We start from the raw sequence: 72,089 nt of genomic DNA on the forward strand, positions 1-72,089 counted from the left end.
GCCAGTTGGGGTGGGGTAAAAGGTGATGGGTACAAAATGTATTAATAGGATAGCTCTAGGGTAAATAGAATTTAAAGATAGACACTATGTAAAGATAGAAGTGTGGGGAAATTGACAATTCCAAATTTTCTTGCTTGAGCAGCAGATGGATGGAGTTTCATACATTGTGCATCCAGAAGTAGTGCAAATTTGAGAAACAATAATTAATTTGGCTTGGACCATTCTGGTACAAAGGTCCAGTAACCAGATATTAGGATAGGCAGCTGAGTAGAGGCAATTGAGCCATAATGTTGATTAGAAACTCATGATCTTATTGACCGTTATATAAGTAATAAGCAAAAATTAGTTCACCCAGAGAAAAGGTGTCACATCTAAAGAGAAGAGTCTACATAGAGAAAGACATTTAAGCAGTAAATGTGGTAAGGTGACACTGCAATAGAAGTTTCTACAGAGTATAGTGGGAACAGAAAAGACTGTGTGGGCTGCTCTACTTGGGAAGCTCTAGAAGTTTTATTAAAGCCAGTTTTTGTTAAGCTGAGTGTAATAAGTTCAGTAGGCTCTCATAGACAAGGAAAGAAAGATCATGATGAGCAGAGGGCATAGCTAAAGAACGGCATGGAAATATGAAGCAGCACAAAATGTTTGGGAAACCCACATGTAGTTTTAAACTGCTAGAGGGTAGGATACACAGAGAGATAAGAAAAAGTTTGTCAACACATGAAATTAATGAAGTGGCCAGAGACCAAATCATAAAGGCTCCTGTGTTCTAGTGCTTAGGAGTTAGGGTTTTATCACCTGTGAATCTCAGTTCCTTTGATGGAAAATGGGTATAACTGTGTTTATCTGCAGCCTGAGGATTACAGATAGTATGTGTCAAGTCTCTAGCATGATGCCTGGGACACAGGCCCATGAAGTCAATGTCAGCTATTACATAGCTATTAAATAGAACTCTCATTTGGGCCCCAATGTGGAAGATGGATTGAAAGTGTAGAAATGGGGGTACAATACTGACTGTAGGTAGAGGACTTGAGAAACCAGCTCATCACTCAAGGCCACAACCATGGGGCCCAATCTAAGGAGTAGCCATGGGAGCAGAAAGGAAGAGAGTGAGCTGAGAGACATTAAGGAGCTAGAGTCAACCACCTGGGAGCTAGGGAGAGTGGGGAAGGAATCAGAGAAGTCAAGAAGGATTCTCCATGATCTGGCCTACCTACTTGGGTGGTATCATTTATTAAACTGGGACTATTCAAGGAAGAACACATCAGTGAGGTAGTAAGCATAGTTTGGGATTGTTTTTTTCTTGTTTTTTTGAGATGGAGTTTTGCTCTTGTTGTCCAGGCTGGAGTGCAGTGGCGTGATCTTGGCTCACTGCAATCTCCACCTCCTGGGTTCAAGTGATTCTCTTGCCTTAGCCTCCTGAGCAGCTGGGATTACAGGCGTGCACCACCCCACCCAGATAATTTTTTGTATTTTTAGTAGAGATGGGGTTTCATCATGTTGGCCAAGATGGTCTCGAACTCCTAGTTTGGGATTTTTAGTTGAGACCAGGAATATGGAATACACACATACAGCAGTTGGATATATATGTCTGGAGTCCTTTCTAGGAGAGAAGGGGGTAGTCTTGGAGAAGTCACCAGATGAGAAGAGCAACGGGACCAAGAGAGATCCAAGGAGTGCCAACATTTAAGGAATGGTAAGGAAAGAGAAGTTGGATTTAAAAATACATTGATTTTCATTATTCATGGCAGTTAAGTTCTCTGAAGCCACTGTGAACCCTGAATTAGAAAACGCTGAACCATTTCTCATAGGGGAAATACACGGTTAGGTTCCTGCAAGCCTCTGGTCATGACATTTTACCAACTTTTCAGTGGTAACCTTGTTTTATGTGTGTTTCTGTTTAAAAATAACATATTTCATCTACATTGTCAATTTATTAATGCTGAGCTCATGCCCAAACAAAGTTTATCCAACACTTATTTTCTTCATAGGCATAGTACAGCTTTCTTGTGCTTGGAAACACTAAATAGCACTTCAGTACTAGGCCTGGGGCTATTTAAGTAAAGTCATTAACAAAAAGCACAAAGGTGTGAAAAATGCGCACTGAATAGGCCACCATAAGGAAACTTCTTCATAGTATGGGAACTGAAACAGGAAAGCAAAGCATCAACTTGGTCAGCCTCAGCTGAGAGCATGCCCATTGGGAAGCTCTAATTTTGTGCTCCTCTGCACACATTTGTGAGTGGCCTCAAAAACCCTATCAGGATCACTTTTGGAGTTACGAATAAATTTTAGCATAGGCAAATTTGCAAAGACAGATTCCATAAGTCATAAGTGTTGACTACATGTATAGTCAGGAAAAGGAGGGGTCATTCTTGAGAGAAATCAGTGCTGAAAGAGACGATCAGTCTAAGAAGAAAACAAGTAATAGTGTCACCTTCCACCTAGAGCTTAAGTAAAACGTAGACTAGAAGACTCCATTGGATGTTGTGAATAGAAGGTTAATTGCTGACATTTGTTAAAGGACTGCCGTGGGAGGGTTTGAAGCAAGAGCTTAAGTAAAATGTAGACTAGAAGAACCTATTGGATGTTGTGAATAGAAGGTTAATTGCTGGCATTTGTTAGAGGACTGCCGTGGGAGGGTTTGAAGCAAGAGTTCAGTAGCTGAGTTGGAGAATAATTGGGGGGTAAAGAAATGGAGGGAGAAGAGGCACTTGTTTTCGGATGCTTTGTGGTGCTATTCAGAGGGGAATACATTCAACATTGAAATGAAAGCTCTATGAGGATAGGGGTTTTCTTCTACATTCATTACTGCTTTCTTAGTACCTAGAACAGTTCCTGGAACACAGCAGGTGCCCAACACATACTATTACCAATGGGCCTGATCTGACAGAGCTAGGAGGGGCTTTTAAAATCATATTCCCCACCCTTAACAATGAAAACTGAAACAAATGAGGTTGAGCAATTTGTCTATAGCCACACAGCTGGCTAGTGGCAAAACTATGCTAGAAACCCAAGGCTCCTCACTTTTACTTCAGTGTACTTTTTTTATTTACGATGGGACCAAAGATGAGATAAATGGAAATGGAGCAAAAATATGTTGCCGCACCATTACAACAGCGATTGCCACATATGGACAGGCTGGATAGACTTCCGAAGTGAAGAAAGCAAAATGAAAAGCCGTATGTGTACTGTGACACCATTTTTGTAAAATAAGAATAATCTGACCTGGTGCTGTGGCTCATGCCTATAGTCCCAGCACTTTGGGAGGCCGAGACAGGTGGATCACCTGAAGTCAGGAGGTCGAGACCAGCTTGGCCAACCTAGTGAAACCCCATCACTACTAAAAATACAAAAATTAGCCAGGCATGGTGGCAGGTGCCTGTAATCCCAGCTACTCAGGAGGCTGAGGCAGGAGAATCCCTTGAACCCAGGAGGTGGAGGCTGCAGTGACCCAAGATTGTGCCACTGCGTTCCACCCGTAGTGACGGGGTTCCACTGGGTTGGCCAGGCTGGTTGCGACAGAGCCGGACTGTCAAAAAGGAAGAAGAAGAGGAAGAAGAAGAAGAGGAAGAAGAGAAGAAGAAGGAGAAGAAGGAGGAGGAGGAGGAAGAGGAATCTAGCTGGCATATCTATTAAAAAAAAATTGAGGATCACTAGACTATTAAAGTGGTTTTCTCTGCAGATAGAAATACAAGGCACCTTCACTTTTTACAATACGTATTTCTTCAGTGTTTAAATTTTGTTTAATGTATATATTACTTTTGTTGAGAAAAATAAATTTTAAAAACACTCTAAGTGTTTATAGAGAAAATTCCTTTACTGTTAGAACTGGATTGTACAATGTCGGCTACGTAGGAAATCAGCGGATCCTTGGCCAACATGCGGAACAAGTTTTGTGAGGTTGCCTGCCACACCCCGGAACAGCCATTGAAGGTTCCTTCAAACATCAGAGCAATCTAGAAGGAGAATAGGAGAAGATACAATTGCTACTGTAAAGTAGGAGAAAGAGAAGGTGATGGGAAGAAAGAACGAGACATTCCCACTGTGAGAGGCTGAGGTATGCTAAAAACAAACCGCAGAGAATCGAGGGATTGATAACAAAGGCTCCTACTGAGAAGGAAAATGACTCAGAGATTTGTAGTATCAAGAATAGAGGGTTTCCTGCCCACTCCTACTCCCACCTCCTTGCCCAGCTCACAGTCACCCAAGCACGCACGCACAGCTCTGCCATGCTCCTGTGTGCAGTTTGCAAGGTATTAAAGCCTCAGAGCCGACTCCATCAGGGCTGCTTGAGGATTCACAGAAATAGTTAAGCCAGCAGTGGGCTCATCATAAGTTACTATCACGGTAGTTGAGTGAAAAGGCAACCTCAGTTTGTATACACCTTGGGGAAAGTCACAGAATTATTTTATGCTACATATACATTTTCTTTTAATTAAACATTGTTCTATAGCATTATTGGAAGTGTAAATCATTGAGTGTACAGTTGTCCCGCTTGAAGACAATCCAGAGAGCTTCTCACACGGTGGTTATGTTTTTTGAGAACACAGTTTAGGGGGATAAAAGATGGTTTAGGGGGCTTGTTAGCCAAAGTCAGAGCTCTAAATTCATAGTATCTTTTTTAAAGTCAGTAAGCAAAAAGTTTAGAACTCCAAGACAGGCATCAAGCATAATGCTTTCAATTTAGATACCATTTGGTAGCAATTAGACATTCCCAGCATTGGTTTCTCAGTGCTCCTCCAATGAGGCTCCTTCTCTGGGATCATTTCAAGCATCCAAGTAGAAGAGAAGGCCTCCATCCCTCTCACTCCCAAACTCACACTCTCCTCATGCCTCCTGGCATATTCAGGGGTGAAAAGGAGCATCGTGTATCATCCAGCTCCAAGCACGTAAGGGCCCACTGCTGCTTCCCTTGCAAAGTGATTCATGGTAGAGATACCTAGTCCTACTATATATTGATGTGTAAAAATGTGAAACTGTTCTACTCAAGATAATTGATAGGGGCCACTTTCTTTCTCACTGAAAGCACTAAAGGATTTTCTCTCTTCCCTAAAAGAAGTATCACAAGGCCCCAACTATTATTGAGGCTATAAAGACTTAATAATTAAAGCAGAGTGTTACTGCTAAATGAATTCACAAATAGACCAATGGAAAAGATGCAAAGTCAGAATGATAAGCAAATGCCTATGGGGATTTGGTATATGATAAAGGCAGCATCTCAAATCAGTCAAGATGATTTTTCAATAAAACAGTAGTGGGGCGATTGGGTAGTCAGGGGCAAAAGGACAAGGTTAGATCCATAACTAACATAATACTCAACAGAATAAACTCCAAATAATTCAAAGATTTAAACATGAGGGGGAAAGGAATTGTCAAAATATGATAAAACACAGACAAATCCCTTTGTAACATCAGTGTAGGGAAGGCCTTTCTAACTATGGCTGAAAATCCAGAGATCATGAGAGAGTAATGATGCTTAACTACATAAACAAACAAAAGCCCTCTGAAGGCAAAAGAGCAGTGATAATAATAACATGCCAAGGCAAAGTCAAAAGATAAGTGGCAAACCCGCAAAAATATGTGTAATTCATCTCAGGCATAGACTCCTCTGCACATATTTTTTACAGAAAGGAAATATACCCTTAAGCAAATGAAAATATTCTCAACCTCAGTCATAAAAAAAAAAAAAAAAACTATTAAGTCAGAACTGCTCTGGGAAACCATTTCTCGCCTATCAGATTGGCAAAAATCCAGTGTGACAACACACTCTATTGTCAGGGCACTGAAGGAGATTCTCTTATCTAATGCTAGTGGCAGAGTCCTGTGAAGGACAATTTGGCAATAACCATCTAAAGCGCATTTACTTTTCGACCCAGCAATCCCACTTCTGGGAGTTTATCCTACAGATACCACTGCGTAAACAAATCCATTGCAATGTTTTTTGTAATTACAAGACTGCAAAAAACCAAAATGCCCATTCATGGAGGCTGGTTACATACGCTGTGGGACAGGTACATAAGGAATACTATGCAGATGTAAACAGTAAAAAGTGCATGTTCTCTATGTATTGTTAAAATACTTAGAGTGAAAAAGGTGAGGACAGAGTGCAGCTTTTGTGTAAACAAAAAAAGAATAAGCATGTATTTATATTTGCATTTAAAAAGGATGAGATGAATATGCAAGAAACTAATAAAAATGCTTACTAATTTAGAGGGAGAATCAGGGTGAATGGGGACAAGGGTAGAAATAAAATATGTTTTTATATGTAATTGCTTTATATTGTTTTGATTTTGAACTATATATGTATATATTATTTATTGAATGAATGAATTTAAATTTTAAAGAACTGTAATGTTGGCATAGAATAAGATATAAAGACTGAAAAACACCCCATGCTGTTGCCTTCTCCTTTCGTTGTAACATGTAAATCACATCCTCAGGTAAGGATTTGTCCAAGCCTTGCAGAACTATGCTTTCCTAGGGACATTTATTGAGTCGCTCTTTTTCCCGCTGAAGGAAGGTTTATTACATGACAGATGGATAGGAGCCTCTACTTGCAAAATGGCACAGGAATAGGAGCTCTACCTGCTCAGACACAGGAATGAGATCACAGGCAGACTTCATATTTGAAGGGAAGGCAGGACATGAGAGCACTGGCATGTGGTTGGAGATAAACAGTCATTATAATCCCTTACCCAAGACAGAGAATCTAGAATATACTGTGCAGGAGAGCTGAAGAAAGCAGGACTCTATAGTCAAGGGACTGAAGCTTGCAGATTCAGTCTGCCTGCATATGGGCTACGTTTTCTACGAGAAGCAATATACCACGGTGCTCAAGACTAGCAATATACCTGGTCTCCAAGGTCAGTTAGGCATGGCTTGTAGCCCCAACTACACCATTTATGAAGGATGCGGACTTGGCGCAGTTACTCAGTTTCTGTAAACCTCAGTTTCCTCAACTGTAAAATACAGATAATAATAGGCAAAATTACATAAGATTATCCACATTCAGGCATTTGGTACAATGTCTGACACATAGTGAGTGCCTAGTAAATAGAAACCATTCATGTGATTTGTCCTGTACTAAAGGGGACCTGTTCTTTATCTCATCAAGGCTGCACATCATTGCAAGGTTTTGTTATTGTTTGTTTGTTTGAGATGGGGCCTCACCATGTTGCACCATGTTTGAGGCTGGTCTCAAACTCCTGGGCTCAAGCAATCCTCTTGCCTTGGCATCCTGTCGCATTTTGAAGGAGGGATCTCAGATACTTGCACTGTCTACCTCTTATTTTATTTTCCATTTCAACTCATATTTTAAGTTAGAGAGTAAAACCCCCATTTTCACAGCTCCTGATGGAGCCATGTAAGTGAAGATGTGCATGTGAGTGAGGCTAGTCTCCCAAGGGAACCTACTCTTCCTATGCAAACCTGGAGGGGGACCCTGCAGAGTAGGAAACAGGCCACTTACAGCAATTTAATCCCTTGTGAGAGAAAATGTAAACTAAGGTTGGACATCTTTGATTGAACTCAGCACATCCTTTACAACCAGTTAAATCATCAGACTTCAGAAAATCTTTTCAATGTGGGTGCCAAATAGCCAGTTTGCCTTTAGCTGTTTTGTAATCACTTTGGTTCCTCAACTTTCTCATCTCATTGTTCGTGATAACAGTAATATCTGTACCTGAGGGAAGATTCCGTAAATACTTTACTTGGTGACTAAGAAATGAGCCACTACCAGAGAAATCATTTCACTGCCACATCAGTGCCGGGGTGTTTTGCTGTTATTTTCTCAGATATCGTAAGCTCTAAGAGGCTGATGCTTATCTGAGAATCCAATTTAAGGAAATTGCGCATACTTAACTCTAGTGGTGTTTCTATGACCATTTCACAATTTTACAAGGAGGAATCAAATTTAGTAAGAACTTTATTGGAATCAATACATTTGATTGGCCTAGTTTCACAAGCACCTTGGAAATGTTACATTCTCAAAAATCAGCCACATATGAAATCAGTGTGCATGCAAGGATATTTATTAAGTACTTAGTGAAACTCGCTAAATTATGAAAGAAGATGGGGGAGGCTGCTAGGAAGACTTGGAAAGGCCAGATGGAAAAAGCATAGACTGAAATAGAGTTGCTTCATAGTTACACACTGAGGCCCAGAACTAAATGAATCTCATTTTAAATTTCTCCTCTGCCCTCTACTAATTTTGTGAACCTCAGAAAATTTCTGAACTTCTCACCTCAGGGTCCTGCTCTGAAGAATAAGGAAAATCTTAGTAATGAGAAGTAATGAGGTCAATTGTGCATCTCAGAGGCAAAGAGAACATTTGTGAAGGGCATTTAGTACAACACTTCATGTATTATGAGCACCCAAAACTACAGATATTATTTATAAAGCTGCCACATGTAGCCTGATAAATGTGTTAAATAGAAATAAAAATTTTTTTTTCCTGTGGTTATTGTGCTACTGAGTTAATGTATATAAACAGACTAGAAGTGAGATATTCATAAGAGCTAAGTAAGTGTAAGGAGTATGATAACAAAGAATCCTCCTCCTCCTATTACTATAATTATTATCCAATACTTCTTTAGGGAAGAAGAAAAATTAGCCTGGAATTGAAGTTTTAATTTAATCAATAGCTTGAGCCACCTCAATTGCTGATATTTTACCCCTTTTTACCTGCAAAAACCTAGCAATTTCTTTCTCTCTCTTTTTTGTTTTTTTGAGACAATCTTGCTCTGTCACCCAGGCTGGACTACAGTGGCTTAATCTCGACTCACTGCAACCTCCACCTCCCGGTTTCAAACGATTCTTGTGCCTCAGCTTCCTGAGTAGCTGGGATTACAGGCGTGAGCCATCACGTCCAGCTAACTTTTGTGTTTTTAGTAGAGATGGGGTTTCACCATTTTGGCCAGGCTGTTCTCAAACTCCTGACCTCAAGTGTCCGCCCACCTTGGCCTCCCAAAGTACTGGGATTATAGGTGTGAGCCACTACACCCAGCCAAAAATAGCAATTTCTTATGGTTCAATTTAATAATTGCACTTAATGTTCATTTAATTTAAAGCTGCTATCTCAAAGAAGCAAGTGCAACTTTTCTCAGTACAACTTAATTTCATATGTGATGTCTTAAGGTTGTACTTTTAAGAACTAGCCCCTTAGACTGGGTATTTTCATCTAGGTCACCACTTTTTTTTTTTTTTCTTTTTTGAGTCAGGATCTCGCTCTGTTGCCCAGACTAGAGTGCAGTGGATCACCATCAGAGCTCATTGTAGCCTTGACCTCTTGGGCTCAAGTGATCCTCCCACCTCAGCCTCCCTAGTAGAGAGAGTAGTTGGAACTACAAGTACACGCCACCATGCACAGCTAATTTTTTTCATTATTTGTAGAGATGGGGTCTCCAGATATTGCCCAGGCTGGTCTTGAACTCCTGGGCTTCAAGCAGTTCTTCTACCTTGGCCTCCCAAAGTCCCGGAATCACAAATGTGAGCCACCGCATTCGGTCTTAGGTCACCACTTTTGACATTTACATAGCTACCACCAGGTGCATGGTGGTGCTCCAGCCTCAGGTTCCGTGGGACAGCCAGCTGAGCTCTCCCAAGCATGCCCAAAATACAGCTTCATTAACTATCTAGTGCAATTATTTTTACCAAGCTCTAATTGCTTAGTAAAAGCAAAGTAATATGCAATTTAGACTAAGGTATTTTTTATAAATAAAAATAAATACGTGGGTCCACTGTGACACCATTCTTATACTGACATAGTTGAATGGCTGTCTTTGAATGTTTAGAATAAACTTGACATCTTCATTCTTCTCTAATGAAAACCTTTTCATTTTTCACTTATACCTCAAATGTCAAAAAAATTGTATGAGGCTCCTCATAGATCTACAGTCAGAATCTCTTGCTGTCAGTTGAACTTTGGCCTGTGACTCTCAGCTGGCTACTGATTTCAGAGGAAGCTGGAGGTGTCCCCTCATTCCCCTCTCCAAAGCAGTAGAGATGAACGTAACGTGGCTTTGAAGGCAAAAGACCTGAGTTTGGATTTCAGCTTAGCCTCAACTTTCTTACTGGCAGAAAGAAGAAAGACAGTACTCACAAGATCATTCGAAAACTTGAATTAAATAATGTAGACTCTTCATGGATCGAGAGTCAGAATCTCTTGTTTTCAGTTGAACTTTGGCATCTAACTAACTCTCACTTGGTCACTGATTTGAGAGGAAGCTGGAGGTGCCCCTCATCCGCTTATTACTGATGACTATAACTTCCCTTCTAGTAATAGCTAATGTGTAGTGAGTGTTTGCTGTGTACAGGTGGCTATGTAAGAATCCTATGTGGGCCTGCTTGTTTAATTCTTATGTGAAGAACTCAACACAGGCTTAGAAAAGCCCGGTAACTTGCCTAAGATAACATAGTACCTGTCAAAGCAGAGATCTGAACCCAGGCAAAGCCCACAGCCCGTGTGTTTAATCACTGCACTTCCCATAGAGATGCTTTCCTGAAAAAAATCACAAGCTGATGAACACTTATCAAATGTATAGAACTTGTACAACTAAGGGGCTTGGAGAACTGGTTCTTGCAGAAACACCCCAGATGGTATTACAACTTTCTGAAGAGCTAAAGCACTGCCCACAAAGTGCAGACTACAAGCTCGGGTGTACCAGAAACACAGTTTTATTTATTTTTCACTATAAATCTTAACTTCTCTTCAAAGTCCCATTTAGGTGGGTGGTAGAATGGGGCCAACTTCAGGCACTTGTTATCAAGAATCGTTCTAACTTTTGCATTACCTCTATGGCTGCCACTACTTTTCTGCCCACCAGAGTGGGGAGGAAGGAAGCTGGTCCTGTGTCATCTTTTTTTTTTTTTTTTTTTTAAGACAGGGTCTCACTGTGTCACCCAGGCTGGAGTGCAGTGGCACGATCTCGGCTCATTGCAACCTCTGCCTCTGGGCTCAAGCAGTCCTCCCACCTCAGCCTCCCGAGTAGCTGACTCTACAGGCATGTGCTACTATGCACAGCTAATTTTTCTTTTTCTTTTTTTTTTTTTTGTAGAGACGGTGTTTCACCATGTTGCCCGGGCTGGTTGTGAACTCCTGGGCTCAAGAGATCCATCCACATCGACCTCTCAAAGTGCTGGGATTACAGGCATAAGCCATAGCCCCTAGCCCCACCTATTCATTCTCTCATCCTCTGAGGTGTGCACCTTCCTGAATGATCTTTGACTGTCCATCCACACAGGCATGGCTCCATTTTAATCACTTTTGAGCCTCTCTTCAAAGTACAGAACAAATTGGAGTGGTCTCCCATAACCCTCTATGGCCATGGGATATTCTGGATGCGTCGTACAACCTTTCTGCCAAGATAGGTCACAGGCCACACGGCCATTTCTACTTTTTGCCAGACATAGGGCAAGGAGGAGGCAGATTTCCAAAAGTTTGCCATCTTTCTGGACTGTACCAGGGAAGTAAGACAGAGGTCCCAAACCAGTGGTGTGAGGGGCAAATGCTTAACAATCAGCTCTCCAAAGAGAAAAGTTCTGCTTTGTAGCAGTTGCCAATTTCTGCAGTGTAAATATTCCCACCATGGCCAATTTCAAGCAAGCAACATGAGAGCACCAAATGAGGAGCTGGAAAGAAATGCCCCAGTGAGTCCTGAGGGTGAAGCTGTCTCCAACACACCATTGCCCCAAACGAACCAAAATGTCTACAGTCCTCACTCAGCAAACCCAGGGCTCCATTTAGGAGAGTCTCAGGGAATAGGCCCTCCTTAGGAACACACCAATATTTACCCCTTCTCTTTTCCATTTTCATTCCCAGTCTGGCTGGAAGCTAGAAACATTGGCTTTACCTGCCCACATTGTCACTCAATTTTTATCTTTCAAAAACAAAACCAAAAGCCAGGCTCTACTTCTCCATTTATGCAGTGACAACCCTCTGGTTGTAATGGCTTATGTACTATAATAGACAATCATGGCTTCTTGCCTAGTGATGAACTGAGAGAGAAAAAATAGTTTAACAGAAAATACCAGATTTGGGAGAAGGAGGTGGGAAGAATCTATATTCACTACATCAAAATAGTATCTCACTACATTACAGAGAATTCACTCCCTCTCCCATCTCCCAAAGCCCCTGCCAGCACTGTTGGCCAAGGATTAGACCACTTGTTTCCAGTCCTCACCCAATTCCTTAGGAGGTGAAGACCCAGCATGTGCTTCAGTGAATGCCTCAAAAGTGGGTGGAGGGCTCAGACCAAAAGATACGAACGTGCTGTAATGCCTGTTCGGGTTGACCCTCCTGGCCCTTAGGCCACTGCCCTAACTACCCGTGTTTCACTTGCTAGTTAGTTTTTGTAAACACCAAGTTGAAATAATTTCTATCCCTTCCAGATCTCTCACCTCCCACAAAATAGAGCTATGTGTAAGAAATAAGATAGGAAAGAGCAATCATAGTTAGCAATTATTGAGCTCTAACTACATGCCAGTGTTATGTACTTCAATGAATAAGATGATTTATTCTCACAAAAATCATTTCAGAAAATGTATAATTATTATTCCTATTTACTCAGCAACTGGAGCTTAGAGTTTGGCAACTTGCCCAGGATCACAGAGCTAACGAGTGGCAGAACATGCTCTTGTCTGACCCAATAGTATAAGCTTCATTTAAAATTAACATTTGTGGGCCAGGTGTGGTGGTTCACACCTGTAATCCCATCACTTTGGGAGGCTGAGGTGGGCAGATCACCTGAGGCAGTTCAGCCTGGCCAACATGGCGAAACTCCATCTCTACTAAAAAAATACAAAAACTAGCCTGGCTTGGTGCCACACCCATGTAATCCCAGCTACTTGGGTGACTGTGAGGCAAAAGAGTCACTTGAACTCCGGAGGCAGAGGTTTCAGTGAGCCAAGATAGCACCACTGCACTCCAGCCTGGGTGAAAGAGCAAGACTCTGTCCAAAAAAAAAAAAAATTAACATTTGTGGCTGATTCTTTTTTCTAGCTCCTTGGTGGTCTTGTTAAGATTATTAAAGAAAATCTATTGTACAGAGACTTGTGGAGATTGAATCATTTACTCAGAAAAATATGGTGAGTGAATATATTCTAAACACATATGAGTTGGTGTCATGCCATGTCTAGATTTGAGATGCCCTACAAAGGCCAAGGAAAAGGTGAATTCTGGAGTCCTGAGTAACCGGTGCCTTAGACACAAAAGGGAATGTGCTCCATGCTTGTTATGGAAAACCGGAAGGGCAAAGACAAGGCAAATATTCCTTAAAGCAGGTTGGTTTGGCAGAAGGAAAAATTCGTTGTTTTTGTCTTTTAGTGCACACAAAGGAACAGCGGTAAATGACACAATGGTAGTGTGTTGGTGTTGTCATTAACACACATGGGAACATGTACTCATGCACACACACAAGCCACGCAACTCATATATTTTACTGTGGCTTAGATGGGCTTTTTTTTTTTATTAGCAACTAGGAAATAGAGTTTACCGAAGGGAACCTAGCATGGGAAAAAGTAAGACTCGCTGGCTATGCTGTTGTTCAGAGAGAAGAGGAAATGGAAATTACTTGTCACAGAAAATCTAAAATTTCCTGAAGTATCAATAGAAGCTAATCCTTCTCCTTATATGGAATTAAATAAAAAAGAAAAAACTGGTTGTCTAGTAAATTATTTTGTAATTTGTGACTGACTTTTTAAGATTAAACAGATTTCTACTTAGATACTAAGATTAATGTGTTGTACATAGCAGAAAATGTCTGGAATTTTTGCAGGCAGTTTTAATTACTGAATGAAAATAACCACTAAATCTGTATAATAAGGAGGGTCATCAGATATTTTTCTAGAAGATTCTCTAATAAAAAATATTCACCATTTCCAAGTTTTATTTTTATTAAGTAGTGGCTGAAGAACTATATATATGGATATATGTCTCTACTAGTCTGTATTTTTATATGTCTTCAATCATTAAAATAAATTGAATAAAATTTTTTGGGTCCCCACATTTTGATTCTGACAAAAGAAACTGACATGTTTAGTGTATTGATCCATAATGTTTTTAAAGTCTTAGCAGCAACGATTCATGGTAATTTATCTATTTTATTTATTTATTTACTTACTTATTTATTTTCGAGACGGAGTCTTGCCCTGTCGCCCAGGCTGGAGTACAGTGGTGCTATCACGGCTCACTGCAACCTCCGCCTCCCAGGTTCAAACAATTCTCCTGCCTCAGCCTCTCGAGTACCTGGGATTACAGGTCCCCACCACCACACCCAGCTAATTTTTGTATTTTTAGTAGAGATGGGGTTTCATCATGTTGGCCGGGCTGGTCTCGAACTCCTGATCTTGTGATCCACCCACCTAGGCCTCCCAAAGTGCTGGGATTACAGGCGTGAGCCACCGCACCTGGCCAGTAATTGATTTAAATGATCATGCTAGGGTATTTGTTAGTGCCAGGTATATGTTTTCAAATTAGTAAAGCACTTCAGATGTTTCATCTTTGCAAAATTACAAGTTAAACTTTATAATATTACTCGTTCCTTGTGGAACCAAAATTTAGTATTGCCATACAACCTATTTTCAATTTTCTTTCGGTTTCCCCAGAACCTTAACTGTTTTGACCTGAATAATTTTTTGACAGGAACCTTGAATAGTAAGGTACTCACTGTGGGCAAAATTTTCCTGGGATGCCCAAACTGACTATTGTTGAAGTTATGAGTGTAAAGCGCCTACATCTTCCCATAATGTGTGGCATTTGGGTTAGTTTATATTTTCTTCTTAAAATTACAAAACTGAGTTTTATTTAATTCATCTTATTCAAAAAAAACTGGCAGCAAACATAGGAAATCTTTGATATTGGGCACGCATTCATTCAGGGACCAACCTTGACTATCTTTCCTTTCATCAGTAATCATCGTGGGTACTTTATCTCTGCATTTCCTGACTCAAACCTGATAACATCTCCAATTCATGGTTACGCTAATATCGTTCGCATATATCAGGTAATTAGTTCCACCTTCTAGAGTCGCTGAGTCACAACACTGTAGTCAGTCTTTTTTCGCTTTACCACATAACGGAAATAGACAAATCATTTCAGCACCCCTACCTGAAACTGCCTCTGGGTAAGCTGAATGTAGGTCACAACTGATAGGTCTGTGATGAGAGGCCACGATTTCAGGGTACCCTGTCACCTGCTTGTTAGATTTAACCTTAGCCTCTCTAAAACAAGGCTTTTTTTCTTGTTGTTTTAATGAAAATTTGCCAACATAATAAAACTAAACATTTTGAAGTAACATTTAAATAGCATATATGAAAACTTTACAGACCTTATGCCATTTAATCTGAAAACTAAATTGGTGAGTTATCCCCATCTGCAAGATGAGGAATACAAACTCAAAGTTTAATTGGCTTGCTCAAGGTGGAGTTAGGATTTGAACATAGGCTACTACAACCCCAAAGCCAGTTGTTCCCAAACTACCTACGAGAATCATCTGGAAGATGACACATATAGATTCCTAGGCCGTCTCTGCATAGTCTCCCTCTGTAAGTCTATTGTTATTTTGTGGTTTGTTTTTATTTTCTAGATGGACTTCAGCCAAGGAAAGAAACTAAACCAACCCATTTTTATAAGCCAAGGAATGCGTAAGTGGTATAATAAATATTAAAGCCGTTTATCTTGAGCTGGTTTTCTGAAGTAGATTGTTTTCTCGGTCAGGCAAGTGATATGGAAAGAATAGAAGAGACTGAGGTAGTAACTAGTGGTGAGCTTGTAAACCACCTCGCAGTAAATGGGAGAAGCCCTAATTCATGGCATCGGTTGATTTCAGTAGTGTAAATACTCCCACCATGGCCAATTTCAAACTACTGATAACTTTAACAACTTGCTCACAACATTCTTCAATATTTAATGATTGGCCATGAGTCAGCTCCAGCATAATACTGGCATGTAGACTGTAAAGGGGAGAAACTGAACAATTTCCCAGCATTATCTAAATTGTCCATTATGTGGTTTGAATTGGTGTAAACTCCCCAAACATTACCCTACCTGTTGGCCTCATGCTCTGATTTCCAAAGGTGGCTTAGTGTCCCGCAAGTCCTCATTTCTCAATTTCCAGATATGCTTTTTATGGATATAGGGCAGAATGAAACCACGGATGGAGACTAGCGGGTAGAGCACTTCGTAGAAGAGAAATGGATGCCACCTTTAAGATGACTGTTCCTTTGCTCTTACCTGCCACGTGGCAGGAGTCGCAGGATGGGCAGCTGCCTCCTGTATGAGAGCTGTAGGGTGGGAATGAAACATGACATAGGATTTAAAGAAGCTTGGCTCTAAGCCTGAGAGCAAAGGGCTGGGTCTTTCTGTGCCTCCACTTGCCATGGGAGAAAGACACATATGGTTAGATTGCAGAGTCAACATTAGCAAGAAAGTTCATCAGCACGGAGCTGGAGATCAGTAGCCTGCTTTTAGTCCATGAGTTAAGCTCATGGGGCAAGTTGGCTTCTCAGAGACCCCATGTGACCAGACCTATTGGTGCACAACCCTAGCTAGTCCAATGACACAGACTGTTGTTTGGTCTGGAGTAGTCTCTGTCAGCAGAATCACCTTGGGAAACTGAGTGATGGTGGTTTGACAGACTGGGCTCTGAGCACCCTAACATGACTACCACTATCAGATGTAAAAGTACCAAAAACATATTCCAAAACCAAACAGAAATAATTCTGGGATCATCTACCACTTTACATTATTTGTTCCTCTGGTAAACTTCTAGAAGTCAGGATATTTTCTGGATGTCTGATATGTGCATGCACAATTATAACAAAAATATATAATCCATCCTTGAGCTCCCTAAGTAGCCAACCTCACCGCTGCTCTACATAAGGACAAGCTTGTTTTGAATATTAATTTGCTTTCATTCTGGTTGAATCCATTTGTACAAAAATTCAATGCTCACATACTCTTTCCCGACTAGAAAAGGTAGACATTTATCTTCCAAGAAGGCAAAGTGGAAAATTAACTCGCAAATGAATCAACCAGAGAGAGAATTGAATCACAGAGGGACTTGCAATTTTAGCATATACACTTTCAAAGGAGTTAGCGTGGGTGGATTTTGAGTAAGGAGACCTAGATTTAATTCACCAGCCTTGAGATCTTGGGCCAGTTATTTCAGCTAAGTCTGTTTTCCCATCTGTAAAATGAGGATATTTATACTAAATCTCTTGGCAACATTTCCTCCTATGTACCAAGCATATTTATCATGTTATTTATCCTTAATCGTCAAAACCATCCTTCAAGGGTTAACTTGGGAGTTCAGAATTCCATGGGGATCCAGAGATGAGATCAGAAATTAACGTGCGAAACCTCCCATGTATGTGTTTTGGTGCATTTTTATAAGGGCTCTCAAACATGGATACACTGAGAATCTCAACACCTGGGGTGAAGACGGGGAGGGGCAGGGAAAAGAGCAGGTAGGTGTATGCACTTTAGAAAAACTTCCCATTGCAGTTCTGCGGTTGGCTCCCCAGTGTGGCTTGTGAGATATTAATTTAGACAAAAAGATCAAGCTACCAGTTTATATTTATTTGGGTATATACTGTATACTCAAAGCAGCAGTTATATTCAAGGTGAATAAAAACTGAATTACCTGGATATTCTGCAGAGAAATAAAAGCACATATCTACACAAAGATTTGCACACCAATACTGACAGCAGTTTTATTCATTACAATCCCAAACTGAAAACAACCCCAAAGTCCACCAGCAAGAGGCAACATGCACACCAAAACATGGATGACTCTCAAAAATATTACGCTGAATAAAAGCCAGGCATAAAGGATGGCTCCATTTATATAAAATTCCTGTAAACTAATTTATACCAACGGAAAGCAGATTATTGGTTGCCTTGGGGACCAGGGGTGGAAGGACAGACTGACTGCAAAAGAACATAAAGAAACTTTTGGAGTGATGGAAACATAATGTATCATGATTGTGGTGTTAGTTTCACAGATGTGTACATCTATTCAAACTCATTAAGCTCTAAATTTTTTTAACAATTGCAGTTTATTATAAAGTATGCCTTAATAAAACTAATAAATGTGAATTAGCAATCCCAGCTCCTGAATACTAGCAAATCTCAAGAAGCAGTTATCATGTAACAAAGACTACTCACCAACTCAAATGCATGTCTTCTGAGTTGCCCTTAGTGTGAGCAACAAAACTCTACTGGGCCCTCAACACTGTTCTCTCCCCTGGGCCACTGAATAGGGTTTTTAACAGAAGCAGTCAATAACTGCAGAGCTAAATTGTTGCATGGAGACTGGGGTCATGACCTTGTCCCCATGAGAACTATATCCTAATCCATCTAACACCTGATAGATCAAGTTCATGTGGTTTGATCACTCTAATGGGTGTACCCAGATTTTATGTCTACAGCTTAGATAAAATAGACTGAGTTATGCAAAATCCCTTGCAAGCTAGCTCTAATTTCGAACTTCTTTACCATACGTCAGTGGTCAGCCATTGAAAACTCTGTCCTAACCAACTAGACTAATCAACCTTTGAGGAAGAGGACAATGATATATCTATTGTCTAGAGAGATAAGTTCCAAACCTATTTTACAATTAACATACCTCAGTGCACGTATGTATAGAAAAGCCAATTTGTGTTCTAAAGTCCAGTTATACTCTAATTTCAAACTTTTATTTTCATATTTAATGCCTTAGTAGCCTTTAATGAACAAACTAGTTTAAAGGTCAGTGAAAGATAGGCAAATATTTGTATGCCTATAGTTCTTTAAAACCTCATGATAATGTAAGATCTTTAACAAACTTATTGTGAACCAATGATTTGCAAATGCACTTTTGACCAAATTATCACTTTAGAACAGATTGTTCACTTGTTTTCTAATCAATAAGCATGAATATTCTGTATATTTTAGCTTCAGTACTTTCTATGTATTATGTAAAGATTTTACGTAACATAGTTGTAAAATCTGTACTTTTAGAAACTTAAATTTATCATGATTTGCAAGATAAACAGTATGACAACAGAACATGTCCTGTGAGTGAAGAAATACAGTAAAAAAGTTTTGTGTTGAATTTCTGTAAATGAGTCTGCCTTGCAAATTCTTTGTCCTACATTTGTGCGAAAATATCATAGACTTGGCTCCATTCCATTCTGACAGCTGCAAAACAAGTATATCTTTTCATTAACCTGTTATGAGTAGAATTCTTCTAAAAGATAATTATTTGTTCCATGTAATAACTTTCTGGAAAAGCCACACACTTGATCAATTTTTATTTCAAAATGTCTACTGAGTTTTAATTCTCCATTATACAGGTAATTTTTCAAAATCTAGACATTATTCAAATGTAAGCCAAAGTCCTCACACAAATAGAATACACTCAAAGATCAAAAATATACATATCTTTCAGCCAACTTTGTTACATAAGAAAAATATATACAGCTGGTGTTTTCAAAGTACAATTAGCTTAACACTGCAAACACGTATAGAAGGAACTAAAATAAAAAGAAACACTACGGCAAAGGTTAAAGGAACAACAAATTCATTTTACAACATCAATTATAAAGATACATATATCAAATCTTAGGGAAATAAATACTTCACACTGGGATCTTAACTTTTACTTCACTTTGTTTATCTTTTTAGAATATTCTCTGGATAGGCGAAAATCTATCCATGATACCTATTACAAAAGTTACAACATGTGAAGAATTCAATAATCTATGTCTTTGTAGTCTGGGATAGATGTAAAAAGAATTCATTAAAAGTTAAATTTGTATAAGCCTATGTTAAAAATTTCCGAGTAAACTGTTCTATTGGAAATTAAATATTTCAAAGTAGAAAATGTTAGGAAAAAATTCAAACACTCAAAAGTTTTAACACAGTAAGCAATGAAGAAAAATTATGCCAATGTTTCCTTGGATAAAGGCAACTCAGCTAGGTTTATGTTTTACCCCAGAAATCCTCCTTCCTTTTCTTAGCTCGTGCCAGAGTTTGAAAAGCCCGGAGACTAGAAGCTGCAGAGCGAGCAGAAATCTCAGACAATCTGTCCTCATCTGCAATGAAAAAATCCGGAGATTATATTCAATGTCAAAAATACCTATTAAATAAATATTATGTTTAATATAACAGAAAATTAAAAGCATCAAACTGTGTATCAATGTCAAGTCAGTCAGGAAAAAAAAGTAACCTACTGAAATGTAAGATATTAACATTCTCATGATACCTGACAGTAGTTCTACAGGTTTATCATGCATAGAAATCAAACCTTTTAATGTTAAAATTTAACGTTAAATTTTTTTCCTCCCTGAAATCCTGTCATTAACAAAGCACATGGCCTATGATTTCAGTATTACTTGAAAATAATTCATCATAACACTGTTTTATCCTACTTTAAAAAGCACAGCTATTCTGAGCAAAAAGCTTTTCTAAACTTTTTAAAAACAAAATGCCATACCTTAACATGGTATTTACATCACATTTCTAAAATAATCTCACTAAATGTAGAAATAATGTTTGACTTTAATATGCTACCCTTCATTAGTACTGAAATTCCTCATTCTGAGTAAGCAAATGTTTTATAAGGTTATATATAGACCCTATTCTTCCATTAGAAAGAAAACAGGACTGGATTCAAAGTTGCCAGACATTTATTTGCATTTCAAAACATACAACTTGATTTCTAGCTCAATGAATTATAACAAAAAGTCCTAAACCTGCTAAACGCAAAGTCTTTAATATATGACACAGAGTATGAAATTTAAATTTACTTCAAATTCAAAATTTGTAAGTTCAATAATTCCATACTACTTAGGATGAATTAAAATAGTGATTCAATTATTCATATTGAATTCAGGTTCCTCCTGCCACTATTATAAGCAAATAAATGTCAGAATAAAAACTACAAAAGGCCAAGCGTGGTGGCTCATGTCTGTAATCCCAGCACTTTGGGAGGCCAAGGCAGGCAGATCACGAGGTCAGGAGTTTGAGACCATCCTGGCCAACATGGTGAAACCCCATCTCTAGTAAAAATACAAAAATTAGCCAGGTGTGGTGACGGGTGCCTGTAATCCCAGCTACTTGGGAGGCTGAGGCAGGAGAATTGCTTGAACCCGGGAGGCAGAGTGAGCCGAGATCGCGCCACGCACTCCAGCCTGGCGACAGAGTGAGACTCTGTCTCAAAAACAAAACAAAACTACAAAGAAGAAAAATGTCAATTTTCTCTAATCATGTATTTGTTTGACCATTGAAAATTGACAAAAATATATAGGCTTTTTTTTTTTTTGAGACGGAGTCTCACTCTGTCGCCCAGGCTGGAGTGCAGTGGCGCAATCTCGGCTCACCGCAAGCTCCGCCTCCCGGGTTCACGCCGTTCTCCTGCCTCAGCCTCCTGAGTAGCTGGGACTACAGGCGCCCGCCACCACGCCCGGCTAATTTTTTTGTATTTTTTGGTAGAGACAGGGTTTCACCATGTTAGCTAGGATGGTCTTGTTCTCCTGACCTCGTGATCCACCCACCTCGGCCTCCCAAGGCATTTTTTTAAAAGATGGATGTAATGCTCCGCCAAATTCCTGAGCCCCCAGCTAGACAAGGTGGAAAAAGAGAAAGAACACTGACCTCAGCTGTGACGTTGGGCACAATCTCTTATTATATGTTTGCCCTAGAACAATATTTTACCAGTTTACTCTCAGCTTATTCATTTGTAAATGGGGGTAATTTCACCCCCTCCCCCACAGGGTTTCAAGGATCTAAGGAAAAATCTGTGGAAGTACTTCATAAGCTATATCATAGACTAGAACTCAAACTTTTATGTTATGTGACTATTGAAATACCTTCATCATTAAAGGCTTCATGCTGAGGTAACTGCGAACTGTTCATCCTTGCTTTTCCTACTTAAAAAAAAAAGGCAGAAGAAATTATCCTTCAAAAGCCACTGAACAGCTTATCTCAATTATATTCTAAACTGTTAGTAAAAGTAGGCTGTCAGAAATTTTATTAATTTTCAAACCTACATGTGAGTAAAGGTTGAAGAAATTACCATAAAAGGGCCAATCATAATTTATAATGCACTTAGCAAGCATGTAAACAAACTACGGATAACTTCCTAATATTCTTTCCAATGATAATATTGATCTAACTTTAAAGAAATGTAGTAGGCTTCTGATTAGAGATGGTAAATTAAATACATACATTTACAAGAACAACAAACTCATAGGACAAAGAATGGGAGCAAATAAGACACCAAGAAACTTTTCGGAACATGGAAAGCAAATGGAAGGGCAGTGAGTGTATGTATAACTATACCCAAGTAAGTGGAATTTTAAGCCAGCAGAAGGGTGAAACCAAGAAACAACCAACTTGTTCCCCAATGGCTCTGGGTTTGGGAGTATTGAGTACCACTGAAAGCTGGAGTGAAGGGAAGACTGAACTAGGAAACTGACTAAAAATCCTTTTACAAAAATAGTTAATATGCTAGGTCCTTCTTTAAATTTGCACAGCTGGGTAGTTCCCTCTTTCCCAAAAGAGACATGGAAGTTTCGTCTCTAAAAGTTTACCAGAACTACTTTGACTGAAGGATACCAGGTTCAACTGTGGGCAAGGGTACTATAGTCAAAACAGAGGCATTATATATATCATTTACCTCTTCAAAGAGATAAAACATTCCATTCATGAAATAAGAATGGGATGCTGTATAAAAGGAATATGCAATGTTTAAAAAATTCTTAGAAATTAAAAAAAGCAAAAATCTTTTTAAAAAACTAACAGATGGCATGTGGAGAGTCAAAGAGCAGACCCAGTTAACCCATCCCCTGCCTGGCTGTACCCCTCCACAGCATAACACAAAGGACATAAACTTTGGGGAGTTTTATAACCCAGCCCAGGTGTGAGAAGCCAGAATACCTCCCCTGGGCAACACAGGGCAAGCTCAAATACCACTGCTACTACTGCAGCTGGTGCTCTTTTGCAAGCAGTACCTCCTGTTTAGAGGCCAACTGACACAATTCATTATACCATCTCTAGGTAGAATAATGCTGTGCCCAGAATGGAGAAAACCAGGGCCTGACCTCAGCTATCACCACTGCCTGCAACACCCTAGCTAACCAGTGGTCCTGAATCTGTCTACATGACAAGTTCACTACTATTATAACCAACATGCAAGAAAGCCAGCACCCTAAGCCTATCTACAACCAAGGAATCTCAGGAGTTCCAGATCTTTCCACTGGTGGGAAGTTTCTTTCAGCAGAGACACAACTGCAGTGCTAGGCTCAGTAGGAAGTCTACCCCATCACCCCAACAGTCAGGCAGCCTTAGTGCTCATGAAGGGTCTTGGAGAAGGGGTCTTCTTTCCCCTTGTCCACCACTGCAGACACAGCTGGGGCTTCTCCCACAGGACTCAGTATGGGTGTGCCTATAGACAGCCTTCCTGGAACACTTCAGGATCACTGCTCGCCTACAGGAGGAGCACTCCCCAGATGCAGGCTTGCATGAGAGGCAGAGTCACAATTCCTATCCACTTGGAACATCAACATTCCTACAGACAAAAAGAGGTGCCTGTCTGATCTGAATAGCTGGGACACTGGGACATGAGTGAGGCTAGGAGGTGGATAGCTTTCCTGCTGGCCTGGCAGAGAAGCTGAGGTGGCTCTCACCCTTCACCCCGATAAGACCTCCTTGCATCTGAGCGCTCCACCAGCCACCTTCATCAAGGCTGGGACCTGTGCCCACCAGTGGGTATTGCATTAACCCACCTGCCTTAGCTACAATAAGTTCCTACCCAGAGACACCTCCCCTAATGGCCTGAAATCTGAACTATCAACTCAGTAAAGAAAATACTGGAGAAAAACTAAATAAATAAAGAAGTACAAACCACAGGGGAATGAGATAAGCTTCAAGAGATCTCTGCCATTCCAGCCCCACAGGAGACAGTGAACTCGCCCACACACTGAGTACACAGCCACTACAACCAGCATCTGAGGAAGTCATCATACAAAGACTCTCTATAACCAAAGAACTTATACTCTTTTTTTTTTTTGAGACGGAGTCTTGCTCTGTCGCCCAGGCTGGAGTGCAGTGCCCAGATCTCAGCTCACTGCAACCTCCGCCTCCCGGGTTTACGCCATCTCCTGCCTCAGCCTCCCGAGTAGCTGGGACTACAGGCGCCCGCCACCTCGCCCGGCTAGTTTTTTGTATTTTTTAGTAGAGACGGGGTTTCACAGTGTTAGCCAGGATGGTCTCGATCTCCTGACCTCATGATCCGCCCGTCTCGGCCTCCCAAAGTGCTGGGATTACAGGCTTGAGCCACCGCGCCCGGCCAGAACTTATACTCTTAACCCGTAAAAGCACCAAGAACCAAATTAAACTATAACAAATTATAATCATTAAAGTCACATTCTTAAGAGGGGAAAAAATTTTTTAAAAAACACATATAGTCAAATAAAAATTAAATTTGAGGACAATTAGAATAGTGCACCTAAAAAAGGAACCAGAAAGTAATTCTAGTAATATGACAAAACAGGGTTCTGTAGTACCCTCAAAAGATCACACTCACTCTCCAGTAATTGATCCAAACCAAGATGAAATCTTTGAAATACCAGATAACAAATTCAGAAGGTTGATTATTAAGCTACTTAAGGAGCTACCAGAGAAAGGTGAAAACCAACATAAAGAAATTTTTAAAAAGTCAGGATATGAATGAAAAATTTTCCAGAGAGATATCATAAAGAAAACCCAATCAGAACATCTGGAAACAAAAAACACACTTAGAGAAATACAAAATGCAGTGGAAAGTTTCAAAAATAGACTAGAACAAGTAGAAGATAGCTACATGCCAGGTCCAAGGGGGAAAAAAAGCAGAAAAAATAATTTCAGAGCTCAAAGACAGGGCTTTCGAATTAACCCAATCAAACAAAAATAAAGAAAAAAGAATCAAATGAAATGAACAAAGTCTCCAAGAAATATGGGATTATGTAAACAACCAAACTTAAGAATAAATGGTGATATTAAGGGAGAAGAAAAGGCTAAAAGTTTGGAAAACTCACTTGAGGGAATAATTGAGGACAACTTCGCTGGCCTTGCTAGAGATTTAAATATACAATCACAAGAAGCTCAATGAACTCTTAGGAACTTCACTGCAAAAAGATCACCACCAAGGCACATATTTATCAGGTTATCTAAAGTCAACATGAAGGAAAGAATTCTAACAGTTGTGAGGCAAAAAGCATCAGGTAATTTACAAAAGAAAAACTATCAGACTAACAACAGACTTCTCAGCAGAAACCTTACAAGGCAGAAGGCACTGGGGTCCTATCTTTAGCCTCCTTAAACAGAATACCTATCAGTCAAGAATTTTGTTAGTTTAGCAAAACTAAATTTCATAAATGAAGGAGAAATAAAGTATTTTTCAGACAAACAAATGCTGAGGAATTTGTCACTGCCAGACCAGCACTACAAGAAATGCTAAGCAGGAGTTCTAAATTTTGAAACAAAAGCTTGACATGCAACAAAACAGAACCTCCTGAAAGCTTAAAACTCACAGGGCCTATAAAACAATACAACGGAAAAAACAAAGTATCTAAGTAACAACTAACATAGTGAATAGAACAGTACCTCACATCTCAGTATTAACATGAACGTAAATGGCCTAAATGCTCCACTTAAAAGATATGGAATGGCAGAATGGATTAAAAACCACAAACCAAATATCTAACACACAAAGATTCATATAAACTCAAGATAAAGGGGTAGGAAAAGATATTCCATGCAAATGGAAACCAAAAGCAAGCGGGAGTCTTATATCAGGCAAAACAGACTTTAAAGCAGCAACTATCTAAAGAAAGACAAAGGTCATTATATAATGATAAAAAGGTCAATCCTATAAGAAGATATTACAATCAGTCCTAAATTTATATGCACCTAACACTGGAGTTCCCACATTCATAAAACAATTACTACTAGACCTAAGAAATGAAGTAGACAGCAACATAATAATAGAGAGGGACTTCAATACTCCACTGACAGCACTAGACAGATCATTAAGACAGAAAGTCAACAAAGAAACAATGGACTTACACAATATTGTAGAACAAATGGACTTAACAGATATTTACAAAACATTCTACCCAACAATTGTAGAATATACATTCTTCTCATCATTTCACATGGAACATTTTCCAAAATAGACCACATGACAGGCCACAAAACAAGTCTCAATAAATTTAAGAAAATCATACCAACTATCTTCTCAGACCACAGTGGAGTGAAACTAGAAATCAACTCCAAAAGGAACCCTCAAAACTATACAAATACATGGAAATTAAATAATCTGCTCTTGAATGATTTGGGGGTTAACAATGAAATCAAGATGGAAATTCAAAAATTCTTTGAAATGAGTAACAGTGACACAAGTTATCAAAACCTCTGGGATACAGCAAAAGCAATGCTAAGTGGAAAGTTTACAGCATTAAATGCCTACCTTAAAAAGTCTGAAAGAGCACAAACTGACAACCTAGTATCACACCTCAAGGAACTAGAGAAACAGGAACAAACACCATGGAATAGTAATCCACCATTAAAAGGAATGAAATAATGTCTTTTGCAGCAACTAAGATGGACATGGAGGTTATTATTCTAAATGAAGTAACTCAGGAATGAAAAACCAAATACTGCTTGTTCTCACTTATAAGTGGGAGCTAAGCTATGAGGACACAAAGACATAAAAAGTGATATAACAGACTGTGGGGACTTGGGGTGGGGGGAGGGATAAAAGTCTACATATTGGGTACAGTGTACACTGCTTGGGCAACAGTTGCATTAAAATTCAGAATTCACCACTATAGAATACATCCATGTAACCAAAACTACCTGTACCCCAAAAGCAATTGAAATAAAAATTTTTTAAAGCAGAAAAGATAGAAGATAAAAATTAGTAACCTTTCAAATTTAAAGACAGAGATGGAAAATAGGAGAGGTAAGACAAAAAATAAAATCATATCCAATATCTGAATAGGAGCCCTAGAAAGAAGAAACAGAGAAAGGAGAGTTTTTTTTTTTTTTTTTTTGCCTCCCAGACTTAAGCAATTCTCATGCCTCAGCCTCCCAAGGAGCTGGAATTACAGGCGTGCACCATCACACCCAGGTACTTTTTTTGTAGTAGAGACAGGGTTTCATCATGTGGCCCAGGCTGGTCTCAAACTCCTGGCCTCAAGTGATCCGCCTGCCTTGGCTTCCCAAAGTGCTGGGATTACAAATGTTAGCCACTGTGCCTGGCCAGGAGAGGAAATTTTTGACTGAATAATTCAAGAAAATGTTCCAGAAGTAAGAATTTTCCAGATTGAAAGGTCTATGGAGTACCAGCAAAATGAATTTAAAAAAATACTCTCTCAGAGGCACATCACAAAATTTTAGAACATTAGATATGAAGATCTCAAAAGCTGCCAGAAAGAAAACATCACATATAGAAGATCCAGAATAAAAGCAGCATCTGACTTCTTAACATTAACGATGACAGCTAGAAAAGAGCTGGGCAATGCCTACTAAAACTAAAGGAAAGTCATTTCTGACCGTGAATTCTACACCCAGGCAACATTTGGCAACGTCTGGAGACATTTTTGGTTGTCACATCCAGAGAAGAGGTGCTACTGGCATCTATCTAGTGGATTCCCTCTGTGTATGAATAACAACTTGAGAGATATCTCACACATATACAACAGCAAAAAGTGAACTTAGGTGCAGCACAATTCATCCCAAAGAGGGATTTTTCCTATTTAAAGAAATCTTATTAATACATTAACCAAAAATACTAAATAACTGATTTATTAATATAAAGTGCATTCTTAGCCTTTGTACCTATCAGTATAAGAATTTATTTTAAAAGACAAAAAATTAAAACCAAAATAATTACCATTGTGCTGAAACTCTGGATCTCTAAGAGAGCCCTGAATTCGACGAGAGGGATGCCAGTAGGATGGAACATGCAGTGGAGAAAGTGACTGTCCAGGGGGATTTATTGGGTATTCTGGAATTTTTGAAACTGGAAGAGTTGCCTCAGCAAATCTGGGGATATTGTCTTCAGAATCTTCCCGCAAAGGCAGAGGATCAACTGTTTTTATACCAGCGGCTGGAGAAGTCAGTAGGGATACAGCACGACTTTCTTTCTAAATGACAAAAAAAGAAAAAAGATGCCTATGTGTAGTAAATGCCTATGTAAATAAATAAGCCAAACATTTAAATGCAAAATATATAACCAAAAAGCAGAAGAAAAAATATGAGAGAATTTATACAACCTCTATATGGGGAAGATATGATACAGACGAACAGACTTGGCTATATAAACAAAATACGTAGACATTTTATAAATTAAAAGAAAAATGCAGAACTTGGAAAAAATATACAACTTTTATGATTGACAATGAATTATCATTGCTACATTTCTTTAAAAGCAGTAAGAAAAACACAAACCCAATTAAAAGTAGAAAAAGGGTATGAATAAGCAATTCATATACTGTACACACAAATCACAAACAGCAAACATATTCTACCTTACTAAGTATCAACTATAAAATGAAAGCACTGAGACATTAACTTTTCACGTACCAAATTTCAAAAATTAATTTTTAAAAGAACAATGATACCAGAGCTGACGAGGATGTAGAGAAATTGGCAATCTCATAGACTGCTATTGGGAGTACAATCTTTCTGGGGGGCTGGCAAAACACAGCAGAAGCCTTAAAGTTTTGTGTTCTTTGACTGCACAATAATACTTGGGGAGTAGTTACAAACACAAAATAATGTAAAGAAAAATGTAGCTATGGATGGATTTCTTTACAGGATTTCTTCAAACAGATTAAGAAATAACAATAGAAATCTGAATAAAAATTAGATTTTAACAATAAGCATCTGGTTTTTAAAAACTATGGTGTAACTATAGATTGCACATCTCCATAAAAATAAGATTATGAATATTTCATGATGTGAAAATATGTTCACAACAGCACTAAAAATAGATTATAAAACCTTTCTACAGTATGATAAATAAATAACCAAATATTCTAATACATATATACCTAAATACCTCAAAAATTTAACAGTGGATGTCCCTGAACAGTACATGTGAGATACTTAGCTACTTTTTTAGTTTGGTCAGTATTTGCTGTTTTCCACAATGACTATGTATCACTGTTCTAAAAGTCACTAACAATTTTACTTTTTAAAAGAAGGCAGCTAGCTAGACACCATGGCTCACACCTGTAATCCTAGCAATTTGGGAGGCCAAGGTGGGAGGATCATTTCAGGCCAGGAGTTCAAGATCAGCCTGGCCAACAGGGTGAAACCCATCTCTACTAAGAATACAAAAATTAGCCAGGTGTGGTGGCGCACACCTGTAATCCCAGATACTTGGGTGGCTGAGGCACAAGAATTGCTTGAGCTGGGAAGGCAGAGATTGCAGTGAACCATGATCGCATCACTGTACTAAACGGAGAGAGACTGTCTCAAAAAATAAAAATAAAAGTAGTCCAGATGCAGTGGCTCACGCCTGTAATCCTAGCACTTTGGGAGGCCGAGATGGGAGGATCACTTTAGGCCAGGAGTTTAAGACAAGCCTGGTAGCCAGGCGCGGTGGCTCAAGCCTGTAATCCCAGCACTTTGGGAGGCCGAAACGGGTGGATCACGAGGTCAGGAGATCGAGACCATCCTGGCTAACACGGTGAAACCCCGTCTCTACTAAAAAATACAAAAAACTAGCTGGGCGAGGTGGCGGGCGCCTGTAGTCCCAGCTACTTGGGAGGCTGAGGCAGGAGAATGGCGGGAACCCGGGAGGCGGAGCTTGCAGTGAGCTGAGATCCGGCCACTGCACTCCAGCCTGGGCGACAGAGCGAGACTCCGTCTAAAAAAAAAAAAAAAAAAAAAAAAAAAAAAAAAGACAAGCCTGGTTAACATAGCAAGACCCCATCTCTATTTATTTAAAAAAAGAAAAAATTTAAATTAAATTAAAAACAAAAGAAGGCAAACCGGTAAAATCAAATACAGTTCCAAACTTTCCTGATTATTTCTTGTAATTGTTGCCTTCACTTATGATCTTTGATTCTATCAATGTAACATTCAAAACACTGCTTTCTAAACTTAGATATCTTTGTCTGTGATTGTAGAGCTTATTGCTTCAAAGTGGCCTAGGGCTGCTGGTCTCAACCAATAAACATATTTCAAATCAATATGTAAGATAAAACCACAAATCTTCCACTTGCTTTCTTTTTCAAACAAGTATCACTTAGGACAATACAAATAATTCCAAAGAGAAATTGTTCTTTTTTTTTCCTTTTTCTCTATATATGAACAAAATTTGTGATCTTTGTCAAATTGGTTTTACAATTGCTGAAAATACCTGAAAGAAACCTGTAAAATAAAAGACATGGGGTTCCCAGGTTTAACATAACTGATTCTGCGATCTGTTTTTGAGCCTAAAGCCTCAAAAGGCCAACAGGTCTCACTGCTCTACTCAGCCTTGTGTACGGCAGTTCTCCACTGAGGAGCCACAGTGACTGGATTTACCCTGTGAAGAATATCCTATTTGCTTTGTTGCTTCTGATATTCCAGAGGTTTCTCAGTGACAGTAGAGTAACATCCAAGAGAATAAACCCCACTTGATTGTGATGAATTATCTTTTTGATGTGCTGCTGGATTCAGTTTGATTGGATTTTGTTGAGGATTTTTGTGTCTACGTTTATCAGGAATATTGGTCTACAGTTTTCTTTTGTTGTTGTTGTTGTGTCCTTGACAGATTTTGTTATCAGGATGATACTGGTTTCATACAATGTGTTAAGGAGAAATCCTTTCTCCTTGATTTTGGGGAATAGTTTTAGCACATAAATAGAATTAAAAACAAAAACCATATGATCATCTCAATACATGTGGAAAAAGCATTTGATAAAGTCCAATATCCCTTCATGATAAAAATCCTCAACAGACTAGGCAATGAAGGAACATACCTCTCAAAATAATAAGAGCCATCTATGACAAACCCACAGCCAGTATCATACTAAATAGGCAAAAGCTGGAAGCATCCCCACTAAGAACAAGACAAGGATGCCCACTCTCACCACCTCTATTCAACATAGTACTGAAAGTCCTACCCAGAGCAATCAGGCAATAAAAAGAAACAAAAAGCATCTAAATAGAAAAAGAGGGAGTCAAATTATCTCTGTTCACTCACGATATGATTCTAAACCTAAAAAAACCCTAACAATCCCTCCAAAAGACCTGATAAATGACTTCAGTAAAGTTTCAGGATGCAAAAATTAACGTGCAAAAATCAGTAGCATTTCTACACACCAATAATTCAAGCTGAGAACAAAATCAAGGATAAAGTCCTGCTACAATGGCCCCCCAAAAATAAAGTACCTAGGAACATAGCTAACCAAGGAGGTTATCTCCTTGAGTTCATCTCCACATGAACTACAAAACATTGAATGAAATTATAGATGACATAAACAAATGGAAAAGCATTCCATGCTCATGGATTGGAAGAATCGATACTGTTAAAATTGCCACACTGTCCCAAAGTAACTTACAGATTCAATGCAATTCCTATCAAATTACCAATGTCATTTTTCACAGAATTAGAAAAAGCAGTTCTAAAATTCATATGGAAGCAAAAAAAAGGGCCCAAAGCAATCCTAAGAAAAAAAAAAAAAAAGAACAAAGCTGGAGGCATTACATTACTTGACTTCAAACTATACTAGAAGGTTACAGTAACCAAAACATCAGGGTACTGGTAAACAAACAGACACATAGACTAATGGAACAGAAAAGAGAACTTAGAAATAAAGCTATACACCTACAGCTATCTGATCTTTAACAAAGATGACCAAAAAAATGAACAATGGAAAAAGGACACCCTATTCAATAAATGGTGCTGGGAAAACTGGCTAGCCATATGTAGAAGAATGAAATTGGACCCCTACCTCTCACCATATATAAAAATTAACTCAAGATGGATTAAAGACTTAAATGTAAGACCTCAAAGTACAAAAATCCTAGAAGAAACCCTAGAAAAATCTCTTCTGGACATTGGCTAAGGCAAGGAATTTATGACTAAGTACTCAAAAACAAATGTAACAAAAACAAATTGGCAATTGGGACTTAATTAAACTACAGAGCATTTGCACAGCAGAAGAAACTATCAACAGAGTAAACAGACATCTTACAGAATGGGAGAAAATATGTGCAAACTACATATCTGACAAAGGACTAATATCCAGAATCTATAAGGAATTTAACAAGAAAAAAACAACTCCATTAAAAAGTGGGCAAAGGACATGAACAGACACTTTTTAAAAGAAGACAAAGCAGCCAACAAACATGAAAAAATGCTCAACATCACTAATCACCAGAGAGTTGTAAATCAAAACCATAATGAGATTATCACCTCACATCAGTCAGAATGGTTATTATCAAAAAGTCAAAAAACAACAGATGTTGGCAAGGCTGCAGAGAAAAGGAAATGCAACCCCTGTGGAAAGCAATATGAAAATTTCTCAAACAACTAAAACTAGAACTACCATTCAACCCAGAAATCTCACTACTGGGTATCTACCCAAAGGAAATAATTCTGTGAAAAAGATCTGCACTTCTAGATTTATTCCAGCACTATTCACATTAGCAAACTCATGGAATCAGCCTAGGTGCCCATCAACAGGGGATTGGGTAAAGAAAATGTGGTACATATACACACCATAGAATACTGCGCAGCCATAAAAAAGAATGAAATGTTCAATGTTCACTATTTGAGTGAAGGGTTCAATACAGCCCAAACCCCAGCATTATACAATATATCAATGTAACAAACCCCCACATGAACCCTCTGAATCTAAAATAAAATTCAGGCTGGGCACAGTGGCTCAAGCCTGTAATCCTTTCACTTTGGGAGGACTGCTTGAGCCCAGGAGTTTGAGAACAGTGTGACAACACAGTGAGACCCCAAGACTACAAAAAACTTTTTTCAAAAATTAGCCAGGCATGGTGGCACATATCTGTGGTCCCAGCTACTCAGGAGGCTGAGGTGGGAGGATTGCCTAAGCCCAGGAAGTTGAGGCTACAATGAGCAATGATCGCACCACTGCACTCGGGCCTGGGCAACACAGCAAGACCTTATCTCCAAAAGCAAAAAATGGGCCAGATGTGGTGGCTGTAACCTATAATCCCAGCATTCTGGGAGGCCAAGGCAGGTGGATCACTTGAGGCCAGGAGTTCAAGACCAGCCTGGCCAACATGGCAAAACCACATCTCTACTAAAAATACAAGAATTAGTCAGATGTGGCGGCAGGCGCCTGTAGTCCCAGCTACTTGGGAGGCTGAGGCATGAGAACTGCTTGAGCCTGGAAAGCAGAGGTTGCAGTGAGCCAAGATCGCGCTACTACACTCCAGCCTGGTCAACAGAGCGAGACCCTGTTTCCAAAAAAAAAGAAAAAAGTGAATATAAAATTAAACTTAAAAAAAGAAAAAAAAGTACTAAGATCCTTACTTGGCCTCCCTTTCTAATCTCAGCCACATTCTTAATCTCTCTGGGTTCTTGCCCTAGGGAAGAACACTTGCACTTCCTGTTCTTTCTTTCTTTTTTTGTGAGACAGAGTCTCACTCTGTCGCCCAGGCTGGAGTGCAGTGGCGCGATCTCGGTTCACTGCAACCTCAGCCTCCCAGGTTCAGGTAATTCTCATGCCTCAGCCTCTCAAGTAGCTGGGACTACAGGCATGTGTCACCACACCCGGTTAATTTTTGTATTTTTAGTAGAGATGGTTTCACTATGTTGGCCAGGCTGATGTCTAACTCCTGACCTCAAGTGATCCACCTGCCTTGGCCTCCCAAAGTGCTGGGTTTACAGGCTTGAACCACTGCGCCGGCCCCTGTTCTTTCTAACTGGAAAACATTCTCTGCCCCAGATATTAGCATGGGCACCTTCCTCATCAGTCAGGTCTCAGTTAAAACATCATCTCCTTAGAGGTGCCTGTCCTGATGGCCCAAACTAAAGCTGTCTTACCCATCCCTTAGAGATATGTAGTTTTATTTAATTCACAGTGCTTACTACTATGTGAAAGTATTTTCTTTAAAAATTGTCTATTCCTCCCAGTGAAAATGTAAGCTTCATGAAGGCAGGGATTTTGACTTATTAATGAATCCCCAGATCCTAGAACAGTGCCTGGCACTTGTTAAGAGCCTATTACATACTGAATTGAATGAATGAAAATAAAACTCCCCTCCAAAGAGGTTCCTTGTCCAGAGTTCTCTTGCTCAGTGCATGGTACCTCCATCAATCTTGTTGGGCAAGCTAGAAACTTAGCAGGCATCCCTGTCTCTCATCCCCTGTTATCCAAACCAGCGTCAAGCCTTAACATTGTTCCCCTTACACAACTGTGCAGTTTCGTCCACTTCTATTTCTCCCCTCCTTCATCCAAGCTACCAACACCTCCTACGTGGACTACTACAATGGCCTTTTAAGGGCATTCAGTCTACTCTTGCCTCCTATGGCAGCCAGACAGATCTTGAAAACATATATCCATCACAATTCCCATACTTAAAATATTTCAATGGCTTCCCATTGCTCTTGAGATAATGACAGAAATCCCTATGTTGCTATGTTTTCCAGCCTCATGTTGCACCAGACTCCCTGCCACACACTGTATTGGTCTTTGTTTCCTCAAACTCTGCCTTCTTTCTCTCCACAAGATCTTGGCATGTGCTATGCTCCTTCTCCCCATCCTTTTTTCCTGGTTAATGCTTCCTTTTCTCCTTTATCTTAGCTCAGTTATGACTTTTTCAAAGAAGCATCATTGACTTCCAAGAAGGTTTCTGATCTCCATGATTAGGCCAATTCCTTCCAGAATAGCGCTAAATACTTGTATTTTGAAACTCTTATTAGTTTTAATTTCACTTTTTTTGTGTGTGATTTTAACATGTATCTTACCAGACTGCAGGTTTCCTAAGATTATGTACCATGTCTGTTTCTATCCATTATCATTGCCACAGCATACGGGTAAATCTGTTAAATGAATGAAGTAAGCAAATCCATGCTTGGGTTTTTAATATAATTTTAAATTTGAAAATGCTTCCTGATGATCAAACCAATATGAGAATTCTACCCTAAAGTTTTGGTACACACTGATAATTTATTGGAAATTGAATGACCTACAGGTTTAATTTTATACATAATAATAACGTAATTTCTTATCAATGCTTCTATAGGAGAATATAAGGGGAAAAACTGATGTGTATATCAAAGTTTAGTGACTCCTCTGCCTACCAGTAACCAAGGGGTAGACACTGGGAAATAACCAAAGCTAGCTAGCTCCAGATATAGTCCCTGGTAGTGCTGGTCGCAGAAAATTCACATGGAAGGATATCCAATCAAGTTGTCAATAATAAACTTGTGTCCGTATGTACATATGTATGTATTTATTGGTTTGGAGACAGTCTCACTCTGTCTCCCAGGCTGGAGTGCAGTGACGTGATCTCAGCTCACTCCAACCTCCGCCTCCTGGGTTGAAGTGATTCTTGTGCCTCAGTCTCCCAAGTGGCTGGGATTACAGGCGTCTGCCACCACGCCCAGCTAATTTTTGTATTTTTAGTAAGGACAAGGTTTCCCCATGTTGGCCAGGCTGGTCTTGAACTCCTGGCTTCATGTGATCCGCCCACCTTGGCCTCCCAAAGTCCTGGGATTACAAGCATGAGCTACCGCGTCAGGCCAGAAACTTGCTTATTTTAGAGGAGTTGGTAATTAAAATGTTAAAAGTGTACAGTACGCACAGTGAGACAGAGATTGGCATTAACATTCTGAGGAATGATATTACTCTACTTAGATTACTCAATAAATTAATTCCACAGTAAGTGAAAATAATACATATAAATCCAGTTGCAAATATAGATTAGTCACTCATTTTGGCTGAATCAGCTGTGTGTATACAGTTGCCTAAAAGCTCACACCTTCCAGATGGCAGCCTGGATTTCTCAGGAGGAGTATAACAGTCCACTAAGATCTGATTCTCATGAGTCCTCTGACTGTATTCCTAATGTCACATTTCCTTTAATAAACCAATGTATACATAAGCAACAGGAAATAGTTTAGATATTCTGTCACTCCAATAACATTCATTCCATCTGTTACGTGCTATGAGCTGGGCTCTGTTCTAAGCACTTGGGATTAAGAGGTAGAGGGTACTCTGATTCCATCTCCCACCTGTTCCCAAACCCTGAAAACTCCTACTTTGTACTCAAATTCACAAACAGCCATCAGCAACATTCCCTATAGATTTTCAACCTTTTCTCTGAATGTTCTCTATTCTACTCCAACCACTTACACCTATTGCTAAGCCTTGTCATTACTGGTAAATGCAACCTCTCCATAATCTAAACTTCTAACCACCATTTCCTAACTTTAAGACTAATCCCCAAGGGTGCCCCAATTCCAACAAGTCTTTTATTTTACCTAGACCATCCATCCACTGATCCTATCACCTCTGCACTGTTCTCAAGTCCCAGTGTCTTTCCCTCACCAACTCATTATAATCCCTTCTTCATATATACCTTAACTCCATTCCCCTTTTTCTCACTTTGTCTTATTCTCATGACAAGTTGAAAACCCTAGGTAAATGCAACACTCTGACTCTATCAAGTTCAAAACCCTAGGTAAATCCAACTCTCTATCTGATAAAAGTATGCTGCACCTCTGCAGCCAAACATTGCTGGAGAAAGGCACACAACCCTTCCTGACTGGTCTTCCGCCAACTTTGTGACCACCAACCTAAAATGGCCCCTTAACACTGGCCTAAAATATCCCACAATCCCCTGGCCCACTCACTCTCCCACTCTCTGAGAAGACTACTCCATGCCTTCACTTTCCTCAAATCTCCAACATCTTCCCCAGCCTTATTCTCAGCAAGGACTTTTCTTCACACGTCACCAAGAAGCAATAAGAAGAGGTTTTCCAAAAGCTGCCATCACATCTTCCTACATTCATCAGCAGTGCCCATGAATTCCGCTTTCCCTCTTGTAAAAATAAACAGTCAGTGTCTAAAGCCAACCCTTCCATATCTCCGCCAGATCCTAAGCCCTTTCTCCTACTCAAGAGCATCTTTCCAACAACTTTCCCCTCACTCCTGCATCATCAACTTTTCTCTCTCCAAAATTATTCTTGTCAACATACAAACATGCTGTTATGTCTTCCGTCTTGATCTTACTTCTCCCAACTACTCCTGCATTACTCTGCTTCCCCTCTTGGAAAAGAAACACTTCAAAGAATTATCTATGGCAGCTTTCTTCAATTCTTCTCCTCTTTTTCCTCTTGAATTCACTTGCACTTAGGCTTTTGTTCCTCCCTTTCACCAAAACTGCCCTTTATCAAGGTCACCAATGACCTCTGTGTTGCTAAATCCAATAAGCAACTGTCCTATCTTACTGACCTATCTGTAGCATTGACTCTCCTCCTCCTTGACACCTCCAGGATACCAGTCTCCTGTCTGTCACCACCTCACTGGCTGCTCTCCTTCAGTCTCCTTTGCTGACTAGTCCTCAACTTCCCAATATCAAAAAACTGGGGCTTAGACCTACCTGTCTGCAACTATTCTTCTCTGTCTACACCCACTCCCTTGATGATTTCCTCCGGTCTCAATACTTTAAATACATGACTCACCTAAGCTATAAACAGCCTCAAATCTGTACCGATAGCCCAACTTCTCCTCTACACTCCAAACCTATATAGTCAGTTCCCTATTCAACATGTCTACTTGTATGTCTAATAAGCTTCTCAAATTTAGTGTGTCCAGAATGGAATTCTTGATCTTCCCCAACTCAGTTAAATGGTAACTCCATCCTTATTGCTAAGGCCAAAAATCTTGAGTCACCCTTAATTTTTCTCTTTCTCCCACCCCAGATCTTATCCATCAGCAAATCTTGTTGGCTGTACCTTCCATGTATATCCAGAATTGAACTTTATCATATGACTTTGACTGCCACCACCAAGGTCCAAACAACCATCACCTCTTGCCTAGATAGAGTAAGTGACTCCCAACTGTTTTTATGCACCAGCTCTCGCTCTACTACTATCTATTCTCAACACAGTTTGGGAAAAAACTAAGTAATATTATGCCACTCCTCTGCCTTTCCAATAGCTTCCCACTGCATACAGAAAAAAATTCAATATCTTTGCTATGATTTACAAAGCCCTACACAATTTAGCACCCCATTATGTCTCTGAACCCATTATCAACACTGCTATCCCTCTCATTCTCTCTCTCTCTTCCAGCTACAGTGATCTCCTAGCTGTTCCTCAGGGAGGCAGATACCCCCTTCACCTAAGGGATCTGCACTTGCTGTTCTTGTCACCTAGACCTTCCCAGATCCGCATACAGGTCAATCCCTTACCTTTATCAGATCCTGCTTAAATGCCACTCTCGCACTGAGGACTTCCCTGACCACTTCCTGTTCACTTCAGCGGCTTTATTTTTCTCCTTAGTACTAATCAATATCTAAAATACTGTGTATTTTACCTGGTTATTTTGTTTATTGTCTCTCTCCTCCACTAGAACGTAAGTTCAATGACGGCCATGATTTTTGTCTGTTTGTTCTCTGCTATATCCCCAGCACTAAAACAATGCCTGGAACATAGCTGGAATACAACTGCCACACAGGAGATGCTCAATAAAAGTACTATTTTCTTTCTCTTCCTGTTGAGTCACTACTGACAAAGTTGAAAGTGTATCAACAGAAACGCAATGCTTCTAACAGAAAAAATGTCAAGACTTTTGCCTTACTAAAAGTAGGTTAACAGTATCATCTCCTCGTATGATAGCCGCAATTCTCTAAATTCTTAACCTATCATTCATTTATTACATGTCTACAATAATTAGTCACAGATGAGATAATTTTTTCCCCAAAATATATTTACCTTAGTAAAATCATTCTTTGAAGTTTCTAAACAATCCTGAGAGGTCATTCTTTTCCTCTGTTCTGGGGCTGGAGGCTTCATCTTAGATGGAGACACTAAAACAGCACCACCTGGAAAAATAAAGGAGCTGATAGTTTCAATTACACTAAATTATCATGTAGAAAAAGCAGGTTAAATAAGAACTGCATGGTGTTTGCTGATTACCAACAGCTGGAGTAGTGAGATCATGATGAGTCCTCTGGATTCCACCAAGTTCTCTCAGCTTGGGAGTAGGAAGCCGGCCTCCCTTTTCTGAGGATACAGAAGAAGAATCCGACCTATAAATTGAAACAATCTATGAATCTATACAGCATTTACTCCAGAAAATATGATTTAAAAAAATGCTTTGTCATCATTGTGCAATAAAGTATAAAACTTCTAAGAGAATGCCATTTTGTTTCTGAAAAAATAACCACCAAATCCACATGCAGCTAAAAGAGACTAAAATTTTCAATAATGAATAGAACTAAGCACAAGATCAAAAATAAAACTGAACACTGAAAAAATACTATAAGCTATATGGACTATATCAATAGAATAAAAACAACCCACAAAGAAAAAAGTGACTGAATACTGGATGAGGGGGAAAATCACTGCAAGTCAGCACCAGCACAGCAGAGAATCCTTCCTTACATCAAGGCTCAAGTTCCATAACATCCATGAATGAATAAGGGATTTAGATTATAGACAAAAGGCACTATTATCATAGGTGGAGAAAAGCAACTCTCCAAAGCAATTTACACATAAAACAACAGGAATTAGCTATTTTCAGAAATCACTTTTTAAAAAATATCATAAAACACTATCTTTTTTGTTAGAATCATCTGATATTAAAGAGCACCAGCTTTTTCCTTTAAAGTCATTCTTCCAGACACATTTGCAAATCTGGCACACCATAAATTATAGGACATAAATGAAAATAATCCTAACTACTTCCTCCCAAAGTAGCCCAGAATTCAAGTATTCAATTACCAATCAGTAGTGACTTAAATACCTGAATCAAATTATTCGCCACATAGCAGTGCCTTTGTGACGTTGAAATAAAATCTGCACTTTATTAGTCATAAAATCAAAAGTGTAAACCACTATATTTAGTGACAAAACAAAGTACATATTGACTATGTAAATAACGCTTCTCCATACTGAGTAATTTAAAACTCTCACCCTTCTTTCATCTTGTCTGCCTTGGATTTCTCATGTACGTCCAACTTCTCTTGCTCTCCCATAAAAGTCTGCTTGCCCATTTTCCTGTCCCGTTGCTCCTCGTCGTCATCCTCCACCTTCTCCTCCTCTTTCTCCCTGGGCTGTTTCTGTATATCTTCACTAGCGTTCTCTGTATCCCAAGCCAGCCGCCTTCTAACAGGTAGAGTGGGAGCTGACACTCCCAATTTCTCTGTGGTATCTTTCTGGGGCTGTTCTTCCACGATCTTTCTTTTTTCTTCTAGTTCTGTAGAAGGACATTTCTGCAAAGTCTTATGGCTTGTAGGATCTCTGCGTTAACAAAATCAGTTTTATTTTAAATGTGAATAGTCTGCACTTTCCTAATCTACACCAATTTTAGTGAGTCCATCGTTTCCTTCTTCTGTTCACAACTATACGTTTTCCATAGATATTGCCTTGCTCAGGCATTGAAGAAGGAAATCTAATTTGTTTTATAGTAAAATAAATCAAAGTTATGATCTGGAGTTTCTATTAAAATATTCCAAAATGTATTTATCTTCTTTTACTTCTACCTTCACATATGCTTGTGTACATCTAATCTGCTGACACAAGTCATACCTAGCCCTAAACTGGCTTTTACACACAAAACCTAGGATCCCATGGTCTAAGTTCTTCAATTACTTTCGCTTACAAATAGTGAAATCATGTTCATTTAAACCCAAAACAGCAGAGCGCTCTTCCATAAAATCAGCAGTCAAGTTCTGAATCAGCCACAAAATCCATCAATGAATGATAATAGGTATGCATTAATAGCTTACAGTCTCTACGTTTTTATTGTTGTTGACTTTCTTTTCACCTTCTAAAGGTCTTTTTACATCTACCATATAATCATCCCTACTCTGCTATTAATTGTCAACAAAAAATATTATAAAAATCTAGCCTTCCAGATTTACATTACGTGTTATTCATACACAAATAAAGCAATCTATATTGCTTTATTTTTCACAGAGAATAAAAATGAAATAAATGGCTGCCACATTTCCATTTGACTGGAGACAAATTTTGAGTAGTCAGGTCATTTTCCTACGACATTCTATGATCTATGTAAGTGTCAACAAACTTTTTTTTTGCCATCCACAAAGAATATCTCACCCAGCAAGATCTAATGCTCTGATGTTGCTACTAACGGTTCCTTCTGAGCTTGTGGTTGAGGAGACATCCCAACAGCAGTTGCTATCAGACAGAATCTGATTCAGGTGGTCCCGAGAAAAATGTGTCCCCTGAACTCGCTTCCTATAAAACTCAGCCTTTTCTCGGAGTTCTTTAACCTATACAGGAGAGTTCAGACATCATATACTATTGTAAATGCTTCTTTACAAATAGCACCAAGTAGCATATCAAAGACACTGAACAAATACAGCCAGCGACCAAGGACAAAGGAAGGCAAAATTAGCCACATACAGTCATCAGACTTTGTGCATTTAAGCAAAAACGAAAACAATCAAGCTAAAGCACGATGCAGCTGTTTTATTTCAGACCAGCAGGCAGGGAAAAATTTACAGCAGCTAAGAAAAATATTGACATCTACTTTTTATTCCAACTGAAATTACACAAGTAATCTATGCATTATAGTTTTTAAAAACTCAAAAGCAACCAACCTCGGCATACCACATGGCATTTAGAGAACCCTAGAGAAGGAATACAGAAACATACTTAATGATAGGTTAATGCCATAACTGAATATTAATGGAACCAATGAAACACATTATTCTCCCTTCTAAATATCTACCAAACTTGTCAATCAATATTTCTTAGTATTTTTAGTAATTAGTTCAGTAACCAAGATAGCTTATTATTATTATCTTGGAAACCAGCCACATTCTTGCATGGCTAGGATGCTGCTGATGACAGATAAATGAGGCAATCTAATTATTATTCCTATTTCCCCAGCTCTGGAAGGGTGCTTACATGCCAGAAATCCCTAACCCAGCTTTATTTCATGGCTTTGCATACAGCTACTACTGCTACAGAAGCCCTCACTGGGAGAGTTATGAGGTTATGAGGCTTCCCTCTCCAAATTCCTCAAAGTTCCCTTGGAATCAGCAAAATCTCTACTTAAAAAAAAAGTACTAAATATATAATTTAAAATAATAGCCCACAAAATCATAATAGAAATATGTTCAACAAAGTGACAGGATAAAAAAAGTTCTGATGAATAATAAAGTGATATGAATTCTTTAATATGCAAGTAACATTTTCTGATGAAAAGGAGCCTTTATACCCATCTGAAACCTTTCACTTTATACATCATACTGCCACCTGCTGGCTTCTCCAAGTACAATTCCACAATGTAAAAAAAATTAAGTTGAAGTTTTACCCTTAAAATTCTGTTCAATACTTTATTTATTTTCGAAAAACACTAATTTTTTTGATCATCAAGACAGAAAATCTTTATTCTAGAACTGCTTTTCTTTCAGGCCAAAAAAACCAAACAATGAAACAGCAATGTAAAAGTAATTGTAGAAACATATTCTCAGCTCTTAAGGTACGATTTTGAATGCAGAGATGAAAGTGTTACAACTCTAGCGAACTGGCAAAAGCAAAAGACAGCACCTATATAGCATAAGAAACCATATAATGCCAACAGAGTCCTACTCTAATGAATCATACCTGAAAAAAAAATCCTAAAGGATAATATGAAATATTTTCTTCACTGCCAACAACAACAAAAAAGCTTTGTTAATCTATCATTTCTATCAACTCCTATAACTTTAAAGAAAATTTCTAGCAGTGGTTTTCGCATTTAACAGGTAGAAGTGAGGTACATGAATTAACTCTACTGAACTTCTAACCAGGGTATTCTGAATGCACAGGAACCTTGTTATAAAGTGCCTCCATATACTCCAGATTTTATTGCCAATAAGTGCCCCCATGTTTCAGATGTTTCATAGCCACTCCATCACCTACGTGCTCTAGCATCACTTCCTCCTCTGTGTTCTCAGAATTCTTTGTGCACATCCCCATTAATACATATTCAATTTTACTGGAATTAATTGCACATGTCCTCCTTGTCCATCAACCTATGAACTTCTTCAGGTGAGGTAAAATGTAGCACTTAAGCACTGAGTCCACAAACTGTCCTGAGTGCAGACTAAGTGGTATGCCTGAGCTAACCAGGGCAGCCAAGGATAAGCAAGAAACTCCCTGCCCTCAGTGAGCTCACAGTCTAAGACAGGAGGTCAACCTGTACATAAATTATCATAATATTGATGGGGGTCTATGCCATAATAAACAAATGAAATGAAATGTAAACTGAAGTAGTGGTTCAAAAGGGGGACCAATTGGTCCTGCACTGTGTTGGGTAGAGTGGCGGGATTGTGTGGGTGGAGGGGGCAGCAGAGGCAGCTGCATCTATCCATGCATGATGAATGAAAAAATGGATGAATACTCTCCATGTACACAGTCATCCAGTTTTATTTGACATCAACTTTACTTAGAAAGGAGGGGGAGAGGATACTTCATAAAAATTTCGTAGAACTTTGATTTATTCAGTTCTATTTGTTACTGACATTTAAAACTAAGTGCTTTAAATTTACTATATCAACAATCTTTATTAATAATCTTAGTGCTATTATATTTTACAAATATATGATTTTAAATATCTATAACCCTAAACTAAGATGAAAAATTAGAAGGCTGACATTTTCCAAGGTAGTATGTTCTACTAAAAAGAAGAGGAAAAAAATGAATGGCATGAACTCAATGTTAAATAGAACAATCCCTATAGCCAACAACCAGAGCCACTAAAAAGGATAGAAATAAACCATTGCCATCTCAAAACAACATACACGCACCTTTCTGGGTCAAGTAATGTCATCATATTATATGATATGATATAATTATAAGTAAAAATGTTTTCTTTTCTGAATTTCTTTGTGCAAATTAAGAGTTCAACTAAATTATTTAAAACATATGCAGAAAATTCAAACTCAAGAAATTGGGGATAAAAACTGTTTTTACTCATAAGTCATCCCCCCAAAATGAGGGGTCACTTTATACCTAGTCTTTACAATGTGTGTCAACTTATAGGACATCTCTCAAATGCGGGACTTTATCTTGAAACACAGTCCTATTTGTGGAAGACACATTAGAATAAAATCACCTCAACCAATCGATGATGAAAAGATTACCTAACTATTAAGAAAAAAAGAAATTTAACATAAAGTAGTTATTCTGAGAATAGAACCTAAAAAATTGTAATTGCTAACTATTAAGAAACAATCCCTTAAGTGAGCATTTTAAAAAGCAATAGTCAAGTGGTTATTGTAATGGAGATGACAAATACACAACCACTGGGCAAATAAAACCAATCACCCTAATGCTCTATGAGAGGTAACTGGGACTTAGCATAGAATTTCCAGTGACTTTAGACTATTAACATATTCAAAAAGTACATCTCAAAAATAGAAAGAAATGAAGATGATATATGGACTCAAAAACTAATGTGACTCAAAAAGTGAGTTAATATTCCAACAACGAAGTCACTTATGACTTCGTTAGTCATAAGTGTTGGAATGTCAGGAGTGGGAAAATGAAGGAGTACTGTACCTTATATTTAGGAACCTCATAATCAGCTGCCTATAGTAAATGACTTCCGAGAGATCTAAGTAAAACATGGCCCATATTAAATGTCTATAACCTGGTCAACTAAAACTGTTATCATCAATGATCACTGACTTCTTAGCTAAAAATTCTTATTCTAACTTCAATTTACTTTCTGAATTATTATTCTCAAAGAAATTAAGGCAAACTATACCACTAATCTAAATATTTACAACCACCAATATAGTCTTTAGTAAGCAAAAAAAGCAACATTACCAAGATATCATAATAGGAAACTTTGAAAAGTCTATTGACAACAACAATGTTCTCGTCCATCAAGGCAGGATAAGGAATCTCATGTTACTATTACTTCAGTTTTAACAAATCTTTCCAATTAGATGTTTAGTTCTGACACCTAAACTCATCTTAAAGAAATTGCTTCTCGGCCTTTTGGCTAAGATCAAGTGTAGAAATCTCAGAGAAAACACAGTCTTCCAAAACAAAGAGTTTCTCATAACCTCAACCTAGTGTCATGCCTAAACACAACAGGCCAGCAGCTGACACCGATTTACTGGCCACACACTGTTCTGCCTCTGTCCTGCTTTTCCTCACTCCCACTATCAGATTCCTCAGTCAGGGAGATCTTTGCCAAGACTTGGGATGGTCACAAACTGCTCAAGAGTTTAGCTGAGTCACTGCCTTTCTTCCATCATGGGTGCTTTCGATGCTCCTAGTTTTAACTTGATTTCACTAAGGTGAATATATGAACATTGCCCCAGGTAATATCTGGGACAGCTTTGAGCTTTGTCTTTTACTTGCCTGTGCTGTCTTCAAGATATGTTCAAATAGAGAAGTAGAAAGCAAGAGTGGCCACGGTGGAAGGAATCAAGTGACCTCCTGAAACAATAGTGACAGCATGACAGTCACTAGGACATGTTTCTGGGAGCTGCAGTTCAAAGAACCAGCAGCTCAGAGCTCAGAGCACTGAGCACCGAGCACTAGCCCTTTTCCCCAGAGGCTGATTACACATAATTGTGGGCCATGGTTTTAAGTAATGAGCTAAATAAAAGACCCATTCCCCATCCAAATTATCCTTCTGTTTACAATGACAGGGGGAAGTGGGATGTTTACTAATGTCTAATCTAAACAGAAACATTTTACTGTAGCTTGTTCTCTCAGAAAAGGCAAAAAAAGACAAGATACGATTTGAAAGATGCTAATACCATAACAAAAATGTTCCATTCTCTATCCTTTGAGTATAAGAAGCTAGTACTAAAGTAGCACTTCTCAACTCTAGAATTACCCTTCCCCTCAAACCTATCTTCAGATCCCCAGTTTCTCCCACATTAGAGTATCCCAACACTGTAGCACACACCTCTAACCACAAAAGCTGCACCTTTCTTTTGCCTACAAACTGTAAGCGTACACACTGACAATGGGCATCACTATCAGACAAATTATTTAATCTTCAGTTGAGAGAGTGGTCTGAAAGTTATGAAATAATCGAATCTATAATGATACAATTCTATAAATTCAATCTATTAACACGATCAAATGTTTGATGGTAAAAAGCGTTAACTTAAAAGACCTCAATGAATATTAATTGCTGAAGAGCCAGTGGCATTAAAAAAAAACACACTGATAATTTACATCCTAATACATAAGTTCCTGATACTATTAGTGCTATTATTGTATCATACTTCTTTAAATTGTGGTCTCTATTACCAAATGGAACTCATTGTGAAATTAAAGTGTTAATAGAGGCTGAAAGAACCTGTGGGCTTATTGAGCTCACATACACTCACCTGATTTGGCATGTTTCCCTTTACACGTGTCCAAGCCCCAGCTTTATATAAATACTGAGCTGGGCTCAGAAATTTTGCTCTATATTCGGAATTCACCTTCCTAATAGAAATGAAAGTAAAGTAAATATTTCACCATGTTGATCACTGAAATACTATATTTTCCTATTAAAATACATACCCAAGTCTTTGATGCTTCCAAGGAGTAAGCTTTTTAGGCTGGTGTAAGTCTTTTAATTCCATCTCTGCTTCCAATTTTAAAGGATCGTCTATTTCATTACTCTGAAATGGAAATAATTTAAGCTTTTTATGCTTAAAATGTTACACATTAAAGTGAAAACATGGATGTTATAAAGTTAACTTGAATATTTAATGACATTTCTATTTTTAGAAGCTTTAGATACTAAAGAAAACAAAAAGAAGAAATCAACAAACAAGTTGTGAAATTTTTATTATATTTGGTTAGTTACTTTTGAAGTTTAGCTGAGGATATAGTTTCATTTTCTAACAATAAAGATTTCAGATCTCTGGCTAAGGAAGAAAATTTTTAAGTTAAGAAATACATATCTAAATAATATTACCACACACTGAACTTGATATTCTAAATTTACAATTGCATTACAGTAATTAAACATAGGATCCTGATGAATTAGTTACCAAATCGCTTTACTGAATAACAATTCTTTTTTTGTTCTCCAATAATATCATAGGCCTAATATATGTGTGTGTATAAATCATTTTACTTTTAGTCATATTTACTTATAGTTATATACTATTTTTAGGACCCATAAAATATCAGGTATCAACATTCCAGGAGATTAAAAAATAGTATTTACACCCCAATTACCTGTAATTTATAATCATGTTAGCCTGATTCTGCAACTTAAATGGCTGTAATATCACACACAAGCTGTTGTTTGTATATTCTGAGGTAGATCATATGAATTATACTGGCTATAATCTGGCATGCTAACACTTTGGTTTAAACTACTTGTGATGGCCAGGCGTGGCAGCTCACACCTGTAATCCCAGCACTTTGGGAGGCCAAGGTGGGTGGATCACATGAGGCTAGCAGTTCGAGACCAGCCTGGCCAACATAGTGAAATCCCAATTCTACTAAAAATATAAAAATTAGCCAGGCATGGTGGCATGCACCTGTAGTCCCAGGTACTCAGGAGGCTGAGGCAGGAGAATTGCTTGAACCTGGGAGGCAGAGGTTGCAGTGAGCCAAGATCATGCCACCGCATTCCAGCCTGGGTGACAGAGTGAGACTCCGTCTTGAAAAAATAAATAAAAATAAAATACATGTGAGTATGTATGTGTTTAATTTCCATAACTTAAAACAAGTATTTCTAGCACTACTGTTACCCTGGGAAGTTACTATAAATGCAGTCATTTGATATTAAACTTACTAGACTTTGATATTAAACATGTTAGACTTACCTCCTGCATTGTTAAGTACTCAACATGCTGTATCATTTTTATTTATGTCTGTCTCCCCACTAGCCCAACAGCTGCTTGGGGCTATTTGCCAGCCTTGTAGTCTCAGTACCAAGCCATGTCTGCTCCTAGTAGCTGGCTCAATGAACATTTGATGAACAAATGAATTAATGAACTAGCGAAAACCAAAAACTCCCAGGTGGTAGTAAGTAAAAGAAAATGTGGAGAATCTAAAATAATGGAGATTTTGTTTGGTAAGGTTAAAAGTTGATGAATACCTTCTTTTCAGGAGATACTGTTTCAAGATTTCTGTTTTCTCTCAAATCATTTCTTAATTTTGGTTCTTTCACTGGAGATAAACCCTTGAAATTTCTTTTGTATTCAGTTTCATGGATGACTGAGTTACCTTTGAATGGTGGAGCAAACTGGCTTTTATTGTGGAAAACCTTAAACAAAAATTATCTTAGTTTAGTTTTGTTCATTAAATATGCAGAACTTTGGTCTTCAATTACTTAACAAAACATACATACATAAAGTTGAATTACAGGACAAAAAAAGCAAAGTTATATATGATTTTAATTTCATTTCACATATATTATTAACATCCAAAGGTCAACTTTATATACTTATTACTATGTTTTGAATAATAGTTTTATAATCAAAATATAGCTTATAACCAAAATAAATATTGGCATATTTTCATATGACATAGACATTAGCTTTAAGGCAACTCTGTTGTCAGTTCTACAGGTTTTTTTCTTCCTCCCTGACATGATTTTTTTTATTCCTGCCTTAATAGAAAATTCTTGACATTTTCGAATACCCAATATGTTCAATTTGTTTAGCTTTTCTTCCCTTGGCTTATTTTCAGCACATTTTATTAAGGCAAAGAAAATGTTCTGAGCAATTACTACACTTGTATTGTGAAATGTTTCCTTTTATCCTATTTCACAATATGGTTTCTATTTCACAGCATATTACCACTGATTACAAGGAAAGCAAATGGAAAAGATAGGGAACTCAAACAAGTTATATTACTGGTTTGTAATGCTGAATAGGGTATCTTCATACAGATCAGATCTAAACAGTTTATCTATTTTAGTACAGTATAACCTCAAGGACTCTCCTGCCAAAAACTGTTCTAACTCCTTTACATATTAATATAAGACATCCTTTCAGAAAGCAGGTGTCTGATAAAATAAAAATGAACAACCTTTTAAGAGGTTTCCTATCAACAAGCATTAAAAGCTGTCTCAAAGCTCTTCAATCCATAGACTCTGAATTCAGTATGCTTTGAACAATGAGCAATTCCTTCTAAAAAAAAAAAGCTTGTGAAACACATTAAAGAAAGCAGTAAAACTACCAGTGAATATATCGCTAGTGATTTCTCTTATAAAAGTAACATTTCTACACAACACTTTCACTGACATGTAAAAGCCCTATTTGTTGACGATATGATTTGATTTGAATCAGCTCTATCTTCAAGGTCAAATACTCTATAAAAAATGGAATAATTACAATTTTCATGTTGTAAATAATGTTTTAGATACACTTAATCTCCAAAAAACCCTGTAGGCAAGCAAAAGTGCTGATCCTATTCACTAGGTTAATAACGGGTACTTATCATTTTGTTACTTCACAGGTTCTTAAAATGTTATATAAATGTCAAAGGTATTTTAAAAATTGAATAAGCCCAAAGCTGCCACAATTTATAGGATCACTGGTGTTTTTTTCATCTTAATGTAAGATGACTAGATGTTATTGTCTTGCTGAATCTAATTATCCTGTCAGTTCTTAGGGCTACACGCAATACACAAGTGAATGCTGATGTACAGGAGAAAATGAATGTAAGGGTGTGTGAAAGTGTGTATATTTATAAAGAAAAACACAAAGACCAGAAGAAAAAACAGACTAAGCCATTATAGGTCTCTGGGGATATTACAAGTGGAGGTATTTCCTGTCTCTGCCTAGAAGTACTGTTAAGAACATAAATGAGAGTTTAAAGCCTAAGAACTGCCTAAAGGATGAAGGTAGTAAAACAACAGACTATTTATTAGTAATGGTATCTCAACACTAAAACTGTGCAGGAGTATAACGAAATCTAAAACCACATCATTACAGCTTCTGAATTTTACAAATATAGTTATACCAACAATGCCTATTACTATTTGTCTGATATAAGGACAAAATTACGTATCTTGTGTTATTGTCAACATATTTTGTATTTATTAAAATAAATATTCAAAGCAGTTATGCTTTTCTTAGAATACAGGAAACATGCAATATATTAGTCAACAAAACACAACATTTTAGAATAAGATCAATTTAATAATTTTTTATTAAGTAAAAAAATCTTATAGCATGCAAAAACTTACCAGTTCCCCAAGTTTTCATTACCCTGTCTCATATTTAGTATATGTGCTGCATCTGGCAACAATGATCATCAGTAGCCTAGGATAGTATAATATTACTACCATAAATCATAAGTAACAGGACGATTTTAGCAAAATTCTCACTTTGGTTTTCTAGAACCTACCTCCAGGCTACTTAAGTACCTAATTTCTTGCAACTCTTAATTCTATGTAAATCTACATTACTAGATAAGATAATGGTACTCAGAAATGTATTACATCCATTAAACTACCTGATTGGCTGCAAAAGCTGGAGCAGTTTCTTTAGAAGTCTTCCAAACAAACTGCCTTTGATATTCAGAATTTCTCAAGGCATTACATGAAGGAACAACAGTCAATCCAGCTTTCTTACGCAGAAGTCTATCCAACTGTTCAAAACAAAAATCCACTCAAACACATTAAAAATTTCTATTCACACTTTTTAAAAATTGTGGTAAAAAATGCATAACATGAAATCTATCCTCTTAACAAAATGTTCAGTCTACAGTACAAAATTGTAAACTACATGCACATTGTGGTACAGCAAACTTTCTTTAACTTATAAATAGTATCTTTTTTCAAGTGTCAAACCATTTAAAATTCTTTTCTATCAAAGGACTATTAGGCATCCCAGGAAAAATATAATACTCTCAGTCCTTTCCTACTAATCATTCATAATTAAATCTATTATCAAAAAGTCCCAGTACTTTGCCTCATCTGCACACTCCTTCTATGAACACCCCTTCTCCTGCCTGCCAGACTCACACATCACCTTCCTTGTTCCCTTTTACCCCCAGCTTTTTCAACAAGCTATGGATTCTTCTCCAACACTCTGAAATGCCTCTTCAGGGTCCCAGTCAGTGGTGGACATGAACCAGAGAAGAGCAGTGGAACAGAATGGAGAAAGAAACGTGGAAGGCATTGAGATCCCCATGCAAGTTCTGGTAGCCTCTGCTTATGTGCTCACAGGGACCTGCTGCAGGCCAGCTGTGACATAAGAGAGCAAAAATGCAAGATCTCTGAGAGACAGCCAGAGCTCTCCTTCCTTTTGCATTTCATCAATTGAGTTTCTGTCTGTCTTCTTGTACAGATAAGAAACTGAAAAGGGGCTAGATAGAAGTCAGCTCAGCACCCTGCCAGAAGTAAGGGCCTACTTCCCTTCTCTGTCTCAACTTGATCTCTCCCTTAGGACTCAGGTGCTAATATATGATGAATAAAATCCAGACACAGGAGGTCCAACAAAGGGATATCATAGCATAACTACTTCAAAATAGCGAGTAGTAAGAATAGAACTAATTCACAACAACTAAAGTCAACAGCCTGTTATCAACTATTCTTATAGACATTAGACAAGAAAACAACAATGGAAAATTCTGAAACACAAAATGTAACATTACAGAAATGACGATGAAACCAACAAAGAATTCTATGCTTTTGAAAAGAAATGCAGTGAATATGCCTACCCCAGTATCTACATTTTCTGAAAGAACCTTGGTAGAATGTTCCAGTTCCACATTTTCATTAACTGGTATATGGTTTGTTACACCCTCATTATTTTCCACAACATCTGAAGCCCCTTCAGCTCTGGAGTCTGCAGAGTGAGATCTGGTTCTTTTGGGAACTCTGGAAGCTTCTAGTGAGTCAACTCTTTCTTGAGTAACATCCTTTTGTTCTGCTTCTTGTGATTTTGGTGTTTCTGGGGCTTCTGGTTCTGGCAGTGAAACCACATTGTTCTCTGAGATAGCTCCATTCCACTCCAGAGATTTTGAAATCTGTGGGTCATGGTAAGGGACTCTTCTTTTTGAAATAAAACTTGGCTCCCTCGTGATCCCTACAAAACACGGTATACAAAACTAGTAGCTACCAAAGCAAAAAGTTATAAAGACAACTTTTAAGAACACTTGTGAAGGAGAAATGAAATTTAAAATTTAGTTCAGATATATGCACCTATATATACACACAATATCCTTTAGAATATAGGATTTTAAAAGTACAATTTTTCAACATAAAATATTTAATTTTGCTTTTAAAAGCATTAAAAATTTAACCATAACAAAAAATTAAAAATCAGTGGGTCACAATGTTCCAGTTATCCTAACAAAAGTCACTAGAATTGCAACATGATAGACCTGGCAAGCCAGGCAGTACATGTTGCCTCGTTTCTAATTACTTTCCTGTCCTGCTTAACAGAACAATGGGCCCTGGTACTGTCAAAATTTGGAACTTTTCACAAAGCTTCTCTTAAGTAGAGCAGACCAAGATGAGAAGGAATAAGATGTCATTGTGCTGGATCTTGGTTCTACATCTGCCTTGATTTCCTGAGAATTAAAAAAGAATAGGCCGGGCGCAGTGGCTCATGACTGTAATTCCAGCACTTTGGGAGGCCGAGGCAGGCAGATCACAAGGTCAGGAGATCGAGACCATCCTGGCTAACACAGTGAAACTCCGTCTCTACTAAAAAATACAAAAAAAAAATAGCCAGGCGTGGTGGTGGGTGTGTAGTCCCAGCTACTCGGGAGGCTGAGGCAGGAGAATGGCGTGAACCGAGGAGGCGGAGCTTGCAGTGAGCCAAGACTGTGCCACTGCACTCACTCCAGCCTGGGCAACACAGGAAGACTCTGTCTCAAAAAAAAAAAAGGAATAAGCCCTTTTAACAACAGCTAAGATACAATTTCTCTATATTTCTGTATGGAAAGCAAATGTCCAAAAACTTAACCTTCTATGGAGGTAAGAGCAGCTCTGCAGAATGACAGCCACTGAGAGACTGCCCTAGTTTAGGGCCATTCTTTAAGACGGCTGCAGGGTGGAGAAGGAACATTAAGACCAGAACGGAAAAGGAAGGTGGAAAGAAAATTGGGCATGAGGTAAAACCCAGGACTCCTTAGCCTCTGTTGTAGATGTGCTGGCCACGTCACCCCGGGTCCCTACCCTTTTAAAAAGCTTCCCTAGACCACAGGTCTTCACACTGGCTGGATATCTGTCTGGAGGCACACAAAGATGTGGAGGGTAAACAGAAGTGGACGGCTTAAGGGAATCATTTTCCAGATCCTCAACTCCATATGTGTGTGCTCTCTCGCCGGACGCTGATCTGTCTGCCTGAGAGCTGCATCTGCCATCTGCAGTTCCATCTCCCACCGCCCCTTTCATAATCTCCCTTTTCCCACTTTACAGAAGAAAGACACACCTCTTAACCAGCCTGAAACTTACTCCAGTGCATCCCCCCAAGGTAGAACAAAACCTCAGGGGTAGGAAGCCAAACAAAGGGACAATTCAAGAAAGCATGTCCCTGAGGGAGAATATTTGACAGCAAAGCAAAGCAGACAGAGATTAGAAATAACAAAGGAACAGTATCTTATTTCATATATCTCCATGGATTTTCCATCTACCTTCTTAGTATTAAAATTCAGGTATGAGAGGGATATCATGTGAAATGTACATATGCATATTAACACATTTACCTTAATTAAAGATAAACAGACTTTTTTCTCACAGAAAATAATTCTAATTTGGCCGGTTAGTTTGCCGATGAATACTGACTTTGCCAGTTGCATGATAAACATTTTCCATAAATTGAATGGGCTAAACTGGCAGTTCCAGAGTTTTTACAAAATATATGTAAAACATATAAGCACTATGCAATATACCAGAAATTCTATTATTCAAAACTATTCATAAAAATTTATGATAAAAAATAGCAATTTAGAAAAACATTGTGACGAGGCACAATGTTTTTCTAAATTTTTCTAGGAAGTACAAAAGCTAAAAAGCTTGAAGATCACCAATTAGATTCCTCTCTGCTTTAACACAGAGGCAGGTTTTTGGTAGAAGAGTAAAATGAAAGAAGATTCTCAAGTGGTCTGCTGTTGTCTCCCAGCACCAGCAAATCCCCAGGGTAAAAATACACTACTCTAAAAGAAGGGACAGCCATCGTGGGTAACACTGCTGTTGTTTTTTGCTAACCTCCCACCTCCCATTCTAAGCATTCTGGAGTTCTTGCTCAGTCCCTCCTCATGACCTAAAATTCCCCACTAACGTTCCTCCCGTAGTCCACTCCTTCCTTCATTATATACCATGCTCTATGGTGGCTTTCCTCTCATGGTCTCATTTCATCACCTTCCCCTCAAATGCAGCTGATCTAAGCTGAAATGTTATTGGACAACTACCCAGTTTAATGAATTTTCCAGTGTCGTAATAGCCCTGTAGGCGCTCAGCAGGGTGGGATATCTATGCTTAAACAGAGATTTATTTCGATTCTTAATCTAATGGAGGTTCAAATATGTAGAATTTCTAGTCATTTGTAAAAAGAGGATTATGAGCAGAGGGATTTTCCTAGCACCCTGCCAGAGAAGCAGGGACACCCAGTCTCTGAAGTCTGGCAATGGGTCAGATCATGATGCTTCAGAGGAACCCTAAAAGAGACACCCACTCTTGCCCACTCTTCCCTTTGTTCTCCCAACCTAATTCTGAAAATACCTCCTCATCTTACTAACTTCCCAGGCTTGGTACCCTACCCATAAGTCTTTTCCTGGCTTCAAACATCTAACATTTATGTGACTTACCTGCCATGCTCGCACACATCACATGTGGGGCACCAAGCACTGATCTGTGTACATGAACCAGGCCCTTAATAGGCAACATCTCATTTAAACCCTCCCAGCAATCCTATGTAACAGGCTTCCTAAAATCTCACTTGGTGAAACTAGCTCAATTTGCCCAACAGCTATTGTGGATTCAAATTTCGGCTTATTCATTCATTCAAAAATTAGTTTCAAGAAGCAATAGATTGTTCCAAGGCCTGTATTAGGTACTGGGTAGGAACAATGTGGTGGATAAGACAGAGCCCTACTCTCAGAGATCTAATATACTAGTAAGGAAGAATTAAACAAGCATGTGTAATGAAGCCCGTCTGTCTCCTTTCTGTTCTGTCACCCTCTGGGAAACCCTGGCCCAGGAATCTGACTTCCCTGGGACACAGGGAGGAGGCATGTGTGATGACAAGAACATGACCTCTGAAATCGCGTGCTTTGCACAAAACAGACTTGATTTCAAATCATGGTTCTGCCACTTACTAGCTGTAAAGCTGGGGCAGCGACCTAATCTCCCTAAGCTTCCATTTCTCAAGACCTTGGGAGCACTCTTCCCCAGCACTTTCCCCTCAGCTTTCAGGTCTCAGCTCAAATACCACCTCCTCAAAAACAGCCTTTCCCAACCATCTAATCTAAAGCGTTTTCCCTCCAGTCCACCCCTCCTGCATGTTATCTATCACACTTCCCCACAATTTTATATAAAAACCTGAAATTCCCTTATTTATTGAGTGACTTGCTTACTGTTTCTCTCCATAGTTAAGGTACTTTGGTTCAGGGCTATATCCCTAGTGTTCCCAGACCAAACTGAGGGTCGGGCTGCTATTTCTCTCCGCCAATAACGAGATGCAGATGAACTAGGGAGAAAGCAAGTTTTTATTTCTATAACCAGTTACAGGGAGAAGGCCTGGAAATTATCACCAGACCAACCCCAAATTACAAAGTTTTTCAGAGCTTATATACCTTCTAAGCTATATGTCTAAGTGTGCATTCATCTAAGGATATAAGTGATTAACTTCTTTTAATCTATAAGTAAGGTCTGAGTCCTGAAGACCTTCTTCTGGAGCATCAGTAAACTTACTTTATCTAAATGCGTCTGGGTGCTGGGCTGATTACCCTTATCTTGTCTCCTGCTGAATCACGGAGGTTTGAGGAGTTCCTTCAGACCGCCAATAAATTTGTTTGTGGAGGCCTGGGGAGTTTCTGCAGACCCCCATTAAAACTTGTTTAATCCTAAATGGATCCTGTTAAGAATTCCTTATTTTGTCATGCTTTACGGCCAAGGAAAGGCCTAGGCAAAACTCTTGATGGGTTTTTGTTACATCCCAGCCTCTGTGTAAGGCTTTTCTTAGCTTTTAATATTTAACTTAACTACTCAGTCAGTACTGAAACAGTTGTGATGGAGGCCTCCATTAGTGAAACCTGGCCGGCCACACTAGCTGCTGGGAATAGTCCTGGCTCATAGTAAACCTTCAATAAATATTTGATTAATAAATGAATAAATCAACCAGGCCAACTGAACTTTTAATATATCATTTGGTAAACTTAGCCCAAGGTTTACTTAGCCCAAGTTATAATGGCTTAGCCCAAGTTATAAACTTAGCCCAGGTTAGAATGGCTATTAGCTTGCTCAACTTACCTAATTGATCTGATCTAAGTCCAGCCCATGGGTACTTTCGCACCAAGGAGGAATTACAAGACTCTGACAAATAAGACTTTTTCCACAGGAAGTTCCTCTGGTATTCACTCAGCCCCTGTAATGCAAAGTACACTTTGAGTACAGTGCAATTAATGAATGATGTTTTAAAGCAGACATCAGTGAAAAATAATTTCTGAACCTCCAAAGAGACTTAAGACTGAAAATTAAACACAGACGAGCTCCTTAATAAGAGCTAATATTCACCCAGCCCTGTGCTAAGCAGTTCACACGAGTTACATCCTTTAAGCCTCAACACCACTTGAGGCAGATGCTACCAGGAATACCAGGCTCAGAGGTTACCCTTTCACTGATTATCTGATTCCAAAGCATGAGTTCTTGTCGGATAACTAGTGACAATCTAAATTCTGATCACTCTACTAGATTTATCCCAGGTTTTCACCGAGTACACAATATTATGTATTATGCCTAGGGCCTTTTGCTATTTGGTAAAGTCAACAAAAGGCAAACTCCCCTTCCATTCTGAATACACGCCTTTAAGATAAATGAGTCAGGAGGTGTGGGACGCTGTGGCCACCTGTTAAGTTGCAGGGTGCTAGTCCCTGACAGCTACCAGCTACCTGGAACTTTTAACATACCCTAAGAATGCACAACGATGAAAAATGTGTATTTCTTTATACCCTATCTTTACTAAGAACCCATTTCTCAAGCCTTTAAAAGCCACATACACTAAGTTTTAAAGGTAATGGGGGTTAAATGCTAAGCTAAATGGGCCACTTTAGCTTCAGTTCAGGTGTCCCAAACTGAAGTCGCCTTTAGTTCTCTTCGCAAAGTGGCCTCCTCCCATCTACACTCCTCTCGAGTCCCCTTAAGTAAATCTGTCTCGCATCATCTGACTCTTCGGCACACGGCAACTTGCAAATGTGAGTGAGCGGAAAGAGAACTAGGTAAGAGGCGGCGGGCAGATTCTGGGGCCCCTCAGGCACGCCCTGGGGCTGGCAGCTTCTGCCGGGCCGAGGGCTGCAGAGCTGAAAAGCAGCGTGACCTCGACGCTCCGCACCTCCCCCGCCGTGGCTCCCCCCAGCCACCTTCCGGCCCGGGGACCCCAGCCTCACCTTGAAGCGCACTGGCATGTCGCCCGGCGCCGCAGCCCCCACCACTCCGACAGTTAACGGGACAAAAAGCTCCGAGGGGGCGGGGCGATAACAGTCTGTTCCCTAGCAAACCCTCGGCACGGCGTCCCAGACTACGCGCCGGCGCACTCCGCGCTTCCCTCCTAGAGCCCTGTCGCTCTGTTTTTCCCCGCCCATTTTTGGAACCTAGGGACCAATAGAAACTCGTAGAGTGCCTTACCTCCATTAGGATTTGACCAATGAGTGACCGAAAGGGCGCCGCCTACCGCTCGTGCCAAATCCCGGGGGCTGATAGAGATGGCGGGCGGAAGGCCGGCCAATAAGGCTCCCGGAACCGGGCTGGGCGGGACCCCGGCGGTGCCTTCCTGGGTTGGGTGGGCCGGTCCCTGGTCCGCGGGCTGCCCCGCAGCAATGCGTCTGCTTGCTGGTAGAATTCGCCAGCCGCCAGCCTCGCTGGCCAAGTGTGTTCTTCATTCTAAAATCTATGACAGAACTGAACGCTTCTTTTTCCGAAAGGAAAGTGCTCAGATCTATTCTGCTGAATACCGGTTCGTACAACCGACAGCCGCATTACAGTTTATTGTCACATCAAAGGGGAAAGGCCAGAAAATAAATATAGCTTAGGCAGGATTTTTGAAACTTTATTGAAACTCGAAAGACAAACTGCTGTCTCTTCCTCCAGTGATGTTCTTCCTCCCTCAATCTCTACCCTCCCCAAAATGATGTACATACAGCGCTTAGATGAGAAAACGTTTATTAAAGATGCTTGTGAGTCTCAACTTCCAAACCTTCAGCCTTGTCTCTCCTCTCAACCTTTTTTTAAAAATAAAACTTCATCTGATTTTAATCGACTATTGCCATCATCGTCGGTAAATATTTCTTGACAGAACACTGCTGATTCTGAGAACTGGGAAAGAAACAAATTGTCCAGATAGTTCTCTGATACACTTGGGAAGGATATATATTTATTCAATAATGGTGTAATGTGACATGTGCTAAATTTCGAAGTGAAAGGTGTGAATGATAAAGGCTACAGGAACTGGGAGCAGGGAGTCATTTCTGAGGGCAGAAAATGCCTCAGGAGGAAATATTCAGACTGAAAGGACTGCAATAAGTAAAAAGTGGGACGATGAAAGGGCAGATGTCTAAATGGAATGCTGCCAAGCTTGTTCCAGGAACAGCAAATGAGTGCCTTTTACATTTATCGTGTGTTGACTGAATAAAAGTATACCTCTCTTAAACTTTAAAATATCAACACCAATGCTTGATGCTTCCCTTTAAGCATTTTCTGCAAAAGCTGTCTTCCTGAATCCTGATTGATGTATCCGTTCTTCTTCATCATCATTGAGATACTTAAAAATGCACTTGAAGAAGCCACCTGATATCTGGAACCAAGAGCATATTAAATTAGTCCCAATGCAGCCATGCATCCAGGGGGCCCTTGATTAATGTTAATTGGTGATGACAGCATCTCTGTCGTGTAAATTAAGAATGGCACAAACAAGACACAGTGGAACATAAAACAAAAGTCATCTGCAGGAAGGCAGCCCATTTTACAGAGTAAGAAAGGCACAACTCTGGTTGTGCACGCAGCTTTGTTACCACAAAACGCTAAGGTGAAATCAGCAAGAGCTAGTGTGTAGAATGTAACGTGTCTGCAAAACAAGGGCAGTGATCACTGCAGAAGAGCTCTGCTGAACAGGGAGTAAATGACAGAAAACCAAACAGCAGATGGTAAAAATAACTCAGTCACATCCCAGGCTTGCTGGAGAAGTATCATTAAGACTTAAGGAAGAAGATATTACTTTACTGTTGTTAAACAAAAGCCTCCCCAAGTTTAAGAGGCAAAGATATAGAAATGGGGAAAAAAAGTGACAACCTTAGTAAATGAGTTTTGTAGCCTGTGTTTTACCAGCTCTTATCTTGTCTGCTACTACAGGAAACAGTACCCAGTACCCTGCAAAGTTCTATCCATTTTTTCGGGAGTCCCTAGGAGGTGTTTCACATGTGCTGGCAGCAACCACATAGCATATGCTGGGCAGCACTGCCGCTTGTTCCAATAACCATGCATCTGTAGGTGTCACTCTTGCTGCTGGCTATCACAGCCACTTTAGCTTGGTACTGAGTCTGGGCATAGTAACTGGGCACAGCCACTCCTCAAATTGCCTGGCATTGGTGGTAATCTCTGGCAAAGCACCTCTCCTTTTTGCGTTACCCTCTTTGAAGTGAGTAACACTATATCTTAGAGAACCTTTTCATTTCTATTTTAGCCTTTCTCATCTCCAAAGGGCTCAAAATGAAGTCCATGGAGTCTAAGCCAAAAAGTAATTCCTCAAGTGACAGATCTCATGCTGTGCTTCTCCTTTCCACTAGCTAAGGCCCTCTTACTGGGACAATGGTATAACACCTGGCTCACTCTTCCCTTCGTTGATTTCTCTGTTTCTCATATGAATAGATTTCTGTATATTGCTTGTGAGAGACTGAATTTGCACAACCTCTATGAAGGGCATTTTGGCAATTTGATCCAGGAGTCCCTGTTCTATAAATTTATCTTACAGATAGACTCACATAGATGTGAAAAAAAGTATTCATTTAAGGTTGTTTAATGTACTGTTTCTAGTTACAAAAGTTACAATTTAGAGAGAACTAGTCAAATAGATTACGGTTCATCCAAATCCAAAGAGTAGCGCAGACTGTTCTGCTCCTTTGGGCCTTCTGATCCTGCATGGATATGTTAGGTCCAGCTGGGAAAATAGACCCTACATTAGGCATTTCAACAAAGAGAACTTAATATAAGCTATTGGTTCATTAGTTATTTGAGAACTTAAAGCCAAAAGGAGAAAGAAGAGGAACTCCAGGAAGCAGCTCATACTGTAAGACTGAAAGAACAAAAGGAAAATGTTGAGGTTACTAGAATGAGGAGGTTTGTAGGAGAGGCCTCCTGGAGTTGGTCAGACCACTGAGAAAGGGCCACTGCCCCACGGATAGAGTGCCTCTGAGGGGACAAAATGAGACTGCCTCTGGGAACGTCTGGAAAAGAGAAAAGCTGGAGACTGCCACTGTAGGATAGTTTCTTTTTTTTTTTTTTTCTTTTGAGACGGAGTCTTGCTCTGTCACCCAGGCTGGAGTGCAGTGGCCGGATCTCAGCTCACTGCAAGCTCCACCTCCCGGGTTCCCGCCATTCTCCTGCCTCAGCCTCCGGAGTAGCTGGGACTACAGGCGCCTGCCACCTCACCCGGCTAGTTTTTTGTATTTTTTAGTAGCGACGGGGTTTCACCGTGTTAGCCAGGATGGTCTCGATCTCCTGACCTCGTGATCCGCCCGTCTCGGCCTCCCAAAGTGCTGGGATTACAGGCTTGAGCCACCGCGCCCGGCCACGGATAGAAGATCACTGTTCAGGTGCTGCGGGGAGGAACAGCAAGCAAAACAGAGCATCCCAGTCTTTCCCTAGCCTCCTTTCTTGGCAAACAGAACAGGGAGCTGGCCATGTGATTTGCAGAGTCTGAAGGGTGAGACTGGAACTGACATGCAACAGCTTATTAACTTGCACATTTCCATACAACCCCTAACAAGCAAGAGGCACCTCTTTATGAACTAACATAGAAGACTCTCGAAGAAAAAAAGCAAGGCTTAGAAGACTGTGTATGGTATACCATCAGTTGAGATAAAAGAAAGACAAGTGAATAAAAGAAAGAAAAAAACTGTCGTATGATGTCGTATAATGATGTCATTCACAGGCACTTTCTCCCTCACTCATGAGTCCAACTCCATCAGCGGCAGCTATAAAGAAAAGAGCATTTTATTCAGTTTACTGGTAAGATATAGACACTTTAAGGTATTGATAGTTACCACCGAGGCTATTCTCCTTAAATAAAATAACTCCATTGGCCCTTTCTAGATTTATCTTGACATGTACATCACAAAAAGGCTGTTGCTCCTTTTAGAGACAAAAATATATCAAAATCCTTTGAGGCAAATTTTACTTGCACTTGAAATATAAATATCCTCATCTACTACTCATTCTATTAAAAAAGGAAGTTGACTGCTTCACAAATTAATAATCTCCTATCATTTTCTCAGTAGCAGTTAAAACAGTGGAGAATTTGTATTTGCCTCTAACTATATTTATTTTTCTTTAACAAAAGAAAAGTGTATATGAGCAAACACATCAGACGAGGGTTGAAGAAGGGAGGTACAAAGATGAATAAGACATAGCCCCTGTCTTCAAATGTAATTATAATCTTCTAATGGGGGACCAATACGTACACAAAGAACACAGGAAGTAAAAAGAAAGGAGAAAGTGAGAAAGGGGCTAAATGTGAGCACCTTGGTATTCTAAAGATGCTTTTAAACCTGGAGCCAGAAAGTTTGATCTAAGATAGGTGATTAAAGAGCAGGCAGGATAAAGAAGCTGAATTTAAATTTCATCCTGGGAAACACCTGATCTAGAGGCCTTTCACTTATTTTGTTCTGCCCTGGGTAGCTGAATCCAAGCCAGATGTTCCTTGAGAAGATTCAACTAACATTTGCTCAAGATCACTTCCTAAAAAGGTAAATTACTTGCTTTCTGTTGTCTTTTCTTTTTTCTTGTTGCTTCAGAAATCAGAGTAAAGCTGTTTTAGAAACTACTATTTTACCAATATAGTGATACACAGCCTTGTGTTTACATAGACATAATTTTCTCTGAAATACCTTACAAGGTAACTGAAATGCCAGTCTTTGGGCTTGGTAGTGCTCTTTAGCTCTGTTAACATTCTCTCAGGTGACACTTAATTGGGCTTTCATTGGTAAATCTTGAACTCAGCCTTTGCCAAAAAGCAATCAGTCTGACAACGGCTTTCTTTTGCATTTTTCCATAGGTATTAACTGATTTTTCCTCCTATGAATGAATTTCTGATTGCACAACTAAAAAAAATGATAAAATTAAATCCATGGATTCTGTCTGAGAAGCAAAATTGCTGATACTTCACATTAATGTCAGTAAGAATCGAATAAATAGTGTCTATGATTAAGACTTAGCAATGAGCCAAGTGCAATTTGCCCTCCAGACTTTTAGCCGTGAGATGCCTTTGTTGACAAGGGAGTGTCTGGCTTTTGAATCAGTGGGGCACCTTTTGGAGGGACTCCAGGTTCTCTTGACAACAGGACTTTTTTTCTCTCTCTCTTTTTGGTGAGTCGAAAGGACTCCTCACCATACAAGGCCGCAGCTGAGTAAAGTAATTCTCAGTAAGGCGTAAACCACTGGCAAGCCTCACATACCATAATAATAATATTGTGCTGCAGTTGAACAAGGCCTAGGGAATACATCTGGGGCACAAAACTTCTTTCATTTTAATATCTTCACCGTATGATTCTGTTCTGAGAAATCCCTTTCCTTTTCTTCACTGATTATTTATTGTCCTAAATCACCATCTCTTTGGAAAATCCTCACAGGGATGCAGATATTTTCTAGAACTGCTAATTGCTGATTTGAAAGCATGAATTCTCTCATCTCATCAAATCAGATTCTGTGTCTTAAGGTCAGATCAGCCTTTCTAAGAATCTTGTAAATCTCTACCTTTATGCCAAAATAAATTTTGAAATATTTCTTTTATCACAGATAATGTATATGCACCTGTAATCCCAGCACTTTGGGAGGCCAAGGCGGGTGGATCATGAGGTCAGGAGTTCGAGACCAGCCTGGCCAATATGGTGAAACCCCGTCTGTACTAAAAATACAAAAATTAGCCGGGCATGGTGGCACATGCCTGTAAGTTTCAGCTACTCGGGAGGCTGAGGCAAAAGAATCGCTTGAACCCGGGAGGCAGAGGTTGCAATGAGCCGAGATTGTGCCACTGTACTCTAGCCTGGGCAACAGAGCGAGACTCCATGTCAAATAAATAAATAAATTAAATAACTGCAGATTAAGCCCAGATTGCTTATTATTCTTTCTGAAATCACCGGTCTTTCTACTGATAATGGTATCTGAAGTATCAATAAGAGACCAAAAATGTTTCAGAACATAAAGTCAGTTTCTTCTCCTTTGTGGCTTTTAATTGTTGATTCCCTTAAAAGATTTTTATGGCCTGGCACGGTAGCTCACGCCTGTAATCCCAGCACTTTGGGAGGCCAAAGCAGGCAGATCACAAGGTCAGGAGTTTGAGACCAGCCCGGCCAACATGGTGAAACCCTGTCTCTATTAAAAATACAAAAATTATCCAGGCATGGTGGTGCACACCTGTAATCCCAGCTATTCAGGAGGCTGAGGCAGGAGAACTGCTTAAACCCGGGAGGTGGAGATTGCAGTGAGCTGAGACTGCGCCACTGCACTCCAGCCTGGGCAACAGAGTGAGACTCCATCTCAAAAAAAGATGTATTTTGCTGGAGCAATTAGTTCATAAAATCTTAGTACCACGTTATTCAGTTCATCTTTCAACCTCTCAACTTCTATTAATTGAATTAACGATGGTTTACAGTGTAGCATGATATGTCCAAATGTAAAATACTGCACAAGTAAATATATTGTTTTAGTATCATTGAGCACTATCTATGGAATAAGTTTCAGGAATCATACATATTTTAGTTAATCGTGCTGTGGTGACACTGAGACTGAGTCATTCCAAATTCATGCCAACCTTCTTCTCCTACTGCAGAAGCTGGAAAACTAAAAATCCCTTTGACCTTAGACCTCTTTGCAACTGAAGTGTGGGTATAATTTACATTCTGCTGATCAGAAGCACCTGCATAAACTAAGTTAGATGGAAAAAGCAGAGAACAGGTTTGCTCTGCTTTTGACAGTAGCAGCAACAGCAGCATGGTTCTGGAGTTGGCAGCTCTACCAGCAGCTTCCTGGTCATAGCAGAGGTGAAGTCGGAGCTTGTAGCAAAGGCATCTCAACTTAGCAGGCAGATTCTTGGTTCCACGACTTCCTGACTGTGGGCTCCTTTAGTGAGTCTGTTCTATGATATGGCCCTAGAGTCTACTTCTTCAGCTCTCGTAAGCCACTTGTATCAATCATCGGTTGCCACAACAATGATGTATAACAAACACTCTCAAATGCAGCAACTTAAAATAATAACCATTTATTATTGCTTATGAATCTCTGGGTCAGTTGGCCAGTTCTGCTCATGTAGGTTGAGCTTGGCTAATCCCACTAAGCCTGCTTGTGGATTTGTGGCCAGCTGATGGGTTAGCTAGAAACTGGCTGGTCTCAGTTGGCTTCAGCTAGGACAACTTTTCATGGTTCCACATGGGCTCTCATCTTCTAGCAGGCTAGCCTGGATTGTTCTCATGGCAAAGGAAAGATTCCAAAAGGGATCCAAAGTACGGAGGATTCCAAAGGATTCCAAAGTATGTGAGGCCTTCTTGAGGACTTGGCTTAGAAATAGCATACCGTCACCTCTACCACATTCTGTTAGCCAAAGCAGGTTAAAAGGCCATCCCAGATTCAAGGGCCAGGGAAATAGACTCAACCCTTACATGGAAGGAGTGGCAAAGTCACGTTGTAAAGGAAGAATGAAGAATTGGTATACTAGTATTGCAATAAGTCTTCCTCACTACTGAATACCCTGAAAATACGCTTTCTGTTTTGAATAGCTAGAATAAATTGTATTATCTGCAATTTAACTCTGACCAGTACAATGCCAGGTCAGACACATGTGTGCATCTTGATTCCCTCTTAAAACTCCATAACATGACAGTAACTGAATGCCAGGGCAGACATGCATTCATCTCAATTTCCTCTTAAAACTTCATGAAATGACAGCAAATGAATAAAACAGGTATAAACAAGTGATGTCAAAGAGAATGGCAGAGGGGACAACTATAAAATAGAAATATTAACAAATATTGAAGTTATGGAGAACAGTCTGTTGCAGACGGGGTTCTCTGGAAAGCAGACTCGGAGATGAAGTTTAACGTGCTGAATGTCTGTTAATGAGGGTTCCTGAGATCAACACTTGTGGAAGGGAGGTCAACGGAGTAGAACTGGGTAGAAGGAGAAGTCCAGCTGCAAGGCAGGCCTGACAGCCTCAGCCAGCCCCATGAGAAATCATGAATTAAAATGGTTTGTCAGAGGTGTCCTGCCTTGGGCCAAAATGATCCTCCTTTGGAAGCTGTAACCTTGGAAAAGGTGGCTATCTGCCATGGAGGTAACCTCTAAAGGGGCTGACAGCAGGAAGCACTCCGAGTAGGAGCAGCAACACATCCTTCTTGGAAGTGGAATATGGACAGTGCATCACTGAAAGCATGTTCCTGTTTAATCAGTCAGTATTCCTAACAAGCAATACATACTTGAAGGCTTATACACACAAAAAAACTCTGGTCCTGTTGGGAGCTAGTTTCAATGCAGCTGTTAGACCCTTAGTCTTCAAACCTTCAGGAGTGAAGGAGAGTACCTGTCAGCATGAGTTCCTTTTGCCACAGTGTAGAGTCCCAGATGGAACATTGCCTCATCTTGTCCAGTTCCTGCCTTAGCAAAGAACTGACTCCTCCTACTGCCAGGATCCAAAAAAGAATCCTTTATCTTTTTCATAAGCTTTCCAGCCTACTTCTGGTTCAAAACTCTCTGAGACAAAACATTGGATCTGCATCTCCTCCTTTCCCTTCCCTAGGCTGGTCTCCCCTTCGTTGCTTTGTGGCAAAGTGGTTATGTTTTGCTCCGGGGGCAGATCATCCATAGCCTTGTGCTTCCAGACATTCTGGTAGCGTTGGTGCCATTCAAACAATGAGGAAAGCCAGATCCAGGAGCAAACAGGATATTCTGCTTATGACATCCATAGCCAAAGGAAGGATGGGAATTGGGTATAGAGAGGAGCAAAGAAACCCCAGCCCTAGAAGAGAGCAAGAAAAAACGAACTGGATCTGAGGAGCTGTGCAGACTTGTATTTTTATCTATGAAACTATAAAACATGATATGAAGGAAAATTGTCCACATTTGTGAACCAAAAGAAAAAAAATTGGCTCCCTAAAATTAATTCCAATTGCAGTCATTTATAAACCAGCTACTACCACTTATGCCTAATTACCATGCAGCACAGTAACAACCATACATGTCATAAAGTAGGTGATCAATTCATTGATTGGAAAGCTAAACGCTGCAACTATAGGGACAGCCGATGTGCAAACATTTTGTGAATTGAAAAGTGTTACAGAAATGGGAGCAGTTCTTGTCATTAGGCTATGAAGAATGTTTCCTTTTGTATCCTTCCTCATCTTTGCTGTTCCTAAACAATGGAACTCACATAGTTTAACTTCAGTCATCTCTTAGTCTCAAATTATTCTAAACAATACCTGTTCTGATTATTATTAGTATTGACTACAATTGGTTAAGTCCTTGCTACATGTCTTTAGATTGTCCATGCTGTACCATAACGTTTCAGTCAGGAAATCAGAGCCACTACAGGTTGTACAGGAATAAGGGGCTTCATATAGAAATGCAAGCTTGCCCAGATGTGAGGGAAGGTAAAGTAGTGAAAGTCTAGATAGTGACAGCCCGAAGACTGGAAAAAAAAGTTGCTGATGACTTCAGCCTAAAGCCTGGAGTATGGGTAGGGAGCTGATGGGTGAAGACTGAGAATTCTGCTATCACTACAGAGTGAGAGCTCATAGAAAGGGCTGTAGACTCCCACATCTTGTGACCCTGTCTGATAAACCTCAGCAAGATTTACCCTGAGAACAATGGTCTCCCCTCACTTCTGCCTACCAAGTCTTGCACAAGTCGCAGACTCAAAGTCTCATTCACTAACTCCAACCTGGAATTACATAAGAAAGGAGATTCTGGGAAAGGTAGTTCCCAGCCTTAGACAGGCATGGCGCTGATGGTGTGGAGTGACCAACAGGCTGTCCAGCATACAGACAACTCTACTATGTAGGATGTAGGTGTTATGGTTAATATTTTTTGGCAGATAAAATTCTGAGATGTTCAATAACTTGACTGAGGTCACATGCTAATCAGTAACAGAGCTAAAAGTCAAACCCAGGTTGGTCTGATGCTTATGATCCTACCTTAACAACTCTTCTCTAACAGTCCTTCAAAATCTACATAAGTACTATTAATTGTCACAATATTTCTTCTAATATTATGTCCCTGTCTCTGTGACTACCAGAGGCATATATTTTGACTATTCTAAAACATTGTGGATAAGAGATATAGATCTTGGGATTACAGCAATGTGTCAGGGATGCATTCCTACTTTGGGGCCCAAGCTGGGACATTTCTGCTGCCCTCAGTAGCAGGTGAACTGTTAGGCAGCTTACAGAGCTGCCTTATTAGAAAGTCCTTTTTCCTCCTCTGGTTGAAGAAAAATTAATATCTACAGTCCTCAATTCTCCAGTCTTTTCCAAGTACTGTGCCCTACACAATGCTTCCTTAAATGTACATTTGGAGGGAGGAAAGGGCATGTGTTCTTTAACTTCAAATTGAATGTAAACAGCTTTAAGGGGACCATTTGGAGAACTTCCCATGTGCTCCTCTCACTTTGTGAGACAGAGTGGCTATTATCAAATTGTGGGAAATGCAATGGGGAAAGTTTGCAGCTGGAGTTGGTTTAACAGCAGAATGAAGAGAGGAGAGTGCATTAGGAACACTATGCATAAGGGGCAAGAATGTATGAGCTCTCGTGGGCCAAGCTGGACAGATGGAGAGGACCAACCTGGAGTCATGTTCAATCCTGCCTAACAGTATTCCCTGGAGGGGAAATGTGACCCAACTGTGGATTGCCAGAAGTCCAGGTGCTGAGAGTGAGATCAGTGTGGTCCCTGAAGTGCAGCCCTGCCCACAGAAAGGGAGCTGCAGTCAGAGGTCCTCACTGGGTAGTCCTCCAAAAACATCCCTCAAGGGAAAGAGCCAGCAATTGTGCACCTGCCACTTCAGAGGAAATCATTGGATTACAAACTGCACAAGCCACAAAAGGCCTTTTTTCATTAATCCTCTCTCCTTGTGAGCTCAGCTCTGAAAACGTCAGAAATAGCATCTAGAAAGCAGAGGGCAGTAGAAGGAGAAGCCAAGAAGTAGAAATGTCAAGTTTGCATCTCTTCGAACACAGATATCCAAGTCCTAACCAGACACATGGTTGGGAAGGTAGAAAGACAGGAAGAAGGGAAAAGGGAACCAGATCAGATCTTTATGCTGTATGAGAACTTTAAAAATCATGAAAAGGAGGCTGTTCTTCTGACTAAAAGTAACCAAAAGATTTTTTATTTCCTAACTAGGAGTAACTGAAGAAGTTTGGAACCTAGATGAGATTGCATCCGGGAATGGGATTTAGCAGGGAGAAATGGGAAATAATAAAGTCTTTCCCCTATTCAGTCCAACTTGTAAATAAAATGACCATACCAATATAATAGAAACAATGAGAGAACATAAAAGGATTCTTATAAACTAAAAACATTATAGAATTTTTAAATGGTGTATAAGAGTTAGAAAATAAAGCTGAGGAAATCTCTTGGAAACTAGAACAAAAAGAAAACAATCAAATAAAAGACAATAAAAGTCAACAGTTATCAGGAAGACCCAGAAAATGACATCATAACACCTCTGTTTGAAGAAAGAGAAAACCAGACAAAAAAAAAAAAACAACAAAAACAAAAACACGTAGAGAAGAAATTACCAAAGAAACAATGCAAGAAATCTTCCCAGAATTGAAGACATAAGTTTCCAAATTAAAAATGCTCACCCTGCACATGCATTAATTCATTCTGTAAACATGTGAATGCACCTTTTATGTGCTAGGTGCAGTTCTGGAACTACGGCAGACACTAAAACAGGAAAGTCTCTGCTATGGAGCTTGCATTCTACTGGAAGGAGACAAGTAAGAAAGAAAGAAAGAATTATATCATGTGTCAGATGGTGATAGGAATTATTAAGCAAAATAAACCTGCATAAAGGAATATGTGATGAGGGGGTGTGGGGGAGGGATCACTGTTTGAGATCGTATGGTTAAAGATCTCTCTGATAAGTGACATTTGAGCAGAGGGGGTGAGAGATGCAGATATGCTAGGAATGTAAGCACAGCAAGGGCAAGGTTGTTTGTCTACTTTGTTTACTGATGTATCCCAACTACCTGGAGCTTAGTTGGTACTCAACAAACATTTGTTGAATGAATGAATCTGTTCCATATGCTCTTGCATAAGGAAAAGCATATGCAAAAACCCTGAGACAAAAACAAGAAAGCTAATACGGCTGTAGCAGAGGAAGCTCTGGGGGTAATGGTAGGTGATGACCTTGGAGGCTGTGGCTAGAACTTTCGATTTTATTCCGAGACATGGAAATTCATTGCAGAGTTCTGAACATCATAGTGTCATGATACAATTTACATTGTTATAAAACTTACCCTTGCATCTGTGAAGAAAATAGATGGCAACAAGACAAGGATGGGAGCAGGAAGACCCTCCGAGTCTGGGCAAATATTACCAGTGGCTAAGAGTAAGGTAGTATCAGTGAAGAAGTGATCCTGTTATTGATAGATCTTAAAGCAGAATAGACAAGGCTTGCTGATTAATTAAATGTTATGTGTGAGAGAAAGGAAAAAGTTGAGGATGAAGCCAAAGTTTTTAACCTAAACAACTAGGAGGATGGAGGGGGAAACAGAGGAACCAGTTGCAAGGTGAGAAGTTAAGGGTTATTTTGGATTTATTAATTTTGAGATGCCTAAATGACAAGCGGAGGTGCCACATGGATTTCTTTGCTAAATAAATAAATTGGCAGAGAAATTGCATTTTCAAGTTTATCCTCCTCAATATAGTGTATTTATCTCAAGGGCCACATGAGTGACCTGATTTTAAGGCTCATTTCCAATCTTGACAAAGCAGAATTCCTTTTCTCACAGCTAGAGTAAAAGCTGTTGATTCTCTCCTTTTACGGTGCCTGCAGGATTTTCTCTCTCACATGTGTACCCTTCCTTTTCCACATTACATCCTCCCTCTTTCCTCTATATTCTTGGGGCATAGGTTCCTCTTATTTTGTGTGTGTTGCAGGGGAGGTAGAGGGAAAACAAGTAAACCTTCAATTTGCCACTCTGTTCTTTCTTCTCCATTTCCCTGACTAAACTTTGTCACTTCCCCCTCCAATCATGGATAGAGTTTTCACTTTTTTTTTTTTTTTAAATATTGAGACAGAGTCTCACTCTGTTGCCCAGGCTGGAGTGCAGTGGTGCTATCTCAGCTCATGGCAACCTCCGCCTCCTAGGGTCAAGCAATTTTCCCACCTCAGCCTCCCAAGTAGCTGGGATTACAGGCACATGCCACCACGCCCGGCTAATTTTTTTTATTTTTAGTGAAGACAGTGTTTTTCTATGTGACCAGGCTGGTCTTGAACTCCTGACCTCAAGTAATCTGCCCCCCTCGGCTTCCCAAAGTGCTGGGACTATAGGCATGAGCCACCGCGCCCGGCCTGAGCTTTCACTTCTTAACCCTGACTTCCATCTTCAAACACATCACCAAACCAGTCCTTTAAAGGCCAAGCCTTTGGGCTGTTCTCCAGTCTCCTTCACCCTTGGCGGGGCTCTGCACCCTTCCCTGTGTTCACTTCTCATTGTAGGCCTCCCCTGGGATTCATCCTTGATCACCTGCTGTCCTATCTGCATGCTTCCTTCCTCAGAAAGCTCATCCATCCCCGTAACTGCAGTAAGCACCTCTGCACTGATGACTCTCAACCATAATGTTCAGTCTTGACTTCCTGTCAGAGCTTGGACTTCCTGAGAGGTAGTTAAGCAAAGTGGTGGGTCTAGAATAAGCACTGGATTCAGATGGCTTGTGTTTAAATCCCAATTTAACTGTATAAACTTGGGGTCATCTTTAACTTCTCATCCTTCATAAAATGGGGATAATAAGAATATCTGTCTCAAACAGTTTCCTTGAGGATAAAATAAGTTTACATTTGTAAAACACCTAGTGCCTGGCACAAAGTAAATAATAAAGGTTAGTTATCATTATTGGACATCACACTTTCACCACCAACTCAATTTATACAACACCACACTCCTCATTTGTTTCTCTCCCCCTTTAATCAACTGTCCTCCTGTTTTTCCATGGCATCTCTGTTTCTCAGATCCACATAATTGAACATTTGTAATAATCTCTGACTTACCTTTTACTTCAATTTCTTTATTCAGTCAGTTGACAGACAGATCTTGCTAATTTTCTTTCCTTTTTTTTTTTTGAGATGGAGTCTCGCCCTGTCACCCAGGCTGCTGCAATGGCACAATTCTCCTGCTTCAGCCTCCTGAGTAGCTGGGATCACAGGTGCACACCACCACGCCCGGCTAATTTTTTGTATCTTTAGTAGAGACAGGGTTTCACTACATTGGCCAGGCTGGTTTCGAACTCCTGACTTCATGATCCACCCGCCGCAGCCACTCA

The 72,089-nt window shown here is 39.5% G+C and overlaps 1 protein-coding gene across 3 annotated transcripts; it reads right to left on the reverse strand.

Annotated features, from left to right (window-relative positions):
* Window positions 1–19,275: 19,275 nt before the first annotated feature.
* Window positions 19,276–57,890, reverse strand: MDM1 (Mdm1 nuclear protein homolog (mouse)). Of its 3 annotated transcripts, none has more exons than XM_011929275.1 (14): window positions 57,735–57,890; window positions 56,602–56,716; window positions 51,843–52,210; window positions 48,268–48,435; window positions 46,731–46,831; window positions 46,553–46,652; window positions 41,804–41,833; window positions 41,298–41,473; window positions 40,149–40,475; window positions 39,150–39,262; window positions 38,946–39,055; window positions 27,918–28,170; window positions 21,850–21,909; window positions 19,276–20,073 (listed from the first exon to the last, which is right to left on the reverse strand). In XM_011929275.1, exons 1-14 carry the CDS (start codon window positions 57,750–57,752, stop codon window positions 19,961–19,963), a joined length of 2,052 nt encoding a protein of 683 aa, XP_011784665.1. In that variant the 5' UTR covers window positions 57,753–57,890; the 3' UTR covers window positions 19,276–19,960. The 3 variants fall into 3 exon arrangements, with proteins under 3 accessions (XP_011784665.1, XP_011784664.1, XP_011784666.1); XM_011929274.1 differs by lacking the exon at window positions 41,804–41,833 and adding an exon at window positions 50,634–50,768; XM_011929276.1 differs by lacking the exons at window positions 19,276–20,073; window positions 21,850–21,909; window positions 27,918–28,170; ... (6 more) ...; window positions 46,731–46,831; window positions 48,268–48,435 and having other exon boundaries at window positions 50,197–52,697.
* Window positions 57,891–72,089: the final 14,199 nt, after the last annotated feature.

Source organism: Colobus angolensis, unplaced genomic scaffold, assembly GCF_000951035.1.
Source record: "Colobus angolensis palliatus isolate OR3802 unplaced genomic scaffold, Cang.pa_1.0 Scaffold80, whole genome shotgun sequence".
Taxonomy (NCBI): domain Eukaryota; kingdom Metazoa; phylum Chordata; class Mammalia; order Primates; family Cercopithecidae; genus Colobus; species Colobus angolensis.

What these genes read in the sequence shown, in the direction of transcription:
- MDM1 (XM_011929274.1), bottom strand. An exon ending in GCAGACAAGATGAAAGAAGG is followed by an intron (nt 39,263 to 40,148) that starts GTGAGAGTTTTA and finishes TTCAATTTATAG; the next exon opens with GTCGGATTCTTCTTCTGTAT. An exon ending in TCCAGAGTTTCAGCACAATG is followed by an intron (nt 21,910 to 27,917) that starts GTAATTATTTTG and finishes TTTTTTTTTAAG; the next exon opens with TAGGAAAAGCAAGGATGAAC.